The sequence below is a fragment of the Tachypleus tridentatus genome, chromosome 8, assembly GCF_004210375.1.
Source record: "Tachypleus tridentatus isolate NWPU-2018 chromosome 8, ASM421037v1, whole genome shotgun sequence".
In the NCBI taxonomy this organism is placed as follows: domain Eukaryota; kingdom Metazoa; phylum Arthropoda; class Merostomata; order Xiphosura; family Limulidae; genus Tachypleus; species Tachypleus tridentatus.
In genome coordinates, this window is record NC_134832.1 from 156,383,926 (window position 1) to 156,456,014 (window position 72,089).

The 72,089-nt window shown below is 32.2% G+C and overlaps 1 protein-coding gene and 1 long non-coding RNA gene across 3 annotated transcripts; one reads left to right on the plus strand and one right to left on the minus strand.

Moving 5' to 3' along the window:
- Positions 1-1,300: 1,300 nt before the first annotated feature.
- Positions 1,301-34,956, minus strand: LOC143224055 (degenerin unc-8-like). The gene is made up of 12 exons (XM_076452518.1): positions 34,906-34,956; positions 32,620-32,763; positions 30,413-30,489; positions 28,403-28,545; positions 25,640-25,797; positions 25,012-25,131; positions 21,150-21,267; positions 11,880-11,967; positions 7,868-7,931; positions 6,466-6,542; positions 3,863-3,938; positions 1,301-2,823 (listed from the first exon to the last, which is right to left on the minus strand). The coding sequence occupies exons 1-12, from the start codon at positions 34,954-34,956 to the stop codon at positions 2,614-2,616; spliced, it is 1,326 nt and encodes a 441-aa protein (XP_076308633.1). The 3' UTR covers positions 1,301-2,613.
- A 23,573-nt stretch (positions 34,957-58,529) lies between these two features.
- LOC143223795 (uncharacterized) lies at positions 58,530-64,508 on the plus strand. Of its 2 annotated transcripts, none has more exons than XR_013013077.1 (2): positions 58,530-58,868; positions 61,571-64,508. It is a non-coding gene; the product is annotated as an uncharacterized LOC143223795 (long non-coding RNA). The 2 variants fall into 2 exon arrangements; XR_013013078.1 differs by having other exon boundaries at positions 64,083-64,508.
- Positions 64,509-72,089: the final 7,581 nt, after the last annotated feature.

The window sequence follows — 72,089 nt, forward strand, 5'->3', positions numbered from 1 at the left end:
TCGTACACAACTACACGAAGGCTCTCACACTTTGTTTATCATTTCCAGTGTTTGTTTTGAGTTTCGTACACAACTACACGAAGGTTCTCACACTTTGTTTATCATTTCCAGTGTTTGTTTTGAATTTCGTACACAACTACACGAAGGTTCTCACACTTTGTTTATCATTTCCAGTGTTTGTTTTGAATTTCGTACACAACTACACGAAGGTTCTCACACTTTGTTTATCATTTCCAGTGTTTGTTTTGAGTTTCGTACACAACTACACGAAGGCTCTCACACTTTGTTTATCATTTCCAGTGTTTGTTTTGAGTTTCGTACACAACTACACGAAGGTTCTCACACTTTGTTTATCATTTCCAGTGTTTGTTTTGAATTTCGTACACAACTACACGAAGGTTCTCACACTTTGTTTATCATTTCCAGTGTTTGTTTTGAGTTTCGTACACAACTACACGAAGGCTCTCACACTTTGTTTATCATTTCCAGTGTTTGTTTTGAGTTTCGTACACAACTACACGAAGGCTCTCACACTTTGTTTATCATTTCCAGTGTTTGTTTTGAGTTTCGTACACAACTACACGAAGGTTCTCACACTTTGTTTATCATTTCCAGTGTTTGTTTTGAATTTCGTACACAACTACACGAAGGTTCTCACACTTTGTTTATCATTTCCAGTGTTTGTTTTGAATTTCGTACACAACTACACGAAGGTTCTCACACTTTGTTTATCATTTCCAGTGTTTGTTTTGAGTTTCGTACACAACTACACGAAGGCTCTCACACTTTGTTTATCATTTCCAGTGTTTGTTTTGAGTTTCGTACACAACTACACGAAGGTTCTCACACTTTGTTTATCATTTCCAGTGTTTGTTTTGAGTTTCGTACACAACTACACGAAGGCTACCAGAGCTCGTTGTCCATAATTTAACAGTGGAAGACCAGAGAACAGAGAGCTGGTCATCAAGCCCACCACCACCATGTGGTCTGCTCTTTTAGAAATTAATCACTTCCACACGGCTAAAAGGGCAAGCATATTTGGTGTGACAAGGATTAGAACCCGCAACACTCAAATTTCGAGTCAAGCTCCTTACCTAACTAGCCGGTATTTATTGATTAAGTTTCGTCTATTCTGTGTATTTTGTTCTTACTTTATAAATAATTTCCAGTGTTCATTTATCATACTTTATCTATTATTTTCGTGTTTGCTTATGGCTCTTTATATATATAATTTATATTTATTATATTTATTAATCACACTTTCTGTATATAATGTTCAATATTTATTAATTTCATTTTATATGTTATTTCCAAACATTTTATCACACTATATATAATTTTCAGTATTTATTGATAACACTTCACATATTTTTGTGTTTATTTATCACACTTTATATTATTTTCCAATGTTTGCTAATCGCATTTTATATATCGTTTCTAGTATTTATTAGTCACACTTTATATATAATCTCAAGTGTTAGTTAAGCACATACAATTTCCAGTATTTATTCTTCACATTTTACATATTATCAGTGTTCTTTGAACACCGTTACGGTGTTGTTTTTTTAAATTCCCACAACCTATTGGTTTGAAACACACAGTACTTCAACAATATAATTATATCACATCACACGAAATGTTTTATTAGTAACTACACACACCAAAATTTTCCATAAGATGTAGTTACTGTACTGAGAAATAGTGTTAAAATGTTTATTTTAATAACTAGTATGAAATATTCTGATGTAAAGTACAAAATAATGTAAAATTTGTGATATTACTGAAATAGTATTAAAAATAAGCCTTAAGTTATACTTAGTAAACGAAAATGTATTATTATTAAAAACCAATCTTAAATGTGTGAAATAAAAATAATCATAATAAATTATATTTAAATATTCATATCTTAATTTTTTGTTTAAATACTAAATATTTTCATTCATTCGAGAACATGATATACGAACATCATTAATATATTCAAATATCACATTCAAATATAATATTAAACTCTACATGTTAATAAATTAAATCACACTGTGAGACAAAGATACACATCACATCTTACACACGTGAGTTCACACATTTCCATCCAATGGCGATATGCAACACGTTTCAACAGTATTCTTTATTTAATGTCATAATGGTTATCATATAATTTTAATGTTATTATGAATCTCATATAATCAGGTAGCTTGGTGTAGAAGTTCAGTACAAATAACGAGAAACAAAAACAAACGTGTATTATATTAATAATACTTAATGTTACATTCTGGAGATATAGGTGACTATTTTATTTACGTTTATAGAACTAACTGAACATTATTATTGACATAACAGCTATTATTTTAAATACAAAAAAATTATCTTACCATCCAATTACACTAAACTATGAACAGTTTAGGTAGTATTTTGTGTGGTGAACGTTTGATAAAACTAACCAGTTATAGCTACGTGTCTGCGGTAAAAACATGTGGTAACTGTTTTGTTTTTTTACTTCGTGTTCACAGCTTGTCTTCAGCTGCTTTACTTTCATCAAAAAAATTATTTCAAAGAACACAAAATAAGGCATCTCTAGTGCATCATGTTGAAAACGATTATTGTATGATATGGATTCTAATCCACAGATATAACAGTAACTGTTGTATCACAGGAAACCGGTTTTTCTTGACCCAGGCCTTCCTCAGTTTGGACCTTTCCACGTCTCCTCAAATATTTATCAGCCACAATTGATGGTAGAGTCAACAAAATACCCGCCACGCTCAGTATAGAGTATCCTATCCACATACCCAAATAGCCACCAAAGTAACTGAAGATCTCAATATTCTGGAAAACAGTAATAAAGTAAACATTGAAAAGTGTCGGCCACAATGTACGTATCAACCTGAAGACAAGTTCCGTAGTAAAACCTAAAAATACATTTTCATCATCTATAAAAGGTAACAGTGATTTCTTTATTACCTGTTAATAAAGTCGAATCATTGTGTATTATCTTGTTCTGGTAAATATTCGTGCTTTGAAAACGACTTACGTTATGTTGTTCTGTTTCTTTGTTTGTTTAAGTTAATAACAAATATACACAACCAGATAGATGTGTTATCAATATGATTGAGATATAGAATGCAATCTAATGAAGCTTTGTATCAAACTGAGAACAGTGATATCATCATGGTTGAGATACAGAATATCATCCAAGAAAGGCATTGGATCAATCTGGTAGCTGTGATATCATAGTGTTTTAGGTATAGAATGTCATCTAATGAAGCCTTGGATCAATCTGGTAACTGTGATATCAGACTGTTTTAGATATAGAATATCATCTAATGAAGCCTTGGATCAATCTGGTATCTGTGATATCAGACTGTTTAAGATAAAGAATGTTATCTAATGAAGCCCTGGATCAATCTGGTAGCTGTGGTAAAAGGCTGACTGAGATATAGAAAGTCATTCATTGAAAATTTATGTCGATATAGAACCTAAAATTCTAATAATATTAGATTGGTTGACAAAAAGAATGTCACACAGTGAAGCTTTATATCAGTCTGACAGCTAGTTGAAATGTATCCACGTACTCTATTGATGAATTTGAGAGTCGAAATATTATTATAACAAAAACTATGTACTTTATCCGTATATAGGATGACAATGTGTTTCATAATTATAACACATGACATACTAACTGGAAAGGTAGTAATGAAGTTTTGGTATTAACAACAATAAACAGATATAAAGACACTCGTAAGTTATATTTTAGAATAAAACGTAATATTCGAACATTTACTCTGGAATCTGTAAACTGTATAATTGTTAAATGTTTAAAGCAACCTGAATATTACAAAACTTAAAGTAATAACAGACTATTTACCTGAAAAGTTGGGTAATACTTATAGATAAGGCTCTCAGACTTACTGGGTTCAATAGAAACGAGAAGGACTTGTTCACTGGATAAAAATGAAATCGATAAAGTCAATCTTAAAGCTGTTAAAATTGAAATACAAATGAAGTGACATTTAGTGTATTAACAGTTGTGATACTATAGTATCTTTATTACTTCATAACGTCATTGAAAGACAAGGTCAGTAACAAAAGGTGTAGTGGATTTGGGCCAACAATAAGAGTGAGATGATCGAAGGGTAATTGATACTGACCAGGAGTTACTTGTAATACACAGTAATAAAAATACTAGTCATTTCTTACATCTCAGTCATTATAGTATAATGTTTACTGTATGTCAGAAGGATATCAGCAACAACTGAGGTTTTCCTAAAATATCAGAAACTAAAAAGTCACTGTTCGTAGGTTTATCTGGAGGCCTTAAATCAGTAGCTACATTGATCAGGCTAGAGCTTTGAAAATGATATCTTCAGAATATGTATAACATCGTTATGAAATATTTTCATTATTTCAAAATATAGTATAGTGAACCGAAATTAACACTGACAGAATATTGTAGTTTTACGAGTTTTGCTTATAATAAGTTTGGTTTCGTTCGACTTTTGTGGAAAGCTACACGAGGGCTATCTGCGTTAGTTGTCCCTAATTTAGCAGTGTAAAACTAGAGAGAAGGCAGCTAGTCATCATCACCCACCGCCAACTCTTGGGCTACTCTTTTACCATCGAATAGTGGGATTGATCGTCACATTATAGCGGCTTCACGGCTGAAAGGACGAGTGTGTTTTTGATACAACAGGAATTCGAACCCGTGAACCTCCGATTACAACTCGTTTAACCCACCTGGCCATGCCGGGCCTTATAATAAGTAATTAGCTGTTTGAAGTATCATTTGATTAAATGTACATGATATATTCAGTAATTCCATACACTCAGTTAAGGTATGTGATGAGTTATTATTGGAGTTAAATTAAAGTGAAGCTAATACTGAAATTAAATTACTATTTCGTTAGCATTGAAGTTATTTAAAGTGAAGCTAATACCGAAGTTAAATTATTATTAAGTTAGTATTGGAGTTATTTAAAGTGAAGCTAATACCGAAGTTAAATTATTATTAAGTTAGTATTGGAGTTATTTAAGGTGGAGCTAGTACTGAAGTTAAATTATTATTAAGTTAGTATTGGAGTTATTTTAGGTGAAGCTAGTACTGAAGTTAAATTAAGTAGAATCTGGTATTGGTGATCAACCAAAATGAAGATTTTATTGATGTTAAATGAAACTGAAGCTAGAAGCGAAACTGCAAGTTATATCACACTAAACTTTAGTATCATGAGATTTTTTTATGTATAATTATTTCGATCATTTAAATAATTTTTACATTGTATGTTGATGTGGACCATATTTGTGTGTTACTATTTTTAATTATTCTGTGTAAGTACAGATTATTGTATGTGATATATAGAAACCTTACTTACCTATGTATACACGTTAATAACTATTCAATCGTGTGATAGCTAAAAAAGTTGTGGACCACAAAATTTAAAATTCAGATTCCTTCATAGAGATGGCCAGGTGTTTGACACTAGAGGCCCTAATAATGTGACGGTCATTTTTCCTTATTTCTTCGTTTAAGAGTTGACAATGGTATCTTTGTCTTATTTATCCATACTAAATAAGGGACCTTTTTAGCTATTGAGTTACTCTTTCATCTGACCAGCTTATAATCATAGAGACATATAGTATATCCATTCTGTATACATGATTGGATACACGTATAGTGTGCGAATAATATAAAAATACATGCTATAAACATTATTCTTTTACATGATACAGTGTGTTTGTAAGTTTACTTGAAAATTAATAAAGGTTGGCTTTGGCTGATTGTAACGTTAAGTATGTGCGAAAAACAGTTTACGATTATACTTGCATCAGTTATCACACTTCACGTAATTTATACATTGATGTCTAAGGAAATAAGCAAAAAATACTCAACATAAAATGTTAGGTTCAACTGATAAATTGTATCCGTAATATAGGTATGATTTTATTTATATGTTTCACACTTTTACATCTGTGGTAAAACTGAATCACTCGCCAGAGGGAAGTTAGTTGGTTAGCAGTATCATACACACATATCGCACATCCAAAGTTTAAAGTATTTTATCACACTCAAACTCGTTGTGCCAATTAAGGATTCTACAAATCACTAAGCCTCAGATTTTAATAAAACAAAATAAAGACGACAACAGTCGCTGTACAAACATCTCACTCTTAATTGAACTTTTCCTACCTATCTTTAACTTCATTTTCAAAGCTCTCTCAACACTTTTGTGCTTTGCCTGACATAGTATCATGTAATAATACCAAATTTAGAAAGGTAGAAATATATCTACTAGCACATCAATTCACTGGTCTTCACCGTGGATAAGAAGTTATAAACTGTGTATTATATACAATATATTTAGATATAAATTATGTTTCGTGTTAGAAAATGTAACTCATATTTATATTTCTGTATCCTAAGTTAAGAATCTTTAGTTTTAGCACACTATGACTCTTAAGAGAGGCAAATCTCACCTGACGAAATCTTTGGTAAGTGTCCAGTTGCTGCTTTTGTTGGCCAGTTGAACCCAAAAATCCATTATGTAGGTAAACTAAAAAATTATTTCATAAATAAAAAATATGTCCATTGTACGACGTAACAATTAACTTAGAACTTGAAAGAAAACATTAAAATCACGTATGAAGTTTCATATTGTGTATAACAATAAAACGTCGTTACATAAATAAGAAATGTTAGTAAAACTAAATCTGTTCTATAAGATATCTGTTTTAAATACATTTTCTAAATATTTTAATGTTAAACCTACAAAGCTTAAGAGCTGTTTTAGAAACAGTTGTTCTATGATAGCTCGACCCTTTGGGAACAGTGAATTACATTATAAAAACTGGATAAATGTCATTAATATTTATATTTATTTTGTTCAAACTCTCCAGTTTTGCTACCAGGAGAGTGTCCGATAACCATTAGGTCACAGATGTTATAACAGTGTGGCTGAAACGTATATTATGTTAATATTATTGCCTGTGTAGTGGGATTATACACAAAATTCTTGTGACTTCGCTGATTATTAACATAATTTAAGTAAAGTGTGGTTTATAAGATATAATAAGTTTCTTACTGGAACCTTTATGAACATTCATCACAAGAGACCATCTTTGGCAATTATAGACTGAACACCAAAGACCTATGAGAATGACAAACTGCACTTCATGTTGTTTAACTTAAGAGACAGTGATTCGAGGATATTTCATTGAGTACACTATACTAGTCTCAAATGCTGTGATGTTTATTGACCACAGACCAAAAGCTCTAACATAAACTTAAACACTAATGTATCTGAGAACGGCTGGTATGGGTATTAACACTTTTATTGATAAGCAGAGGACAATGTTTCGACCTTCCTTGTTCATCATGCTGTCATGATTGTTTAAAATAGTCCATAAGAATTGGCACTTGATTTTTTTCCTTTCTCTAGAGTACAATGTTTAGAAATATTCCAGTCGAAAACATATTTGATAATACTGTCAGAATGATGTATGCACAACGATTCCAAGTTTCTCACTCTAAAAAAGAAGTATCCATCTTTCGAAAGTGATACAGTTATTGGGTTTTACCATTTTTTTTATGAAGATCTCTTGAATACTTGCTTTTCTGACATCATGAATACACTAGAAATCTGTCTGTTATTGTACTGTTATTTTAATTTAATCGAAGTTTTAATAAATACCAGAAGACAATGTTTGAGTAAGACTTAAAACTCATGAACACAGAGATTTAACTATAGTTGTACAAGTTCTATATCTAGTAGTGTCAAAATAAAATAACATCAGTAGATTATTTAACATTATTTATTATGCACCAACTTGTTAAAAAGGAATCCTGATGTTAAAACTTTTATCTTTACTTTTACGTTACCTTGTATTGTTCATTAGGTAGAGGCCAAATTCTGCTTTCTTCTTCAATGGTGTAAGTAACTTTCCTGAGTAAATAAATGTTAACTGATCAGAAACACTTAAGATACAAAGAATGTTCTTCCATCAACGATACATTTAAAAATTCTCTTTTGAGAAATGTTTCTAGGATATTGTCAGGGCAGCAGCGTATTATGTTTCAAGAATCTTAAGATAAAACATTTTGTTTTCGGGAGACATAAAACTGGAGACTGTGAGGACCGTGAGTTGTCTCTGTCAAACACAGAACAGAAAATCATGACGAACGAACACAAAGACTTTTATGTTTATTAAATCAATCTTATAAATAAGTTTAAAACCTAAACAGTGATTTTTTTTGTATTAAAATCTAATTCCTTATCAAAGTTATTTGTCCACTATACTGTAAAACACTTTTATGTTCCTATGTGTAATTCATTATAAAACTGAGGTTTTCCTCCTAACTCACCGTAACTTAGGTATGGAATGTGATGTTAATGAGGAATATTATTTGTGACATAAAAGGAATCTTGGAATAATAAGAGCAGTTGGACAAAAGGCTGACTTTGCTACATCCATGTTTACTTTACTGTCTTTAGAAGAAAAAAACGGACATAAGCAGTAATGAAGTCTGATAATAAACATGAAAATAATAAATAAGACGGAAGGTTTTTATATACAGAATATTTGAATGTTTTGTGATACTGTTATTCCATTATCTACATAGATCTGATTCTAATAAAAATCATGAAGACGGAAGGTAAGTTTATATACAAAATCTTATAATTATAAATATTCACACCATAGTTTTTAACTTTACTTACTTTAAAAAGTTGAAGAGAAAGTGATTATTTAAACCGAAGTCCTCTAATGTTTTAACTCACGTGTTTCTGAAGTTTAATGGTTTAGGTACTTATTGTTGAAGAGTTAACCATAACTAATTAGAAAAATGATCGAGTTATGAAGAGTGAAACTGACTTTCAAATAATGTTTGGAATAACTTTGTTTTGGCTAACAATAACGACTCTAGTTGGCATAACTGGGAGCCATTTTGATATTTATTGCAATACTGTTAACCTGTGAAGTAATGTTCGTTATTAAATTCAAAGTTGTTCAGATTTAAACCCAGGCTGAGAAGATCAGTTAATGTTTGGAATTCTGATTGGTTAGAAAGGTTTAATATGAGCTTTAGAGTTTCTAGTCCTTCATCATGTGGAATGTAAGTATAAAGGGAAGAAACATCCATAGTGTAAAGAAGACAGTTGGATGGTAACTGTCTATCACTATTAATATCCTATATAATATTATGAAAATGGATTATTCATGTGATGAAGGATACAGGGAATAAATTGTATGCATTATTAAACAAAAGTGGACAGTTTTTCAGCAGCCATGTTTATATTACAAGGTATGGGTCAGCCAGGATTATTTAACATGGGTATTTTAAGTAAGTGATACAATATACCAGGAAAGTTTGTCTGGATATCAAATACCGAGGGGTTTCCTTGTTAATTTTATTGTTTTGGAAAAGGTTAGTTTATCAGGTATTGTCTTAATGAACAGAGTTGTAGGACGTTCTGAGAATTTATTATATAAATCAGTGTCCTGTAGATTATGATTAGATTATGTTATTGTTAACATGATATGGTCATCTTTGTTAAGAATTACAATAGGTCCACCCTTGTCTGCTGGCTTTATTATTATTATGATAGTTTTGTTTCATTAAATATTGTTTACAGCACGTTTTCTTTTTAGTTGTCCACCGCTGGTACAGCGGTAATTCTAAGGACTAACAACGCTAAAATCAGGGATTCGATTCCCTTCGGTGGACTCAGCAAATAGCCTTATGTGGCTTTGCTATAAGAAAACACACACAGTTTCTTTAGTTAATATTAATAGGTTATTATTTGGAAGATTTAAAGTTGTTTATTGTGTCAGTTTTAATACTTTCATATAACTCTCCAAACGTGGGTCATTGTTTGGTTTATGTTCATTTTCGGTTAGGTAAGGTTTCTTAAGAAATATTTTACGTCGTGTTGGTTTCCAGAGAATTGATGAAGGACAGAAAGATGTTCTTGCTCATTAATATAATTGTTATTTGGACAGATGTTGAAACCTCAACTAAGACTGAGTCCTGGTTCAGAGAGAGTTATGTTGAATGTTAAAGATATGTCAGAAGTATTCATTCTTATCTCTATGTTTAATAAAGTCACTGTTATTTTCAACAGATATGTTAGTTTAAGAAGGATTGTGTGTGTGTTTTTTCAGACTGTTTATTATGAGATAAATGTATTTTAATAGTGCTTAATGTTATGGTTGTTTCTTTATGAAAAATAGGGTGTTGTTACAAGAGCTGTTCGAATCGGTGTTATTGACAGGAAGCTGATGTTTGTGTCTTTTAAACAAGAATGTATCAGTTTTGTATGTAAATGTTTGTAGTTATTATTTTAATTCTATAGAAGGATTGTACAGGTGATGATAGTTAGAACTATCTTTATCTATATCGACAGAGTTTTGTCAAAATATTTTAGTGATATTCCTGAGTTCTAAGAAGATGTTTTCAATAACCCGTTGTTGAAGTTCTGGTAATGTGATCCTGTTGTTATCACATGCTAATACTGTTATCATGGGATACTATTGTTAAAATTTGTTAAAAGGACTAATTTATTGTTGAATTGCTTACCTGTTGTGTTGTTTTATGTGTTAAAATCAGAGAAATGTGTCTCTCTGTTTACCTGTCAGTGGATTACACTAGAGAGAGCTAGTTTAACTTGTGGTCTGAGAAACGCTACTTATATATATAAAATATTTACACAACAATATGATTTTAAAGTGTAAATACGTGTATTTATTGTTACTGTGAAATTACTGTTTTAAAAACACCTTTAAACTTACTGTCTTGACTGTTTTTTTTTATTAAAATATACTATTACTATCATGTATTCATTTAATAAGTTCTAAAACCATAGTTTATACCTTGTTTGTTGTCACAATACGCTATTACTAGTATCACATATGTATAATAACTCCGCTGTATCTTGCTGAGCTTTGTTCAGATCTTCTTACCCAGTATATTGTGTTCCTAAATTTTCTCAATATTAATTTTGTATTACTGGTATACAACTGAGACGTGATACAACCAATAGGTAGTGCTTGACATGACCTGGTTACTGGGGTGAGTAGTGGGATCAAACCCTGTCTCCGATAGTACTCGTACTTTCACTTGTAGTGATTTCATAAATGACGGTCAGTCCTATTATTCGTAGGTAAAAGGTGGGTGTCTTTACGGCTAACAGAAGTAGGGTTGAAGCTTACGTAGTCCTAGAACATCTTTAATGTTACATGCTTTATAAAACAACTAACAGTTTCTAACATATCCATACAAAGCCTCTGTCTGCAACAATGTCCGTATGAAATGCATTTAAGTTTCATAGTTAATCTATTGTCAGATAAACAAACGTTCAAAACGGAGCATACATACAGTTAATTTTAATGGATTCAATAGTAAATATTGTTTATTTTAAATCGTTTTTCGTTTATATATCATAAAATACTAATTTCAGTTTCAAAGCTAAATTATAAGTAAAGCTTTATATGATGTTTAAAGGGACTTTTTATCCCATCGTACTTGTTTTGAATACACTTCAACACTGTTGTTAATAAAACTTAATGAAGAATTAATGATAAAGGAACATAATTCTTGTTACCTACAGAAATATAGTTTAGTTGAAATTTTTTACAAGTGTATCCCTAAAAAATACTTCAATAACTGTCTTATTTTGTTTATATTGTGAAAGTGTTCTCTCGATGCTTCACGACACATATCCCATCAAATGGACGATATATTGTCATCGTGGCTGAAATCGACGACTTTTTAATACCTTTAAATGAGATACCATCACTACTGTTTACTTTAGGTTCCAGTGTTCATTATGTATAGTTTAACTGAGTCACACCTGATCATGTGTGTTTTGTCCGAAGTAAATAATTTCTCTTACCTACAAGGTTGACGACAAAACCCTTCACAATAATGAATCATTCGGTTTTCCTGAATAAACTCGGATGCACACTTCATATCATCATATTCTAAGGATGAGAAAAGAACAAAACACTATATTCTAATGTGCATGTGTACAGACAATAAGATTTATTTAAAAAAATAAACGTAACAGAGCAAATATGGTGTATATGAATATATGTACAAACCAAGAACTCTACATAACAGAACATAAATAACATACTTGAAAAATGTACAAACGAAAAACTATTAATAACAGAAAATATATAGTATACAAGAAGAAATTTACAAACCAAGAACTATACATAACAGAAAATATACAGTCATGTGAAAAAGTTATGACACCCTATGAAAACCTGAGTATTTTGTAACATTTTTGGATATATATATATATATATATATAATCTCAATTTTAACAATACTGAGAGATTATAGGAATATAACTAAACAATTAAAACTGAAGAAAAGACTTTTCAAGATCTTCTGTAAATGTCATGCTACATAATGCATATTCGAACTGATGAAAAGTTAGGATACCCTACCCCCTAATAGCTAGTCTTACCCTCTTTGGTTGAAATAACTGCAGTGAGACGCTTCTTGTAGCCATCTACCAGTCTCTGACATCGGTCTGAAGAAAGTTTACCCCACTCCTGAATGCAGAACTCTACCTCCATGTTTCACAGTTGGTATGAGGTTCTTTTCATGGAATGCTGTATTTGGTTTACGCCAAACATGTTTTCTGTTCTGGTGTCCAAATAATTCAGTTTTGGGCTCATCTGTCCAAAAAACATTATCCCAGAAGTCCTGGTCTTTGTCTACATTCTCTATGGCAAATTTCAATCTGGCTTTGATGCTTCTCTTGGAGAGCAAAGGTACACCTTGTACACCTCCCATGCAAGTAACAGTTATGCAGTCTCTTTCTGATTATAGAGGTATGCACTTTCGCATCAACAGTAGCCAGAGCCTGCTGTAAGTCCCGTGACGACATTTTAGCATCTTGCGGTCTGCTCTCAGGATTATCTTCCTTGGACGACCAGATCTGGGCATGTTGGCAGTTGTTTTGAAAGCCCTCCACTTGTTGACTATTTTCCGGAGAGTGGAATGGCTGAGTTCAGATCTCGCAGCGTAAGACTAGATGGAAGGCAATTAGACATCACCACCCACCGCTAACTGTTGAGCTACTCTTTTACCAACAAACAGTGGGATTGATCACTCATTATAATGCACCGCGGCTGAAAGGGCGAGCATGTTTGGTGTGACGGGGATTGGAACCCGCGTCTCTCAGATGGCGAGTCGAGTGCCTAAACCACCTGGCCATACCGGGCCTGTATCGAAAGTAGCGCTTCTTTCTAAACCGCACTTCCAAAAATGTTAAACTCATTGGATGTAATATTGCAAACAACGAAGAGAATGAATGATTAATTAATCGTATTTTGTGTATAGTCTTTGGTTCTTGAGTTGCAATAACAAACTGTAGATCCTGCATATTGAAGGATACACTTTGGGCATATAAATTTATAAATAGTATAAAAGTGATACGTTTTAAGGATCCTGATAGTTGAAGAAAATTTACATAGGAAATGAAAACAATTCTAAATTAATTTGTTGATTATTTTTGTTGAAAACCTCTTTGTTATTTTTCTTCAATTCTTTTGCTTTCCAGCATAAGATAAAATTCAATAAAATGTTTCTTTAGATTTAACGTATTTATTGTTACGAAAAACTTGCACAGTATTTAAATATTTCTTAATAATACCGTTATACATAACACGGGAAATCTTCTGTTGTGTAAAACCAAAAACTTTATATCTTGTCTAAGTTCTATGAATAAACACAAAATATATTCAAAATGAAAATATTGCCCAGTCAATCTTCTGTGGTAAAACTGTTTACATCATCCAGGAGAACTTCAATAACATCTTTTTTCATAATGGCTTAGAAGAAACAAAGTTGTTAATCCTGGTGCAACTCTTGAGCTTGTTAAATTGTTCCTGATGACAAATATTGGTATATTTTGTGACAAATTATGATGAATTGATGAAAACAGTTTTACACCTAACAATATCAAAGTTCGAAAATTACTACATTTAACAGTAAGTTTGTGGTACGGGATTGGTGTCAAAACTGGCAACAAAGACAGGCTCGTTAAAAATCAGTTTCCACATGTATTTCGAAAGCTCACAGCTATTTGTTACTGTAAATTTATTGTTTAAATGAGATTCCAAGACACCAACTAGTTTATAAGTGCAAATACTGATATATGACCAAGTTGGTCTATTAAGACAATTTAACCTATTTATTACATACAATATTCCATAGTGAGAGCAAACAAGTCCAATTTTTTACAGATAAATTGACGTATAAATTCAGTAAACGTCTTTACTTTGTTGCTGTCAGACGCGATCCAAATATCTTAAATTTAGATTTATCACTTAATGTGCGAACATTTTAACCATATAATCTGTTAAAAATTACTACACCATTAACTTTGTCCTGTTTAAGAATTATTCGGTTATCAAGTGAACTGAGATGTTTTGTAGTCAAATTCTTTTCACATAATACAACTGATCATACATTCATACAAATATTCTCCATAGAGTTGACTAGTATCTTCTTGTTGGTGTCTGAGGTCTAAAATGTTCTGGTATGTGTTCTTCACTTATGTGTCTCAATCTTCTGTCAATAGCTATTTCAACATGAACATAAACTCTTTTACTGTCCCACGTACATTCATTTAAGGAGTGAAATACTGTACTCGCTTGTGGAACTTATCGGTAAGCAACTGATACAACCTGCAAGTACCAGAAATATCTTCTTCAGCAAGCTCTTTAAGATTCTGTTGTCTCTTTCTCAAAGTCCATTTTATCCGGGGTAAAGAACTGCCCAGTAATGATGAGGCTGCCACCTTTTGCATCAGTTTTCAGGTGAAATGGGTTAGTCTGTCACCCAAACATCTTTTAAAGAGCCTACACTACGAGGGATTCTGCTACTGTCGCTGTTTCCATCTTCGGCAATTTCATTGCTTCTGGGTAATGTGTCGCATAGTTGAACGTTGTCAGAACATCATAGTCGCTCTGGTCAAATATATATATACTGTATAATGTCTCTTTTATGACAGGCACTTCATTCTGCCTAAGTACTCTTCTTTAGCAGCTGTCACACAATTTGTATAATTTGGTCATATCTCAGACAACTCCCAGTCAATGGCACTTCATTCTGCCTAAGTACTCTTCTTTAGCAGCTGTCACACAATTTGTATAATTTGGTCATATCTCAGACAACTCCCAGTCAATGGCACTTCATTCTGTCTAAGTACTCTTCTTTAGCAGCTGTCACACAATTTGTATAATTTGGTCATATCTCAGACAACTCCCAGTCAATGGCACTTCATTCTGTCTAAGTACTCTTCTTTAGCAGCTGTCATACAATTTGTATAATTTGGTCATACCTTAGACAACTCCCAGTCTCCATGGTAATTTTCTTTGCCTTTTTATCTTTTCTGCTAGCTGTCCTCTCACAATTGAATTGTGAGCTATCTTCATCCCTTGAGACCGTTTCTTTGTTGAAGATATTATCTGCTTAACTTCCCCAGTGTAACTGCCTTGATAGATGTGGTATAGCATGCTTTTCCAGTTCTCAATTCTGTAAGTCGATTTCTTCCTTTGTCTTGAGTTCGAATTTTTTTAGGACACTGACCCAAAATTTCTGTAGGAAAGGGTATTTCTTTTGTGCTTCTTTCAATCTGTAGACCTACAGTGAGGACCTCATCTTCCAGATATTTAATGTCTTGCTCAGTTTTTTATTGTGCTCTTCCGATAACTCAGATACCTCATTAGTCTTTTTTCTGTATGTTTTCTCAGAACCTATACTCCCTGGTATATTACCAATCATCAAGTCATAGATGCGTGCCTCCGTATCCATGATCTCAAGGTCTCCCACATTGTATGTAGTGTACATATTTATGCTTCCTATGGGAAACCTTGCCACTGTATCGTCAATCAGAACATACTGATGCACAGTGTCTGTCATGCGCTTATTAGGTACTAGACTAGTTCTCTTCACTGCAACCAGTGTCTCGAAGGACTTTTACTTTCTTGTCCCTGGTATAACCTTCACCTATTGGTATGTTGTGACTTGTTGGCACTTCTCAATGTTTCTCACATAGTCTGATCACTACAGGAACTGTTGGCATATCTGATAACCATTAATCATTCACTGTTAAAATATGATGATAGTAATTCCTTCTTCTGGTCAAGCTGAAAGATTTATCTGTTCTATTGTTTTCTGCCAGCAGCATTTGTGTTGATAGTCACTATTTTTTGAAACTCACCAAGAAAATCCTTATAAGTGTTTACAGATGTCTTATGTTGAGATTTCCGATGTTGCTTGTTAGTGACAGACTTGCACTCATTCACAATGCACACATTTTTTAAAAATATAAACATCTCTTCTCCCATTTGTCTTTCATTTCTTATTACCCTGCTTCTGGGCAGTGCCACTGGTTCTGACTTTTACTGGTTATTCTTGATCGTGCTAGTTATATTTTCTCCATTGGATTTCACACACTGTCCTGCCAGCTTGACTGTCTCGTTCACGTATTTTAAGAACAGTGACATGTAACTGAAACACTTGAAATGTTCATTTATCGCTAGATTTACCAGTACTTCAAAACTATTTTCACACTTGACCTTGTGAAGTATCGATGTAAATGTGTAAAAAACTGAAATACAGTTTCTTCAGTGTCAATATGACTTCGTTAATATTCGAGAAAACAATTCACTTGATAAGTTCATAGCCTTTCATGATGGCCACTTTTAACTTGTCATAGCTGTCGGAACCATTTGACGGCTGCCTGCACAAACTAAAAGTTATTTTACTATCAGAAGGAAGTTGAAAAAAACAGCTCATTCGCCTTTGTCTCACTTTTCTGATTTTGAGCAAATTGTTCGTTCCGCTATTGAAAACCACGAATTTAGTCTATCTGCTTTTCAAATTTGGGTAACTGATTCTGACTTCATTCTCTGTGTGAACTTGGTGATTTGAACTTGTTTTATCTTTCCTGATTTCAATCTTTCTCTTTAATTTCTTTCTGAAAATATAATTTTAGTCCCTCAATTCTGATTTCTTTTTTCTCTGTCTTTCTCTTTACTGATATTTCTCTGTTGTTTAACACGTTCTCTTAGATCAATATCATTAAGCCGAAGTCGATTGTTCTTTCTATTAACTTATCAAAATAAGTTAAGGCAGTTTACTTGCGTGTTTAAAGCCTCTACATTATTTTGCTATTCCTACTGCTTTGTGTATAAAATACTATTTGTCGCTGTTGTTTAAGCCTGCTTCTACTGTCATTTACCATTGTAGATCCTGACTGGCTCGTCATTGTAAGTTTCTCTTTTTGTATTAACCAATTATTTACATCAGATATCTTTGACTTGTTGACGATAAACTTTAATGGGAAACACACATCATACAGTTTACTTGTTTTAAAACTATATATTTATATATATGTTGATTACTGCAGTTGTATCCAGAGTTTTCAGTAAATGTATCTTTTTCATCAACATCCACACAAATTGCTTAAGTTACTTCAGAGCATAGTTTAACAAGATGATTTATTCTTCTTTACTGTCAATACAAGACAAAAGTTGATCAATTCTCTTTGGTATTTGTCAATATATATTATTCATGACTAAACTAACTCAGTCTGGTTATAATTATCTAGCTAAACTTTTAACATATATTTACACTTCGTTAGAAGAAAGAAAATAACTACACACTATTGGATATTAGGATGCTTTTATACTCAATTGAAACAACAATAAATCCAGAAGTTTCTAAAAATATAACACAACAATATAACTATCACCAGTTTCTAAATAATTAACCACCCAAAAACAGTTAAATACGCAAACGTAAAATGAACTATCGCTTCTAAAGATGACTAAATTTAACACTGACTGTAAAATACTTAACTCATTACTCTCGTATTAACATAAATGAAAATTCGTGTATATCTAACAGTTTCATTCTAGGTTTATCTTACAAACATTCAAAAGAATTAAAGAAGAAGATTATAGTTATTTTGAATGAGAAAATTTATCATAAATTAAGTTTATAATCGTTTTCAAACCGAAATGTCGTACACGTAATTGTTTTAACATTTAAAGATTAGATCCCTAAAAATCGATTTTATGTCTTCTACAAATTTAAAGTTCAAGGTTTAACGATGGTTACGTGAATTCTACAATATATTATTTGGGCTCAAAAATCAAAAGCATGCAGAAAAAAAGGCATATACCCAATCGACCATTCGTTGTCATTGTTTACAAGACTGTGGCATCCAGTAAGTTCTTAGGGTTAGGAGATCAAATTTCCGTCTCACCAAACCTGCTCGCCCTTGCAACTATTGGTGCATTATAATGTTTTGATCAGTCCTTCTATTCGTTGCTAAAAGAGTAATCAAAAATTTGGAGGTGGGTTGTGAATAATTAGACTGACTTCTCTCTAGTCTCTCACTGCTAAATTAGCGACAGGTAGTACAGACAGCCCTCATGTAGTTTTGCGTGAAATTCAATAAAGAAATAAAAGTACAAGATCAATACGTCCAACATCTTGACAAATTGTGCCAAAAGAAAAATTGTTCTCTCCAAAAGAGATCCAGTGAATGTAAAAGGTGAATACCATTTTAATACACTGTAGTTCATCATAAAGTTTTTTATTTAAACTCATTAAGTCCTTTTGAATTTTTCTAACAATACTGTAGCAGTAAGACGTGAAAAAGGACAAAATATAATAATGAATGAATTGTCATGTGTAATAAAAACTTTTCAACTTCTGTTATTGCGACGTATTCGGCAGACGTCCTTAATGAGACGGTAAATACCGAGTTATAAAGGAATTAGGCTAAAAATAATTATTGGTATGTTAGAAATATTAACCTTTACTTGGCAGACAAAGCCACAGGAGGGTGGAACAAGTGTGGGGAAGATGATGTTGTCATCAGACATGATTACCTTCATTGAAGATTGCTATAGGATGCATTGTTAGTACAAGTTAAAAGGGAGATAGGGCGCCAAACTAGGTGGATATGCCGTAGAGATGAAGGCATCTGTCAAATTATGATGATACATTAAGGTTTATCAACATGCAATTGGTGTTTAGATTTAATGATGCTCTGAAAGCAACACAATTCTTTTATCAATAAACACTGAGTAAAAAAATGCCCTAGATAAGGAAGTAACAACAATAATTGTTACTGACAAAAGTCCTTCAAACCGAAGTGACTTATGAAGATAAGTATGAAAATTAGCCTTCTTTCGAGGGCATATGATCTTATACATAGTAAAAGTGATTTTTATTTGTTACTATAATATTGTTTCATATCTGTTAATTCTATTTTCTGAGTCTGTGGAAATTATAACATGAGAGAATTAAAGTACATGATATAATTAAATTGAACTTTGACAGATTCTTCAACATCATTTATAAACTATATAAAATCTTATACACTGTGTTTTAATTAATATAATTTGCAAGAAAGTCAATTAATTAGGATTTTAAACTATGATGCTTATACAGTAAGAATGTTTGTTTAGTATGTATGACAGCCATCTCATTTACAAGTTATTATGTTGGTCTGAAATTCTGTTTGTCTAAAGCTATTACATGTCATTGTCTACACTGCTTTTATGATTGACCACGTGATGAGTACCTCACAGACGATGATCTAAACATCACGTAACCTCAAGAAATGTTGAAAAAGAAATTTTATCTGTGAGTGAATTCTCTATACAAACGTACTGATAAACAGTGAGTCATTTATTTGTTATATTTAGTTGTTGTAAAATAAGCATCCTTTTCAGGACGATAAAATTACGTAAGTGAATCAAACATTTGTATTATTTGATTGGATAAGATGAGATGTTAAGATTTAGAAATATAAATGTAGGAAAATAATGAACATAAACTTGCTCGTTAATAAAATAGTATCTCAGTAAAATGAAATAGTAATCCAAGGAAATAATTATAGGAATCACAAGACATTCCATAGATTGAAGAGAAAGATTTAACCACAAACAAGGGATAAGGGAAATACATTTAAAGAAAAAAATTGGAGAAACTTAAAAAGGTTAACGAAGTTCATTAGTTATTTAAGTGTAAATTTTTCGTTAACACTTCAAAGTTGAAAGATAAGACTATGCTCAGCGCTTTCTAATTTAAATTTAATGAGTGGTTATTAGAACAGGTGTATTAAAAACGATCATACATTTTATAATAAATATGAAATTAAAATAAAATTAAACTTTCTTTCGGGAAAACTACCTTGTTGAAGAATATAGAGGGCGCGATAGTTACATCAAATAACACTCGGTAACTAACCAATTTAGTTAGATATTTCTTCTATACACTGGGGCGGAAAGACCAACTTCAGTCAGCTAGTCTTGCCTCAAAAGAAGGAATTGGGTTAGAGTTATTGAAGTTTTTAGTTCAGTTTAATCTGACTAATTATTAAATAGAAAAGTATAAGTTGGAGGTTTTGTAAAAACAAAGGGCGATCAATTTCTACTGCAATAATATATTTTGCTTTTTGTTTTATTGTATTAAAAAAAAAGGGTGAATGTTGGGATTTTTACATCCTTGTATTTTAGTGTGGGTTAAATGTTATTTAAGGTTACTTCTACTTATTGAGGGTAACTGCCTTCCCACAACTAACTACAAGCGGCAAAACGCAAGAAAAGTTGAAACGAACCGGATTCAAGCGTCAAGTTAAGGTAAAACTGACATCCCTAAGACATTTGGATGCTCTGACTTAACGAAGAGTATTGGGAATAGGAAACAAATTCTGATTTTTTGTTTTATTATAATGTTGTTTTCGTTTTGTTCGTGTGTATGTATGTATGTATTTATATAAAGATGCGTATGTGTGTAATATGTCCGAGAACTATATTAGGTTTCAGTGCAAGAAGTATTTTGATCTTTCTACATACGTGAACCTCAGTTATGATCTGCATGACACTCAGCTCTACTACAGGGCCACCTAGATAGTACTTATATTGTACCATTGTAACACTAAATCATCTTTCTATTGTAGTTATAAAGTTGAAAAGCCTAACCACTACATAGTAGCTTGAGGGCAAGTTTCTTGACTTATATCACTAAAAATTAGTTTTAGAAAGCCCTGATAAACAGAACATAAATAGTTCGTTGTAGTTTTGTTGTCAAGAATAAATAAAGAAATATGTTATCTTACTCGATCGTGCATTTCTTCCCATTTTGATTTTAGACTCCAGTGTGAACGGAGACATCTGAGGACATACAGATCCACATGCGTCCAACGTTACATTCTCGAGACATTCCATTTCACACAACTATAAAAAGGAACCAAAAAAACAAGATTAGCACATAGACAATTAATATCTTACAAAGTTAGTCATAACTTTTATTTTTAGTGTAAGATTAAAATTTACTGAATTGTTTTCTAAGGCTATTGACTAAGCTGTGAGAGAAGTTTTAAACTGGGACTAGACACTGATGAGGGTCAAAGGGTCAAGATAAAATAAATCCAAAAATAATAAGAAATCGAAAACGTTGAGATTAATTTTAAGAGTTATAAGTACAGACATAATTTTACTATTGTAATGGTAGAGGTTTAGGGAATAAACTAGATTACTTTAGATCACTGGTAAGAATGGATGAGTTTAATATAATATTAATCACTGGAACACGTTGAACCACAGATGATTCTGAAGACAAACATTTTTTTAAATGTATTGTTATAGATTATTTAATAGGAACAGTGTACGAAAGTAAAGAGAAATGTGGCTCTATATGTAAACTGTGAGCTACATGCTGTTTCGGTTGAGAGTAAGAAAGATAACAGCAAATAGAGTGAATACTTTTTGGTGTCTATTTAGGAAATAGAATAAAGAGAAATGTGTTTTTTGTGGAAATTCGTAACATATCACCGGATGAAACTGATGAAATTAATATTTGGGCTGGAAATGAAGTCATAATTTTGCATGATTTTAATTTCAGACATATTGATTGGGAATTGCTCGAGTCAAACAACGAGCGAGAAAGGTTTTTGGCAACTGCTCAAAATGAATTTATTTATCAATTGTCAAGAAACCTACTATAAATAACAGTAGTTTTGATTTGATATTAACTTACAATATAGCATTAGTCGAGATGAGGATGAAAACCGAAGAAAATCTGATCAAGTTATTTCTATATTAAGTTTGATGTTTTGCTGGGTATAGAGATCTAGAATAACAATATTTTTGTCAGAAATTTAAAAAGAAAACTTCAGACAAGAATTATCTGTTGTGAATTTCAAGACCAATAAATTACGGAAATGTTCAAAGGTAATTGTTTTTAAAAACAAGTGGCTGTAAGTAAAAAACACGAATGGATAAAATGAGAGGAAATAAATCTAATTTGAATCATTTGAAAGATAATTAGGATATATAAAATATAATTAAAGTATCTAAAAGATAATTAGGATATCTAAAAAAATGCATGAAAAATTAACTGAAGATGAAAAGATTAACAGCAATAATTTCTATGAAAAGTAAACTATGAATAAACAAAATATTAGAATCTTTGAGAAATGATAATAGAAGACTTAAAATTTATGGTTATAAGATGGCTGCATAAATAATATCTGCTTTTTCTTTAGTTTTTATCTTGATTAGTTGATAGGAAAAGATCAAACAAGATTACCATAATAAGGAAGTTTTAAAAACGATAAATTTCCTGGGCCAGATAATATTTCCCAAGCTGTTTTGAAGGAGGTTAAAGATCGGATTTGTGAGCCACATACAACTAATTCTAAGAGGTTTGGAAGTTAGATAATCTCACTGTTCTTTTCAAAGAAGATGATAAAAACTGTCCCAATAATTATTAACCCATGATACTTACATCAGTTCTGGAAAACGTTTCCGAAAGTAATAAAGGATAATTTGAAAGTCACATCAGTGTAACATTTTATTAGGTAGTCAATATTGTTTCTCTCAGGGAAACTATTCCTTCACAATTATTTTGTCATATCTTGCATGAGCTACTACCTATGTAGATGACTATAAAGGTATAGATTTAGTTAATCTGGATTATCAGAAAGAATATGATAAGGTAGCCACATAAGAGGCTTGTAAAAAATATCTTTCTAAGTTCGGGAGATAAGTTAGGAACTTGGAGAAAAGAGTGACTGGATGAAAGAAAGTAGAGGTTTCTTATAAATGGGGTTCACGTAAACCAGATTAGTGTCCCATGTGAGGTACTTTATGGCTCAACCTTAGGACTATTGTACTTTTTGATTTATATAAATAACATAGATGAAAAAAATGTTCAATAAATAACTTAAATTTGCAGACAATATTAAGATCTTGAGTGTTTCTAGCTGTGAAGAGGATGTAGCTGATTTAACATTTATATCATTTAATGACTTGAAGAAATAAATGACACAATGGTTTTTAATTATAATAAATGTAAGGTAATGTATATGGGTTTTCATAATTTCAAGTATAAGTATAATTTGGACGGGAATAACCTTAACGGTGTTATAAAAGAAATGGATCAGGATGTAATAGTTGATCATACTCGATAGCCCTATAAGAGGTGTGCTGTTATTAGTGGTGGGGTAAACAGGATTTTAGGTTGTATTTGGAGAAGTATTGAATACAAGCCTGAAGAGGTTATAATGCGATTGTACAGACGAGATTTGAAGTATTGTGCTCAGTTACTTCAGAAAGGACATTGAACAGAAAGTACTCAAAGGAGGATTTCTAAAATGGTATATTTGATGGAGAGGTTGCAAAATGAAGTGAGGCAGAAATCTCCCAAATTGTTTATCTGAAAAAGGAAGAACTAGAGTGAATCTGATTGAAGTGTTTGTAATGAAAATTGATTTGTTGATGCATCATCTTTGTTTCATATCTAAAGGTGTGAAGTATAGGACACAAATGTAAATTTTGGCAGCGTAGAAGTCATCTTCAATCAAGACAGTTTTGTTATTCTAAGATGGTGGGTTCCCTTGAGATGTTGTAGAGACAGTAAATTTAAGATCGTTTAAGATAAATCTTGATAAGTACATGAATGCTGGCTTCAACATTTTCCTTGATTTATTCACTTTATTGTTTTAATTTAGTTCAGAAGATGACGTAGCCCAGGTGGACTAATATATCTCTTGTTATCCCTAAACCTAACTTCCATTACAAAGATAAACAACGTCAACATTTTAATTACAAGTAACCATTGGAGTATTAACGATATTATAATATGTGTTATTATTAATGATACTGTAAAATGAGTAATTTTATGTGTGATTTAACATAAAACTTACAAAATAGTTTCACCAATCAAAACTATGGTCTCGAGCGAAAAAAATATGTGTGTGTGTGTGTTTTTTTTTTTACAGCAAAGCCACAAAGGGCTATCTGCTCAGCCCAGAGAGGGGAATCGAACCCCTGATTTTAGCGTTGTAAAAAATATGAGTTTGGAGAGTTATTAAGGGCATTTTTGCCGACTTAAATTCTTCAGGTTATCTTCATCAATGTCATCAGAATAATTAAATTTTATTGAATGTGTTTTATGTTATCAAATGAAGTTTGGAGATTTAAGTAACTGGAAACAAAGAAAAATCATGTTACCACACAACATGCTTCTAAAAATACAGTTTTTAAGAATATCTTGACGTCGGCATAAAATAGTCCCTTTCTCATGTTAATAAAGGATTACAGAGGAGATTAAAATAGTACTCATTGGTCATCTTTAATTAAAGGAAACATTCATAGTACAACAATTAGTTGCAACTGAAACAATGTCAACGCACGTACATATTTTATAACGGTCAGATTTAGTCTTATATTGTTATTGTTTTTTAACTAATACTGTAGTGTGGAAGAGGTTAAATATAAGTAGATGATTCTCGTCACGTTTCTCACAAAATATAAAGAAACTTATTGTAAAGCAACATGTTCAACATTATCTATGTTATTCCTTAAAAGCCAACGATAACACAAACATAATTATAAAACTTTCTTCACCTAAAGCTAATAGTAAGATTTGCGAGAAAACTTTTAACAAATCTATTATAGAAACAAAAACATTCTCACATTTTCTTCCAAAAGTCCAGGTCTTGCTGGTGTTGTACCAATCTTATCATAGTCTGTACAGTTGGTTTGATACGGTGGTTCTAGCATCAGTGACGTTTTCTGTTTGATCACAAGAATATTCTAAACAAAGTTTAAACTAATAGTTTAGATTTGAGTTTATTTGCTGATTGCAAGTGTTATTATATAACACACTACTGTTTTACAGTAAAGAAAAACGAATTTTATAAACAGGTATATCGTTTCGCGTCAGTGATAGAAACGTTATATCTGTTTTTGTTTTCTTTTTTTCGTTCCTCGCTGGCTCAATAGAATATCTTCGTATTTTACATGATAAAGACCGGGTTTCGATACAAGTGATAGACTAAATGCACATGGTGTAATTTGGTGCTTTACCACAAAAAATAAATAGATTTTACTAACTGTAAAAGCTGTAACTTGTAACTGTTTAAAATATTTCCTGTGCTATATAATAATCTATCAAAGATATTGAAGTAAATTATTTTACATTAAAGTATGAAAAGCTTGTTTAAAGAAAAATCTACATATATTATTAAGTAAAAACAATAAAAGATAGAAAGCAAAATTTAAAATGATTTTTCACGTTAGGTTAGTCCGATTTTATTTATACCTGAGTGAAAAAATACTGTTCCAAGCGTCCCGGTTTGAGAATCCACCTATTGGCGTAGTTGTGAACATTCGGAGCCACATCTGGTGGGTGGAAAGTAATTAACGCTGTCGGAGTCACGGAAAAATCTTTTACTGGTAGGTAGATTAATAAATTCAAACCTGTAAAAATAAAATTGGATTCTGTCTTTCGATTCTTGTAAATTATTTATTTTAAATTTTCGTTGTCACTCATTAGTCTCATGCAAAATTAAGAATATTTAATCAAAACAGATATAAACATTTTACCAAATTTTCTGAATTTTTGTTATGTTAAACATAAGTCAAAAGATAATACTCATAACCGTTTTCCACCATTATTATACAACGAACCTAACATGTACTCATCACTTCTGTAACCCCACGAAAATAACAACAACGTTTAATATTAAAAACAAAAAAATCATTAATTTTCTCGACGAAAATTTTAAGTTTTCGTTTTCCAATAGATTTATTAAATATATGAAACCATCGACAAAACGAATCTGTTTACTGTGAAAAACACGAGAAACACAAAACTAAAGTTTACATTTTAACGTCGAGTAATAGCTACAATTATCTAGAGCTTACATAAACCCTCGACAACGTCTGCGCATTCTTTTCACTTTTCTATTTTGTGGCCTTGAAGTATGACATTCTATATATCTGTTAAAACTTATCGCAGCCACCTATCTCTGCCAAGAGGGTTGACACGACAACTCATCCGTCTCTACAATTGGTCCCATTTGAGTTGAACTGGATAGAAGTCCGGTAAATTGGTGGACACTCCACTTCGATCCCTAAGTAATTCATGAATAACTTGGAATGGTAAGATATGACGCTATCCAAAAGCAATGTAAAGTTGTCTGCAATGACACTTGGTATTACATCAGGGTACAGATTGACATCTCTGTACAGTCATCAATTAATATCAATAAACTCTAGGACAGTGCAAACTTCCAAGCACACTTTCTCACCCTACTACCCCTAAATCGTAAGAGAATTTGCACCACACTACTGCAGGCGGAAAAAAAGATTTCCCGGTGTCGTCATAAATGTATACGTTTGTCGCAACTGGAAAAGTGTAGAGATACAGTGATGAAACTAAAAGTAGTGTTATACATCAGTTGAGTTTAATCTGGAAATATTGGCTGTTTATTCTGGAATAACTGTGCAGTGTCAATCAACAAGAAACTATATTCGTTTAACTAATTGTTAAATGAACAAATTATTTTATTCTAATTGAGTTATTTTTAAACCAAAAAACTATTATGCTTCACAGAACTGATCGTTATATAAACAACATATTATATTCCTTTGAACGACTGTTAAATAAACAAGTTATTGTACTCTAATGAAATGATTTTTAATCAACAAATTATTAAACTTCTTAGAATTGATTGATAAATCAATTAATTACTACACTTCATTGAATTGCTTATTAAAAGTAAGCTATTATAATCACTTTGTTTTGTTTGTTTTTTTGGAATTTCGCACAAAGCTACTCGAGGGCTACCTGTGCTAGCCGTCCCTAATTTAGCAGTGAAAACTAGAGGGAAGGCAGCTAGTCATCACCACCCACCGCCAACTCTTGGGCTACTCTTTTACCAACGAATAGTGGGATTGATCGTCACATTATACACCCCCACGGCTGGGAGGGCGAGCATGTTTAGCGCGACGCGGGCCCGAACCCGCGATCCTCGGAATACGAGTCGCACGCCTTACGCGCTCGGCCATGCCAGGCCATTATAATCACTTAAAATGAATTTGAAATAAACAAGTTATTATACTCCATTCAACTCATTGTTGAGCCAACAAACTATTATATTTCCTTGAACTGATTGTGAAACCAATTCTTTGTCGTACTCGTTTGAAACTGTTTTTAAATCAACTCGCTACTGTACTCCTTTAAGTGATTTTAAAATAAACAAGCTATTATACTTCCTTGTATACATTGGTAAAAAAATAAAATTCTATAGCTCGTTGAACTGGTTGTCAAATTAACAATCTGCTTTACTTACTTGAACTAATGTTTAATCATCAAACCTTTATGTTCCTTTGAAGTGATTTTACTTTTAATTTATTTCCAATAAAGAGCGTTTTGGTGTTGCTATCATATGTAACAAAATACAGTTCACATTTAGGTACTTATGTTAGTTTTATTTTTTTTAGATATTTGTGATGTATAATTATAATGGATGTTCTGTTTTTCTCCGTGGTATATTTTTGTCGTGACTAGTTCTAGTTCTGGACTTTGAACCACGTCATTCTATATGTGTTTGTTTCTCTATTTATATTTTCTGACATGCTTCATGTTGCTTATTTTAGAGAATACCACGCTGGACTATTCTCTTTCTTCCCGTGTGGGATTAAGTTTCGTGTTTTAGAGTTGTGAGTCCATAATATTTTAGTTAACTCATGAGAGGATCCTTATGGTTCAGTGATAATGAATGATACCTTTTTTACAGTTATTATGTTTTCAAATAATTAGATTTTTTTACGTTTTCTCTTCCAATGGCCGTTATGCATAGTGAATTTGACAAATAGTTTTATAACCTTCTCTCATTCTATTTATCTTCGTATCAAAACATAAAAGCGATCAATGTTGTGGTTGAATGTGAATGTTATTTTTTGTCAACAAATTGTATTTATAGATATGTTTTAATCTATATTTCTGAATCTCAAATATAGCAATATTCTTCTTGAAAATAAACAATATTTTCTATCAACAATATGTACGGATACTTACTAGTGCTTTTAAGAATCGGAGAATGATGCGGAGATTGGCTATGTTTGTCAAATGCTTTCCGTATTTCAGCACCAGACCATGCTGTGTTGAAAGAGTAGCAGTTTCCATAAACAGGATCAAAATAACTGGTTACGTAATCAAACCTGCCGTAAGTGGGGAACAAAAAATATTTTATAATTATTAATTGTAACAAGACAGAAATTCATATAAAAATAAAAGTTATAGTTGTAGTTATCTCATTATTGTTTGTGTTGGCAATGATTTGTAGTTAATATTTCATGACTAAAAATATTTTGTAAAGGCTTCTCGAGTTCGTTTCAAATCATTTGGTACGAAATAATATACTTTATTTATTCTGCTACAAAGTATTCAGTTTACTTTAACTTACTTTTATATAAGATTATAGTTATAATTTCTGGATCTATACAGATTGTATGGCTACATCTTACTATTTCATACGGAAAGTAAACTTTATATTTACAGCATTAAACTAACTAACTGACTAACAAACTCATATTTTGCAGTTTGCTCAAAAATCTCCGTGTAATTTGTTGATGCATCAAGTTATCAATATTTAGTTTTTGTAGCCTACCTCACTTTCTGTATTGCTCAAACTATTCTAAAACTTGAGATAATGTTTCAAATTTTGTCCACACTACTTACGCTATGTCAAATATCTCATCTGCTAATCGATGTTACAAACGTTTAGATTAAAAAAACAACCTACAAGAACCTTAACTAACAATTTTTAGTTATTTTTAAGCTGTAAGTTTGGATATGTCACCTAAGTTTTTAAGATTATTGTTATTGTTTTAGAATAAGAAATTTCAGTGGTTCTAATGTGTTGATATTCCAACACTTCATTTACATTTATTACAAGAGTAATGATTTAGACAGTTTTAAAGTGCAAGTGAATACAACTGTGTTAATTTATATCACACAAAACTTTGTATGTATGTTTAAGTTTTTTCACTATATTTCTTTAAAACGATTGGATTGTGTGCTGTTCGTTTATTGTTGAAATTTATCGCCAAAAGTCACCAACACCTATTGTAAGATTTGTATTCTTAAACAAATCTTGATAGGTTTATTTGTTACCGAATATTCATTTTCAAGGTTGCTTTTTAATCAGAATATAAATAAATTTACAGTGAACTAGAATGGAATAAGTATCATTCTTAACCCAAGAAACAAATAATAATGAACATGAAGCACAACTGTATATCCTGGCTTACAAGGCGACTGTTTGAAAAAGGAAAAGAAAACAATCCTATTTTTCATGTTATATTATAGGTTTCACGCGAAACTTGCCATACAAGATAACTTACGGAATCGATCACTTGATAGGTGTAATATTTCACCAAATTTCAAAAATCGTGTTCTAATTTGGACAACAATTTCTAAAATGACGAAATTTAAACATATTTTTTTCAGAAAATTTTTATATTGATTCCATGAATTAACCCCAAAAATTACACTATTATCAAAGACAATTTAGTTTGTTGGTCAAAGAACAGTGATGTTATAAAATTCCTCCTGGTGCATCAAATCCTAAATACAAGGACAGGTTCCATCAAGTGTAATATTTGCTGAACTCTTCAGTGAAGATCTTGTTTGTCCATCGGATTTTATTCCATCACCAATACATTGGACATCAGCCCAAATAACTGACTGTATAAGATTCAACAATATGAACTTTCTGTATCCCTCAGAATTATATGTTCACTTTTCTTACCTGGTGTTTTAGACAACCTCTAGTTATTTCTGGAAGGTGAATTATCGTGAAAGGTGAAAAAAAAAACATTATATACAGTACAACATGATATACTGTATGAAATATTTTATAACGTTTCTCAACAACATTGTCTAAACATACAAATATTTACGATTGATTCTTTTATGACAACAACTTTCGTTTCTTCACTTTCTTAATGTGAAGAAATTATACATTAAAAGCCTATTTTTAAGACTAATATTGTACGTAATGATTAAATATAGAGAGCAACATACATATAAAAAGGATCAATGTTGGGTATCATATCTTCCAGTTGAAATCCACTTTTCTTGAGGAATGTCATGTTGATATCCTAAAGAAGAAAATGAATGGATTTTATAGAAAATAAACTACAAACATTCCACTCCAACTATTTTTATATTATATTGTTTTGCTAGCCCTTTCAGCCGTGTGGGCGTTATAATGTGACTGTCAATCTCACTATTCGTTGGTAAAAAAGTAGCCCAAGAGTTGGCTGTGGGTGATGATGACTAGCTGCCTTCCCTCTAGTCTTACACTGTTAAATTAGGGACGGTTAGCACAGATAGCCTTCGAGTAGCTCTGTGCGAAATATAAAAAACAAACAAACAAAACAAACAATACTCCTCAATATTTCGCATCCAACAATACTCGTGGATAGCAAGCTTGTGTTACTGATTACAGAACTTTATGTTTCACCAAAACTCAAAGTTTCAGGTGAACTGATGAGGTTAATACCTGTTAATATACAATCTGTTTTTATAGATATATAATGAAACATTGATGGCAGCAGGTATTTCAGTTTATATTGATGTACATAAAACATTGCAGATAGCAGAAGATATTAAGAATATACATGAACTATCGATTGTAGCGGATATATCGAGATAATGACAACGTATGAACTTTATCGTTCACGTATCAGCTTTTTATGTGATCAGACTCCCGTTAGATTATGACAAAAATAAAATCATGTAACACTAAACCTTTCAACTTACCACCTAACTGTAGATTTAACACTCTACAAAGATTTCTAGTTACTTGTACTGGGAAAATAAAAATATTTAATTACTTTATAACGCAGGAGTCATTCTTTCTCATTGAAGTTACATGCTTGTTTACATAATAATTTCTCTCCTTGAGAACTTGCTCTTTAGGAAATATGTGTTCCCAAGGAGAAATTGAAAAATAATTTGATTATTTTAAATCACTGTCTCGTCAGACTATCTCCCTAGAGTAATGCTGGGAAATAATAAAAATATACCTAATTAAATATGATTTTTTTACATTCATAGTTTTAAAGGTTGAAGTACATTGTTTTTTCACTTAGGTACCTACACTTCTAGCGTTGTCTTCGGCTATAAACACGTTAATGTTGAACTCAGTGCTGGTGTTTTATGTAAATCTATCGGTGCTTTTTTGGAATTACATACTTTGTGAGACTACTTTTTGTCTTGATATTGCTACTTTATGTTTGTTTTATGATAACATGGTTTACTGCGTTGCTTATGGTTGTAAAAACGGTTCGGCATCGGGCAAAAGCATCTTTTCGTTTCTGTGCAAGGAGAAGGAACCGACAAGGTGGCGACAGTGGGTGCGGATGGTCAGAAGGAAGAATTGGACTCCTTCACACCATACAAAGCTTTCTCAAGATCATTTTGAACGCTGATGTTTCGTGTCGGAGATCTCACTGTTTTGGATTCCGTGGGTTTCAAGCCAGGTAGGTTGAGACTGAAAAAAACATCGGCAGTAGACAGGATCGTCCCTACCATCTTTCCTCGTGTAGAGCTGAAGACTGATCTCAGTCTGCAGCGTACAGATTCCACTCCTCTAAAGCCATCCCTTGTCATCACGAAAAGAACAAACTTAAAGGTATGTGTGCAGTATAAAGCGATGAACAATAACTAGTATAATATAATAATTTGAAAAGTTTTTGAAGAATGTAACTAGACATACACATTTCACATTGATGAGCGTGTTTTGCATTTGTGGCACCTGAAAGTCAGTGAAATCTTGATTTCCTTGTCTAGACAGTGGACAAACTAACCCAAATTGAGTATATTCCAAGTTTAAAAGCTGGTAGATAATTCTGTAGATGTTTTTGTATCATTTTTAAATATGGAAAAGTTTGAAGAATTCCCATTTTCAAATTTAACATTTCAAGATAAATTAACCATTCAGACTGCTACATCTAGTTTGATTTTATAGACAGAATTATGTCGTATAATTGAAATTCATTTTGTTACGTGTAATAAATAATACCCGATACAATGATTGTGAAAGGGCCGAGTATTAGTTACCATAGTCGGCAAAGTATAAACAAATAAAACCCAGTCTGTGATACCAATAATTTATAAACACCAGTCAGGCTTAAAATTGCACGTGAAATAATACAGATTATATTTGTGGTCATGACTTAGGCTTACCATTCTTACACTGGAAGTATGACCGACTCACAACCGACCTGGGCGCTATCAGTATCACTCACAGTTCCGTTACTCTCGATCGTGGAACTGTCCTCATTACTAGAACTTGTCACATCTGTAACAAAAGTCACTGTTCTAAGTTCGTTCAGAGTAGGTTCGAATTGATATCGTGCTACGCAACACTGTTCAGAACACAAAGTCAAAACAGACTCCGCCTCTGTTTCTCTGTATGCATTGGCCATGTTTATTTATTTTCAACGCGCTGACATTGGCGGTTTGTTTGGCAACTATTACGTCACAGTACTTTTCCTAGCGGCAAACGTAAAAACTAAAACGTTCGGATTGCTGCTCGGAAAGGGCTCTTTCTGCACCAAGTTCTATGTTTCATTTATTAGCACATATTGTTTATAAAAAATGTTGACCTGCAAAATTAATCAGTATGAGTAGTTCTTTTGACTGCAAAGTTTTCTTTTTTCTGCAAAATTCACCTTTTAGATATTGGCCAGCAGTGTATATTTGAGCTAACATTATAAAATAACCCCCAAAATTATGATAATAAAATTTGCAATTAAAACTAATAAAATTTGATTAAATATTTATTTTAACCATAACTTAATGAAAATAACATTAAAGAAATAAAAGAGTAAGCTTTACAGTAATTGTTAGAAAAATTACATGAGATGTTGCCAAAGAACACAAAATATCATAAACAAAACATACAAATAACTTTTATTAATTCAAACAATATACTTCATGTATGTGACGTACATGATATTGTAGAAATAGCCTTACACACGACCACCAGTAAACTTTATCATAACAAAGAAAATCTGTAATCCAAGATTAAAGAAACGATAGATTCAGTGTTTTCAAAGATCTTTTCACTGCCTTTCAAATAAGATTTATAAGACTTTTGTTTTCTCTCTTTTGTTTATGTATATATATATATATATGTAAATACTGTAAGTGAAAGAACTGTTATTTATTTTTTTATTATTTGCAGTAACAATTATAATCAAACAAACCTTACACTGTTTCTGGTTGTCATTTTAAACCAGAGTACAATATCTGTGATTACAACCTTCCATCAGGTTAACACCTTCGCGAAGTAAAGGTGTTCTGATCCAGCTGATGGATACAATGTTATTTGATTGATTGAGATTATCAACACCACAGAAGATCAAAGTGATGTAGGAGATTGTCAAACAATTAATTCACGTTTCTATACACGATAATAAAATCAATCGAAATATAGTTAAATTAATATATAAAAATGGAGAATACGTCAACATAAATATGTGGAACGTTCGTTAATCCAAAAGTTTACATACTTCAAACACCAATGAAGGTCAGCTTAAGCTGGACCCCCTTCGGTGATATCACATGGAACTTCCATGATGTAATAAATAATGTACATGCTTCTCACAACAGCCAATCACAAGACAGAGAAGGACTTTTGATAAAAATAAATCTGAAGTAAAGGTTTTACTCATTCTTTTACAATTGATCTGTGTATTACCTTCATGAGAATGTTTGTATCATTATAACTCTCAAACAAAAGTTCGTTGGTTGGTTGGAGTTTCATGTGGTAAAGCTATCTTCGCTTAACGACCGGTAAAAAATTAAAAATGAACTATAATTATTAAAATATGTAAATAGCCAGGTGGTTAAGGCGCTCGATTCGTAATCTGAGGGCTGCAGGTTCGAATCTCTTTGAGCCGCGGGGACGTTATAATATTATGGTCAATCCCACTATTCGTTGGTAAACGAGTAGCCCAATAGTTAGCGGTGGGTTGTGATGACTAACTGCCTTCTCACTTGTTTAGCATTGCTGTATTAGGGAAGCCTAGCGCAGATAGCCCTTGTGTAGCTTTGCGCGAAATTCAAAAACAAACAAAATTTGTAAAAAGGATCATTTTAAAACAATGTCCTTTTTTTATTTTAAAAATTAAAGAGAATTAAAAAGGTTAATGAACCTCAAAAATGAAAATATTTGTAAAGTGAACTGTGTCACCATCGCCAATGGCATTGTCTGTCCAGCGTCAGGGGTAAACTTGTGGATAAAACATGTCTTAAAATGATGCTGACTTTCCGATTCGTAACGACAACATTACACTAAAATGTGGACTATTGTGACTTGCGTGTCACACAGATCACACACTGGTGCATCTCTCCCAGATGAAAGAAAACGATGAGTTAAAAATTACTGTGACCAATGCGTAGTCTAGTTAAGATAGCATCCTCTTTCTCATTGTTACGGAAACAAAACGGCCAAAGTCCAATAGAGGGTTTTGTCTACAAAAGCTTGTTGTCACGTTGCTCACCCTAAGTCGATTGCACTTTGGTACGGACCCGAGTCTTGAATACAGGACCATAGTCCATGTATGGAAAAGGCACGGCAGTGACAGCACAAGAGCAGATAGATTTATCTACAGTCAGCAAGGTCGTTCCCGTGAATGCCAAAGTGGCCTGGTACCCAGAAGAACCGGACAGAAGTAGATGTCAAAAATACAAGGGCCAACCAGTTTGGAATATCAGTAAGAACAGGGTAATAATTAATGTGAAGTAATTCCGGTGCCAGTAGAGACCTTGGTGAGTTGGTATAAATAGTATAATTTGTGTAATGTTATATTTGATCCAGGGTTGGGAGATATGGCCGTTTGCAAATGTAGATGGAATTAATCTTTATACAGAAAAATGTGACGTTCAAGACAAAGACAGATTCCATGATCCTTCAGGAATAAACGGGAAAGTGTCAAAACCACACAAAGTTAGAATCGCCTGCCCATTAAAAAAAAATAAAAATTGGCAAATGGCCACGCCACCTATATGAGTGACATCTCACAAAATGCCATACCTCCACGTAATATGGAACTAAACAAGACAAACATTAACCATCCTTTGTAAGGTTGTACAGAGACAGCTCGCCAATGCAACTGGACGGTAGTTTTAAGAAATCTTGGGTTCCTTTCCAGGCTTAGAGAAAGGTAGGTTAATAGCCTGGCGCCACGAATGAAAATAAACATTCTCCTGCTAGATCTGGTTAAAAACAACCAGAAGAATAGCAGGAGAAGCAGGAGAGAGATGGCGCAGCATCTCATAGTGTATATCACCAGGTCAGACTGATGTACCGCCAGACCGATGAAGAGCAAGCTTGCATTCATTCCACTAGTGTAAAGAGAAGATTATGCACATGCAGATGATTAGTCCGAAAGGAAAGAGGCAACTTCTCTGATCGAGTGTTGATGGCTGAGAAAGTGGAAGATGAAGTAGAAGCACCAGATACCCAGGAAATACTTTCACCAAGAGTATCGGCGTTGCATTGGACATCAGCAACTTCCTGGCCATCAGGGAACAACATTGGAAGGGGGACAGAATCATACTGTCAACTTACCTTCCGAGTCTTGTCTCATTTGACTTTGGAACGAGTAGTAGAAGAGATGCTGGTTGTGAATTTAATTAAATATTCCTTCTGGCTTTTACGTCTTAACTGCGAGTACGTGCATGGGCCCGCTGAAGCATAATGTCGTTCAAAAGTGTGGGATATCTACAAAAGGTATCCCAGGCCTGTTTTGAAGCCAACCGTGCCATTTAACATATAAGATTACACTACGGACGAGGTTTTACGAATATATTGAGTAACTTCTTGGACAATACAATAATTTACTGTTGCCATGCAACCATCTGCTAATGGCTTATAGACGATGGCAGGATAAAGTTCCGAGAGAGCAGTAAAAGAGGATCAGTTGGCTTGGTCTAGACATTACCGAGACACACGGGTCAGGTGGCATAGACCATAGCCAATTTCTCTCAAAATGATAGGAAGCAGACCGAAAGTTAAATACCAGAAAAAGACTGAATATGTGAATGAAAATAAGCATAAACACCAGTATCGGAGAGAGAAAGGTTGTGATCCTAGAGCATATGCTCTGCGGAGAGATTCTCTCATGAATATCAGCATCTCTCCAGAGGGGATTATGTCTATTAAAGTCTTCCGGAATAAAAAGAAAGATGACAACTGTTCAATGAAAGGATCTGTACTAGAGTATTTTATAATGGTGTTCTGTATACATATATAATGATTATTATCTAAAGATCATTTACATATCTCGAGTAAATTATCATGTGAAAACTCTCTCAATAGATCGATACTAGATTATTGTGTAAAGGTACTCTGCACAACTGAACTAGAGTATTGTTTAAGGATTTTCTCTACACTTCTGTAACATATTATTATGTAAAGATACTTTTTAAACGTATATATCAGTTTATTATGTTAAATTATTTTCTATAAATCTGTACTACTATGTACAAGCGACTATACACCTGTCTTTTTTTATTGTGTAAAGGCACTCTGTTCAACTGTACTAGATAATTACTTCATCTATACATCCGTACTAAATAACTTTCTGAAGGTCTCCTATATCTATATGTATTCGATTTTTGTGTAAAGTTGCTTTATTTATCTGTACCAGATTATTATGTAAAAATTCCTCCATATAAACCTCTTTTACATTATTACGTATAGAGCCTCTCTATACATCTGTAAGAGATTATTATGTATAGGTACATGATAAATCTATACTAGATTATTTAAAAGTCTTCTCCATGCATGTGTAGTAGATTATTATATAAATACTTTCATTATATATCAGTGTTAGATTGTTATTTAAAGGTTATCTTAATAGATCTTTGCTAGACCATAATGTAAAGGTACTTTCTGAACGTATAAAATAGATTGTTATGTAAAGGTCTTCTTTTTAAATCTGTTCAATATTATTATGTGAAAGTACACTATGTACACATCGGTTATATAAAGTTAATCTATACGAGAATATATAAAGGTCGTCTCTATACATTTATAGTATGTTCTTATGTAAATGTCCTCTCTATACGTCTGTACTAGATTATTATGTAATTTTCCTGTGTATAATGTTTTATTATATTATTACAAAATGGTCTTCTCCACATATATCTGTAATACATTCTTATGTAAAGGTCCTTTGTATACGTCTGTACTAGATTATTATGTAATTTTCCTGTGTATAATGTTTTATTATATTATTACAAAATGGTCTTCTCCACATATATCTGTAATAGATTCTTATGTAAAGGTCCTCTCCATAAATCTGTTCGAGATTTATAAAATAACATTTTCGTAGTGAAACTTTTCAGAGCACGATTTGCTAAAGAGGATTTAATTATCCGTTTAAGAAGTACAACAAATTTAGATATCTTAAACATATTCAAATTATATAGAATTATTTTATTTTATCTATTAGTCAGTGAAATCAAATTTATTGTAAAACTGATACTATTAGCGTTACCAGTGAGAATTATTTTTACCGTTAAAGTATTAATATCGTAATTACACACTAATAAAAATATATGTTATTCAAGATGAAGTATATATGAATTATAACTATAATTTAAAATTAAAATAAGTTTATAAAGCAGACAGTACTTGATTTGAGGTGGAGAGTCGTGATTCTCAGGTAGATATTTTCAGCAAGAGATCAGATATCAAACCTGCCATGAACTTTTCAGTTTCTTACTACTTGAGCTCTAAGTATGTGTCTGGTTTAGTTAGTAAATGTACCAAAAGAGGGAAATAAAATAAAGAAGTAGCAACCCATTGTTTGTTATATACAGGAAACTACTAAGTGGGCTGTCTGTGTTCTGCCCACCACGGGTATCAATACCTTGTATCTGAGCTGTAGACATAGCACAGATATTGAAACCCGATATGAGCCTTTTGACTTCCATCGTCGATAAAATAAAATAAAGAAGTAGCAACACATTGTTTGTTTTATACAGGAAACTACTGAGTGGGCTGTCTGTGTTCTGCCCACCACGGGTATCAATACCTTGTATCTGAGCTGTAGACATAGCACAGATATTGAAACCCGATATGAGCCTTCTGGCTTCCACCGTCGATAAAATGTCGTTCACTGAAGCTATTTCACAAATATTTTTTTAGTTAAGATATATTTAACCATTTAAGAAATTTATTAACAAAATTATATTAATCAAGTTAATCCAGTGGTACAAATGGACTCACACCACTGCAAACAGGGTTTAGATATCCTTGGTTGGCAGAGCTTGTGCAGCTTTGTGCTTAATTCTACACAAATAAGCAATTTATTACCAAATAAAATTAATTCGATTTTTTAGCAATTAAGTAATTTATAACCACATTAAAGTAATCCAGTTATTTAACAAATAAATAATTTAATAACAAAAATAAAGTAATCCAGTTATTTTTTAACCAATATCCTGTTTTACACCTGATGAGATCGAAAAAAACTATTGTATACTAGTAGTTTTCGTTTCCGACTATTTGACCTCGATGCATTTAAGTACATTTTAATAGCATTAAGTAAGAAGTATTTTCCACTAGAACACACAAAATTTGACATTTTAATGTTGTTAAAATATGATTACTATGAAATATATAGACAAATCATATAATTGTATAAGAAGAGATTTTCTTACTTCCAAATAAGTATTTCGAAGAACTCTCCAAATTTCGTCGTATGACTTTCTGAACCTAGAAATAAAATGAATTAATATTTGCAGCATATAGCAGAAAATTGTAAAAGGCCTCATTGTTCTTAAATGTTAAGTACAATAGAATCACATTTCTGTGGTATAAGATTGTAAAAGAAAAACAATGGAATTAGATAAGGGTGCACCTGCCTGATGTTACACGTGTCGATCATTTGAGAGGTGAGGGAGGATACGATAAAATTACCTAAAGTGGTGACGTTATAGTTCCACAAAGTGTCACCAGAGGACACATTATTAGGTCTCCTTCACAGTCGACCATCATGGACGATTACGTAATTGTTCTACACAATTTCTAGAAATACTTTGCTAGACCATCATGACGTCAGAAACGATGACCTGTCTTATCATGACTCTAATCAACACGATAAGTTTAAGATATTAGTTCATTAGTTCACTACGTTCCATGAGTGTTTATAGGTAAATAAACCAGAAAAAAGACTTAAATAACTTGTAAAAATTATAATTACCTGTTTCAGTAGTTTGACTTTGTACTATAACTTCACAAAGTAAGTCATTTCTACATATTTTATAAAGGTAAATGTTGTTCTACATATACACTCTGTTACTAAGCCTAACTGGCCATCAATGTGTCTCAACATAAGATTGTGTCATCAGAGTCCCTGATGTTAGGATTTTTTTTTACTTAATTTACAGACCAAAGAAAAGAAAAATCCGTTTTGAAATATTACTTAACTGACACGTAATTGTAAAAAAAAAAAATCCCATAAAAACTGCAACACACAAAATGTGAAACCGAAAATTTGCACATGTCTCCGCGAGTACACAACAAACCCTAGTGGCAGTACAAAACAAACTCTAGTGGCAATACCCAAAAAACCCTAATGGCAGAACACAACAAACCCTAGTGGCAGTACACAACAAACTCTAGTGGTAATACACAATAAAACCCTAGTGGCAGTACACAACAAACCCTAGTGGCAGTACCCAACAAACCCTAGTAGCAGTACACAACAAATCCTAGTGGCAGTACCCAACAAACCCTAGTGGCAGTACACAACAAACCCTAGTGGCAGTACGCAACAAACTCTAGTGGTAGTACACAACAAACCCTAGTGGAAGTACCCAACAAACCCTAGTGGCAATACACAACAAACCCTAGTAGCAGTACACAACAAATCCTAGTGGCAGTACCCAACAAACTCTAGTGGCAGTACCCAACAAACTCTAGTAGCAGTACACAACAAACCCTAGTGGCAGTACCCAACAAACCCTAGTGGCAGTTCCCAACAAACCCTAGTGGCAGTACCCAACAAACCCAAGTGCCAGATTTGTTTAATATTCATTAACATGAGGCTAAGTAGCGGCGAAAAAAAACACACACGTAAAAGTTGGAATATGCAGGACTGAAAATCAGTATGTACCACTAACATTGACCTTATGAGCCTTCCAAACCAATTTTGGTGAAGATCCATCAGTACTCTAAGGAGGAGTTATATGGACATACAGACAGCATTGTGATATATATGTAGATAAGTGTATGTGGGCATACAACGAATAATACTATTGTATTTATATAGATAAATAGTAACTTGGACATAAAACAGACAGTACTGTATTTTGTAGAAAAGTAATAACACGGATATGAGATTCAAAATAATAAAATATTCTACTCATGTAGTGTTTCAGTACGAATCAAATTTTAATGATATTCTAGAGTATTCTATTGAAGTTATTGATATTTTGCAACAAATTTTTATGTATATGTCTGTATGTTTTACTTTTAGTGTTCCATTTCTAACGAATGAATATAATAAAGAATGATAATTATTTATTTGTGTATACAGTTGAAAAGATATAAATTATTCGTCTACATTTGTTGTGGTGACCAGAAATACCAAATGCCACTGATGTGATGACTTTCAGATCTATCTTGCACTGTTTGATAACCAATAATATTAACTGAAAATTGTGTGTTTCTTTGAGTTATTACGGTAAATAAGATAAAGTAACAAAACATCACATACATTTCGAAACAACATATGGTGACTGCAGGAAAGATAACTCCTGAACGGGGTTCTATGGAGATGTCCATGGTTGTTTGATACTCCATAAATAACTGGAGAAACTGGAAACTTTGAAAGATAAAGCCAATAAGGGAGCCTACAAAAATAAGCTTGCCCAGGGCTTCCTGGCTCAAAAATCTCTTGAGTAAAACTTTGGGTTTCATTTGACAAGTTGGTTGAGGCGATCCACTGATAATAACCTGAAACGAATTGCACTGGTAGTTAAAAATTAGCAATCAATAAACACATAATAATTAACATGGTTATTGAGTTTTAAATCGAAGAATAGTTACATGTTCAGATTGAAGAAGTTAGTAGATTTAACAGTGAAAATATTCAAGATAATTCATAACCTTGATGTAACCAAATAAGTTATTATATTGAATTAAAGCGTTTTTATTGTTTTGAATCTTAGACTCTGAATCAGTTCCTTACACTAACTTTAAACTTTATCGAAATAGTGGCTTGTGAAATCCAGTGGCATGAATTTAAAATAAAGCTATTTGTAACTGAATTTAAAGTCTAACTACAACCATCTAACCCTCGAAGCTTCCTACTACAGTTAAGAAACTACGACATATGACAAAGACTATGTGTAGAAGTTTAAATATTCTTCACACTCTAAAAGCTGTTAATAAATAATATTTTTGCTGCATGCTTTAGAAGCCATAAGTACAAGAAGCAGTGTTCTCTACTCCTTTCACAAAAACCATTAATAGAAAACTCATCATGACGAAAGTACGTCATGACCATAAGTACAAACTCAACACTGTGAACCATTCTATAGAAACAGTAGGTATAACACTCAACATTCCCTACTCCATACAATACAAAGAAGAAACACAATAACAAAATTTCACACAGTTAAACTAAATATTCCTTACTCTATACCAATTAAATTATAAATACAATAGTCATTATTTTCAATCCATTTTATTGAATCCATACGAACGAGACTCAACTTTCCTTGGTCCATACTGAAGAAACGAACGTTCTATATTATAGAAACCGTAAATACAAGACTTAAAATTCTATACCACAATAAGAAGTACACTCAACAAATTTTTACCTACAATAGAAACTATATTAAAATGCTCAATATTTCTTACTACGTACGATAGAAGTTAAACACGAAATACATCACATAATGAAATATACCGTACAAACAACAAGTACAAAAAGGGACATTTCGTAGACCATATTAACTTAACATGAAATATTAAACTCATAATTCCTTACTCCGTAACCTATAAACAACTGCCTCCAAGGTGTACAGCGGTATGTATGTTAACCTATAACGCTAAAAGCCGGGTTTCGTTACCCTTGGTGGGCAGACATAAATTGTAATTCTATGCATATTGGCAAATGATAACTATGACAATTATGTCTATATGAGCAATTTAAATGCTATACAGGTAACGATCTCAAAACGTACTTGGAAGAAAAGAAATTGAAACCTAAAAAAAAGTAGTGGTTCTCTCCGATGACGACACTTTAATACATTAAACCACTTTCAGTAAAAGAAAATCCTACCATTTCGAAACAAATATTTATCAATTTACTCCGAAAAAGTTAAAGATTATTTTAAGCAATCCGAATTTTCTGTCACATAACAAAACAAAACATAAATACAAAGCTCAACGTTTGTTGTAAATTAACATTCCTTAGTACATACTACAGAAACTACAATACTTAACATTACCTTGTCCTTACTATAGAAACAACACTCTAGAAGAGATAAAAACAAAGCTCAACGTTTGTTGTAAATTAACATTCCTTAGTACATACTACAGAAACTACAATACTTAACATTACCTTGTCCTTACTATAGAAACAACACTCTAGAAGAGATAAAAACAAGGCTCAACGTTTGTTGTAAATTAACATTTCTTAGTACATACTACAGAAACTACAATACTTAACATTACCTTGTCCTTACTATAGAAACAACACTCTAGAAGAGATAAAAACAAGACTCAACAGTCCTTACTGTATACATAATAAAGTTTAGGTACAAAGCTAAATGTATTTAGTCCATTTTATAGAAAGTACACTTAGAAAACTCAATACTCTTTATTCTACAGAAACTAAAGTACAGGACTCATGGATTCCTACTCCATTTTGTAGAAACAGTATCACGTATGCTGATGACACTGTGTTAGTGTAAATAGTATAAGGTAAGATAATTACATGGTAATAATATAAACAGTATCAGTATTGACAAAACCTGGTAAAGATAATCTAAAACAACAGTATAACATTCTCTGTTAACAAAACCTGTCAAAATAACTTAACACCAGTTTAAAACTGTCTGTTAACAAAACCTGACAATATAATCTAAAACATCAGTATACCACTGTCTATTATAAAACCTGACAATTATAATCTAATACACCACTATACCTCTGCCTTTTAAAAAAAAACCTGACAAGACAATCTGAAACACCAGTATACCACTGTCTGTTAACAAATCTTTCTAAAGACACTCTAAAATACTTGTATAACAGTGTCTATTAACAAAATCTGTCAAGATAACTTGAAATCCCAGTATATTACTCTCTGATAATACAAAATGAAGATAATGTAAAATACCAGTATACCACTGCCTGTTAAGAAAATCTGTCAAGATAATATGAATCACCAGTATGTTACCCTCTGTTAATAAAACATGAGACAGATGACCTGAAACTCCCGTATACCACTGTCGGTTCACAAAACCTTATAATATAATCTAAAACACCAGTATACCACTGTCTGTTCACAAAACCTTATAATATAATCTAAAACACCAGTATACCACTGTCTGTTAACAAAAGCTGATAAAGATAATCTAAAACATCAGTATAAAAGCTGATAAAGATAATCTAAAACATTAGTATAAAAGCTGATAAAGATAATCAAAAATATCAGTATGCCATTGTCTGGTTACAAAACCTTATAAACATAATCTGAAACACCTGTACACCACTGCCTGTTAAGAGAAACTGACAAAAATAATCTGAAACACCAGTTAATACACGTTTGTTAACAAAACCTATCAAGATAACTTAAAACACCGGTATATTACTCTCTGTTAATAAAGCACGAGAAAGATAATCTGCAATACCAGTACGCCAGTGTCTGTTAAGAAAACCTGACAAAAGGTCATCAAAAACATCAGTACACCATCCTCTGTTAACAAAACCTGACAAAAATGATTGAATACACTTTTGTACGACTGCCTGTTAACAAAAACAGACAATAATCTAAAACATCAGTTTAAACATATCTTTTAACAAACTCTGAGAAAGATAACCTAAAACACCAGTATACCACTGTCTGTTAACAAAACCTGTCAAGGTAGCTTAAAACACCAGAATACTACTGTCTATTACAAAAACCTCATAATGATAATATAAAACACCAGTTTACCACTGTCTGTTGCCAAAACCTGACAAAGGTAATTTGAAACACCAGTATACTATTAGTATTATAATGTAACGGCCAGTCTCACTATGGATTGGAATTGAGTATCGTAGTTGTTTGTGGCGAGTAATGTTAATTATATTCTATTTCTCTTGTCTGTCACTTAGACAACCCGTAGAGAAAATTATGTTATTTATTTAAAGTATTGTCACTAAACGTGTAGTTGTAATTGACGAAAGTTTATGTTTATCGTTAGATTTTCAGAAGATATCGCTGGTTTCTCAGGCTGAAAGCGAACAGAGTGACGTGATTGTCCAGGCCTTGTGTTAAACAAGGGAAACTTACCTTAGTGTTAAAAAAGTTTCTGATTGAGACTAAAGCAAGCTGGCGCTGTCTCCTTGTCAAATTCGTACAACAGGTGGACGAATATTTGTAAAGAACCCTATTTATATGTTTCGCACTTCAATAATCACTGTATTAGTGCGCAGTAAGAAAACATAATCCAGTAAGTAGGTCTACCATCATTTTGAAACGAATGTGTTAGAACACCTTTTTTGCGAAATTTATATTTACTGTAAATTGTAGAAACTACAAAACTAGCGTTCATACAAAATGTTCAAAAACAATTTATAATGCACGATTTATCCTCACTCTGTCAATAACACATTTGTTTATCTTAATTAGACACTATTTTACTAAAAACATGTATATATGTTTTCTTTTGATATTAGCTTATCATCAAACAACACGGCTTTATGTTTTATTTGGATATTATCTTACCATATGTTCAGACAGTTTTATATATTTCTAAATCAGATTTAAAAAGAATGTAATCTATATTTAACTATGTACTGCTTAAAATTTTCTCGTTTTGCATGTGGATTTATAAGAAGATAATACAGTTCTGAAGAGATCCTTTTATTTGTACGAATTTCGAACACAGCAACACAATGGTTATGTGACCTATCCCTCACTTATTTAGCAGTGACAGAGTAGAGGGAAGACAACTAATCAACACTACATATTGCCAACTCTTCGGTTACTCTTTTATCATGGAATAAGAAGGAAAAGAAACTTCGAAGACAAGGATTAATATTCTAAACTTGCTAATAAGGAGTCGAGTAACCTGACCATTAAGCCATGTCAGGCCTAAAAATAGATTTATCCATTTTTTAACTAAAGTTGTCTCGCAACCGTTTTAAATAGCAAATCTGAGCTGATAAAAATAAATCCTATGTGAATGTGAGTCACTGACAACATAAATAACTTTATGTTGAGATACGTCAAAACTTTCAAAAACACAGTGCATCATGTTGAATTGCTTAGAGTAATTTCTTTCCCAACATCACAAAATTCATTAATAACCTTAACTCAGTTGATGTCAAAAAGATCAAATAAACTTTTCATTTTATAATAAATATGAAACGTACATCGAAATTTACTATATACAATCTATAAATTTACAAACAATTAATAGTTTCATGAAATTACGTGAGATTCAGAGATTAGAAGAAAGTTTATGTTTTCCCATCACAAATATCTATCAAACTTTCTCTTTTTATATAGTCACAAACAATTACAACGTTTTATTACAGAACAAAATTGTTTAAATATCTATTTAACTTTCTCTTATGCTAGAGACACTAATAATTACAAAGCTTGTTTTAAAGGACGAAATTGTGTACATTTCTGTTAAGATTTATCTTCTGATAGAGACACAAACCATTACAAAGTTTGATTAAGGAAAGAGATTGTGAGAACTGTAAAACTAATTTTTTATTTTAAATAAATTGATTTTGTTATTTTATCTACAATAGTGTAATATTCCCATAGAGACTTTAAGGGTAAACGTTCTATTGTATAGTCAGTAAGGGTGTAAATCTTGTTATAATGTCTTTAAGGGCTAAGTTTTAATATAGATTGTTACAAAGGTGTATATTTTATTATATTGTCATAACGATCAGGTTATACTGGTATTATATCCAAAGGTTAAAGATGTTTGGTGATTTGTTGCTTTACTCTGTCTCTAAGTCTCTAGGTGTTATACTAGTAACTAGAAAAGTTAAAAAAATATAGCGGACTGGGATTTTACTTTTGTTTACCTTTTAAATGTATTAATAAAGAATGTTTCTTTTTCATACAATGTTTCATGTGTAGTTCACTAAACAGTGTCTCATGCGTACATTATATGCAGTGTTTCACGTGTATTTAGTTATGTTTTTGATGGTTTTACGTTAATATTTTTACTGCATATTTAATTTTTAAATATTTGTATTTTTCTTTCCTTTTCAAATACCGTGTATTTGAAATAACGTGTTTTTGTATTTTGTGTTATGTTGTTTGTTAACTTCCAGAAGGAACAAAGACTAATATATTAGATAAGTCTGGTTCGGGAATTAAAAACTTCAGGTCATTAACAGGTTAACTTGCGTTATACACAAACGTTTTTAGTATTCATATCAGCTAGCTTTATAACATATTTTGTTCAAATGGGTTTCTCGTTATCATGCAATAAAAATAAGAAAACGTTTTACCGTATTAAGTTTCTGTTTCACTTACACCAGAGACCTAGTTTCTATAATGTTCTAGAAGTGTGCTTTATTCGTCGTATTTTACTTTTTGTATGAATTCAATTCAATCTAAATATAATAAATTATTCAACACAAACTTCTCTTTTTAACTTGATAACTAGAAGAACAAAACTGGCAAGTATTTAGGAAAGACTTAATTTTTGTTAAATGAATATAAATAAATAACTAAATAGTATCTGATATTTAAAATAGCTGGTTATTATATATGCTATTTAAACTTGTCACAAAATATTTATTCAGTACGTTTATTTAAAGTCAAGGACATATGAGGCAATTTTCCTCTGTTTTCCTTTGTACTTAAATCAGCTATGAATAATAAACAATTTAAACAAGCCTATAAAGTACACGGCACGAAAATTGGGCATTTACACTAAAAGCTACCCATAAAAATAAACATCATTAGTTTTTAAAGCCATAGATTTAGAGATGTGTACCTGGTGTCAGGTAATTACAGTCATATATAGTTACTTCTACATGATATGAAAGTCGAGTCTAGTGAAGTTTCTCTTAGCCAGATGGTTAAAAGATACCTTTACATTCTTCTAAAGTACCTCATATAGATGTCAATCCCCACACACGTGTTTCGTATTTTCTAAGTTATAACAGTTTGGATTTTAATTTATTTCAAGGTGTTTTCATGAAAGATATTTATGTTTTTACAGGACAATGTTAACCCCTATGGCTCGCATCAGGTTTGAAGAAGTATTGTACCTTCTGCTGACTGGTCTTATATTAGGAAAGGTTGTTTTGACTCCTTCGTTGGTTATCCGTATTGTAATTTAAATTATCTCATTTAGTATCATGCGGTGACTACCAATGTCAAGTTGATTCATATGTTTCATCATCCAACCGGCTTATGTTCCTTCTGTGGTATTGTTCGAGAAACTACTGTTGATGGGCAAAGCACAGATAGCCCATGTATAGCTTTGTGCTTAATTTCAAAACAATCAAACAATTAACTGATGTTTCAGAGCACAAAACTTGTGGAAATTAATTTTTAATTTGTTTAAAACAGTTTTAGGCTATGAGTTAAGAAATCATAAAAAGGGACAGGTGGCTTTGGTTGGATTTTTACCCTAGCTATGTTCTCATCTCCTCAGGTTGTTACGTTAGTATATGAGTATAGCTAATTTTGTGTTGTATTCACCAAGCAATAAGATTCTATCATGTGGTATTGTGAATGTTTTCAAAGCTCAAGTTAAAGTTAAAATTTATTTCAATAGTTTCGGTTTCAGTTACGAAACAAAGTGTCAGATTTCTATAGTATTTATAACGACTCTTGGTCTCTGTTATGTGAGGATGTACAGGTTTATATACCACGCAAAGATTTGGAATGATAATTATTACACCGCATTATATTAGGACGTAAACACCCTGTACTTATTTACATCTAGTAGAATATCACATAACGTTATAGCAGAATCTAAACACCTTATACTTATTTAGTTCTAGTAGATGATCACATAATGTTATATCAGGATCTAAAGATCACCCTGTTTTTAATTACTTCCACTAGAAGTACTTTAGTTGTCACAATAATCCATGATAATTCCATTCCATTCATTATAATCCTGGGTTTTCTTTAACTTTGCTACTTTTAAAATTAAATTTACCAACTTACCATCCACTGCTATGGAAGTAACTTTAACTTATGTACATAAACTACTAACTAACATGAACTGAGGTCTATTTTAGCTTATGTTATAAGAAAGGTCTGAACTCGCCACGAAGATAAACTTGTACCTGTCATAGCTGTATTGTATTATGGCAGAGATTTGAACTAGCTATTAACATTAATTTATATCCGTTTTACACGTAGGACAGCAAAAGTTCTGATCTAATCATTCAGATGGACTAGAGTTCTGTTATAAATTTGTTTTAGCAAATGATCTCAACTACTCACTAACAGCACTGATTTCCAACCAGGCGGACTAGCACCCTGTTGTAGTTTTGTAATAGATGAAGTTCCTTAAACAGACCTTATCAGTATGATTATCAACTGGGCACTGGATGCATTGTTGATTACTTTTCAGTAAAATTTCCGAATTATATCCTAGTTTGGACAAGTGTTCTGATTTAGTTACTTTTTAGAAAACTTTCTCAACAAATTTATCTGAAGAATATTGTACTGCTATATTTTAAAAAAGGTCTTGAGTAGACACTGACAACACTGTGATAACTGTTGTAGTTGTGTGATAGCAAAGGTTATGAACTAAGCACTGAGACAGACTTACTGAGAAGTAATAGTGTCCTGTGATAATTATGTGCCAGGAAACGATCTCAACAAGACTGTACTATCATGGTAGGATTTCTCAACCAAAAGAAATAAAGTTTTATTGACGTATCCATTCCGATAGGTAAAACGAACGTTTTATGTTTTTGTAATGTTGTTATACTTTGATTTAACTCATAACATACGGCGGCATGTCCAAGTGGTTAAGGCACTCGACTCAAAATCCGAGGCTGCGCGGGTTCAAACCCCCGTCGCACCAAACATGCTTGCCATTTCAGCCGTGGGGGTGTTATAATCTGGCGATCAATCCCCACAATTCGTTGGTAAAAGATTAACAAAAGAGTTGGCGGTGGGTGGTGAAGACTAGCTACCGTCTGTCTATTCTTACACTACTAAATTAGGGACGGCGAGCGCAGATAACCCTCGTATTGCTTTGCGCAAAATTCAGAATCAAAATAAAAAACCCTTAATAAATAATAGAGTAAATTATGTAATTATTTGTGCTATTTTTGTCACACGCTTGTTTTCATAACTTGTGCTTACTAATCCTTCAAATATTTTTATCACTTTATGAGTTCTAGATGTTTATTTTAAGACTTTATAGTTCGTATGTATATTTTTATAAATGTTTTTACAGGTGTAGACATGTAAGTGTAAATATATATATATATATGTAATAAGAATTTCTGATTGTTTACCGTATGATTTTAAACTGTTTGATAGACACTTGCTTCACAAAATCGACCATTTTTACTTTCAACGATTAACTGTTGAGTAAGAATTGTTTGAAAAGCGTGTTGACCGGTAAATCTACAACAATATATTTTAATATATTCATATTTACATAATGAACACATTGTTTGTTTTTGGTCCTTTAATTTAACCTCATTCGTTTTTTTCTCTTCCTCATAACAGTGATTCTTAACTAGTTACTGAAAAGAACTAGTGTCATCTTATAGCATTTCTCAATGTTCCAAATCTTCTAACATCGTATTAGAACACCACTATTAAAATATAAAAACTACTATAACTTTCATTATATAGTTAACATCTTCCCTTATGACACTTAGTTAAGGTAACATAACGTGTTAAAACAATATGGACATATTGATCCACCTCGGCTATTCCATGTTCTAAGTTAAATTAAAACCGTTAATTAATACATAGAAATTTAAAGCCAACCCTTTTCATTCATATACATATCAAGCATTTTTTGTACTTATTTAATTTTACTATAACATTTGAACGCCACTCATCCCTTAGACTCACCATATTGTTAGAAAAATAAAACTGTGTGAGCTGAAGACGATTCCTATCCTGCCAAACTTTATACGAATCCCCAACCCTTCTTCCTGTGAATATGGAAATAAATGATAAATAAACATTTTAAATTCCTTTTACAACCTTAGTCACCTCAATAACATCCCTTTAACTATTGTTGTTTTCTTCATGAGTAAAAGAGTTTGAAAGATTTCAGTATCCTCTTGTATAACAGATCCTCCGTCCCAGGTACCAGTCTACATATCCTCCCTTGAACCATTTCAAACAAAAGAATATCTTTCCTGAATTAAAGAACCCAAGATTGAACACAATAATCCAAATGTAGTGTAACCAGTAAACTATACAATCACATTATAACCTTTTTAAACTTGTATGCAATTTTTCTGTAGGTACAACCTAAATCCTACTTTCCCTGTCATTAGTAACAGCCCTCTGATCGTAAAGCATAGAGAACATCAAGATATCTTTCCTTCACAACACTGTCAAAGTTATTCCCATACAAATTATAATTCAAATCATGATAACCCCATTCATTATCTTACATTTATCTTAGTTGAGACCCATCTACCATTTATTTGTCCAACTCACTAAATAATCTAAATCCGTTTATAAATCAGCACCATCTTGTTCACAACCAGCAACACCAAACGCCTTGATATTATCAACAAATGTAAGTAATTTATTACATTGGGGAATCTTCTAAGATAACGAAACTGTTTCTCTCTATATATATGTATCATAGTAAAGGAACCTGGTGGGTTAGACAGTCTGTTTATATCGCTCTCTATCACAACTTGGGAAATCTTCTAAGATAACGAACCTGTTTCTCTTTATGCATATATCACAGTATGGGAACCTGGTGGTTTAGACAGTCTGTTTATCTCTCTCCTTATCACAACATGCGGAATCTTCTAAGATAACGAACCTATTTCTCTCTATACATATATCACAGTATGGGAATCTGGTAGGTTAGACAATCAGTTTATCTCTCTCCTTATCACAACATGGGGAATCTTCAGAGTTAATGAGCCTGTTTATCTACCTCTATCACAACATGAGAAATTGTTTGAGCAAGATGGCCTATTTATCTCTCTATATCAAACATGTGAAATCTTCTAAGTTAGACAGACTATTTTTATTTCACTTCATCACAGCTCATCACAATTCGATATGTGCTCTGAGTATATTATTCTGTTGATTATTATTTGTAACTAAGTTGCCGTCTTTCTGAGCAACTACAATGAATGACTCTATTGTCTGATTGTTACATCATTAATACTGCAAGAAAAATCATCTTTTTTGTTATAATTAGAGAAGTTATGAATAACGTAAAGAAAAAAATCTGAGTAGAAGCTTCTTATGTTAATGTTGAAGATCTGGAAAGAAAAATATTTTAAGCAGTTCTAATGTTAAAGGTGAAAAAATACGTTAAAGTTCCTGTCAAATTTAGTTTCTTTGTACAGTTCAAGAGTTTAATTTTAATGTGGCAGCATGCGTAAGAGTTTCATACAATCACATATGTCAGGAATCATTTGTTTAATATACCACGTTTCGCTGACGTGTTTCAATAGAAAATAAATAGAAGTACACAGCTATATAAATATTTAACTACTACATTTAACGGTAATCAATTTAGTTGTGTGACAACATTATACACAAAATAATTCATTAGTAAAATAAACTTAGAGTCTTAGAACAATGTATTTTAAATACATGACACAATTACATCGTAACACAAGTTTTGTTTCCCGTGCATAACAATTTTTTGTTAGTTATTCAAGGAACACCTAAACTCTTTAATAATAAATAGTCCAAAGCAGTTGATGACATGTTAGAAATAATGTATTAAACATATAATGATACCTTTGAAACATATGGAGTCTGGTTGCTTTGTAAAAATTGTCATATAGTACTAATCTTTCTTTTCTGTGACTGAAGTCAGCTCATAATATTTGTTAGTGAAATCAACTTATGATACATGTTATACAAACTCAAGATATGAAGTTATTAAAGAAACACAGGAAAACAGCCTGACACAGCATGAAAATTAACAATTTATATTCCATTTGGTCTTTAATAATGCGTAACAAACATTAATCATTTTGTTCCACGATGATATTAAGACTACCATGAAGTGCCTGGTACATTTCTTTTTATGTCACTCTGTTCACTATAAGAGACAAACAAGAAAATTTCGTGAAGTTTTAAGATGTGGGTGATATATTTACACTACTCTCTTACAGTTGTAAAAATACTGTTACATACGTACAGAAGTAGCGATAGATACATTCGGTCTTTATTACCCAATGGTGTGTTGTACCACGGCGTAGCATTGGAATTATAACTCTATTTTATAAAACAAGTTAATACACTGGATTTTTATTGTCCAGAATTATATTGTACAATGACATACTGTTGTAATTATAACTGTATTTTTATAAAACAAATTAATACTCTGTTTTGCTGTAGTGGGCTGAACCACAATTGTAATTATTACCGTATTTTATAAAACAAGAACATAAAATTTCCAATTAAATGTATTTTAAAAGTATCTAACATCCCAAAGTGTTCTCTATATCTTTCAAATATCCTCTCTCTATGATATACATATTTAAATATAATATAATGAAGAACTTTTGAGGTAGCTCAAATAAAGGTATCATGAACCTTGTGTCACATGCAGACTTAAACCCTAACGGCTGCAAAATGAACTAAAACTGATTATCAAGAAACAGTATTTATAAAAACCTCAACAATTTCATCCATGAAACATCGTCCAGAATTGTAGATTATATACTTTATAACTACAACAAAACGTTACGAAACGTTACCTACCAATATAAAAGTAATTATGGAATAATTATCAAATTATTATAGATTGTTTCTTTGTTTGTTTTGGAATTTCGCGCAAAGCCATTCGAGGGCTATCTACGCTAGCCGTCCCTAATTTAACAGTATAAGACATAGTAAACACTAATAAAGGTGGTAAAACCGTAAGTATCGAAACAGAATAATAAAAGAACTTACTAAAGAAGACATAAAATATTCAATGAAATTCAAAGAACTATAAAATCTTAACAAATGTTACCAAAGACAATTCAATAATCCAGCTTTAAAGCTCAAAGACAACAACGACATCACAGAAGAAATGTACAACAACTAAAGAGTAACCAATGTACTTATCCCTTGTTTGTTTGGTTCACGAAAGATTCGCAAGAACCCAAGTGACATCTGTCTCATTTTTTTCCGCTTCTGCCAACTGTAACCATGAACTTGCACGATTCAAAATTTTCTGATCAAACCATTACATGACTGTATTCTTGCATTTAACAATAAGATGGTAAGGGTAGTTTTGGTTGTTAATTTAAGGCAGACCACAGACGTGTGTGTGTTTCACGAAGACATCGATACAAAGGAACTTGCTGGTCTTGTCACCTTCTCCACCCACAGTTGATAAAAAGTTAAATATTGAAACCTATCGTTTATTTTAAGCAAAAACTTTTCATATTTTTATAAAGGATCAGTCGCCATTTTAAAGGTTTACTTATTTCGAGCTGATTTTTATAGATGCATTGTAGTTACGACCTTCAATAAAACAAAAAACAATGTAACATATTTTAGGCAGTGTATAGTTCCTTCTCACTTTCAAACTGATATAAAACGAACAAACTTTCAGTAATCCGAGGGTCGCGGTTTTGCATCCCGGTCGCACCATACATGCTTGCCCTCCCAGCCGTGGGGGCGTTATTATGTCACGGTCAATCCCACTATTCGTTGGTAAAAGAGTAGCTAAAGAGTTGATGGTGGGTGGTGATGACTAGCTGCCTTCCCTCTTGTCTTACACTGATAAAATAAGGACGGCTAGCACAGATAGCCCTCGAGAAGCTTTGTGCGAAAATGAAAAACAAGTAAACAAAAAAACAATAATGTTTCCATTAAGTGGCCATTAGAGATGCAATCAGTGGTGTAAAGAAAACCCACTTGTAGAGAAATATTTTTGCAAAAACGGCTCGTTTGGGTTGAGAAAATATTTTGCATAGAAGAGCGAACAACGTTTCGACTATCTTCGGTTATCGTCAGGTTCACAAAGAAAGAGGTAACTGACCGGTAGCTGACCACATGTTTGGAAGGGGTTGTGTAACTGAGTGTCGGAATGTAGAGGGCGGTATTAGATGTTTGAATATATAATTTATATATTTTATTATATTAATATAGGTATAAAGACGTTCCTTTATATTGGTTTATTTTGGGTTTTAGTTGTTGTACAAGTAAGGCTTCTCTAATTTTGCGTTTCTTTGTGTTTGTTTCTTTATTTTGTATTTGAGTGTTTTCTATGGTTATGTTGTGTTTATTTGACTTGCGGTGTTTAAAAACGTGTGAAGGTGACTTTTTATGTTCTTTGAATCTGGTTTCCATTTTTCTACTTGTTTCTCCAATATAAAAGTCATGGCAGTTATCACATTGTATTTTGTAAATAATGTTGGTGTGATATTTGTCAGTGTAGTTTTTACATAGTATAGACCTCAGTTTTGTGCCGGGTTTTTGAATACATTTGGTATTAAATGGAATGTCATATTTTGTTACTAGGTTTTGCCAAATGTTGGTTATTTGTCTGCTGATGTCAGGAATATATGGTATGCAGCAGCATATGGTTTCGTGATTTTTTTATTCGTGAGATGTATTTACTTTTGTTGGTTGATTTTGCTTTCTGTCTAGGTGTGTGCGTATAATGTTTTCTACGGTTTGTGGAGGAAACTTATTGATGTTGTTGAAGTATTGTTTTATTTTGTCTAATTCATCGTTAATTTTATCTGGTGAGCATAGTTTTATGGCTGTGTTTATTTGGTTTCTTAGTATGTTGAGTTTTTGTTTTGTTTCATGTGCTGAGTCCCAAGGAATGTGTAGTCCAGTATGGTGATTTTTCGGTGGATTTTTTGTTTTGAATTGTGTGTCGGTTCTTGTAATTTTGAGGTTAAGAAATGATATTTGATTGTTTCTTTCCTGTTCACATGTGAAGTTAATGTTGGGATGTATAGAGTTAATGTGATTAAAAAATGCTCTACATTCCGACACTCAGTTACACAACCCCTTCCAAACATGTGGTCAGCGTCCGGTGAGTTACCTCTTTCTTTGTGAACCTGACGATGACCAAAGAAGGTCGAAACGTTGTTCGCTCTTCTATGTAAAATATTTTCTCAACCCAAACGAGCCGTTTTTTGCATATATAGAGATGCAATCAATTTCTGAACTTGACATAGTAAGCGCCATCTATTGATAGTTAGTCTGGTATGATGACTTCACAATAAAATGTCGTTAAGTTTAACTTCATACTTTTTCTTCCTATCTCTTTTCGAGTTGATATATGATTGAAATTCTATACAGTTCAATCTTATCGCATTTAGTTTACTTACAACTTTCACTGTATTTTTGTCGTTAATTTAACTTCGTATTATTCTTTCTGAAACATTACTTAGATACAATAGTTTTTTTATGTTCATCTGGCCATTTCTTTATTATAAGTTATTTATTCAAAATTTATATGTGGAAATTCAACACGTATTCCTTCATATAAAAATATATTTCAAACAAAGAAATTTTTGACAACAAACAGTTGCTAATCCATATTTTGAGTTAATTAATTATTGAAAATCGAACGTTATTTTTAATAAAAGCGTAATTCTTCTTTGTCAGTTTTACAAAATGAACCTATTTAGTATATTAAAGTCCCCCGTAAAACAGCAGTATGCCTACGAACTTACACTGCTATTAACCAGATTTTGATACTCGTGGTGGTCTGATTGAGTATTTTTGTTCTTAATAACAAAGAAGCAAACAAATCATACTTTGAAAGTTAGTGTATTAAAATAATGTGTATTGATGTATTATATATCTAAGATACAAATAAACTATGAATTGGATCATTGTATACACTGTGTTTTTCCTAATGAGGCTGGTTTCTTTAATATATATTGCAAACACATCTTAACTAGTTCTTCATAAACAGTCACATTGTTCAAAATCATGTTTTGCTTAACATTTATTTAAATAGCCGACAGATGACACTAGAAAACAGGGAATAAAGCCAGTTTGTAACAATCTGTCACATCATTACCATCATGCAAGTCATTTCTTCTTAAATTTATAGCTCCTTTTATATCCAAATTATGAAATGAAACCAAAGTAACAGATGGGAAGTTGGAATGTTTGTTTGGTGTTCAAGAACTTTATTGAATAATAACATTTTCCAGAGTAGCGACTATAATGAGAAAAAATGAAGGACTAGCAAGGTAATCTCTCCCTCGTTATCTGTCCCTGTTAACCTGAAGATCTAAACTCGAAATGTTGTTCTCTACTTTATTTTAATAAAAGTTTTAATACCCATACCGACCGCCTTTAAAATACATTTTTACTTCAAGTGGGTTTCTCGTCATCATGGATCATTAAATGTCTTTTCTTGCAGGAGTGACAGCTGTGAATTCACTCAGGATGTTCCAAAATAAATAGATGTATTTTATATTGGCATATGTAGACGTATTTCAGAGAGATATAAACGTTTGATGGTTCAACGATGTATTCACTTTTGCTTACCTCATACATGATAAGTTTATCAAAGTTTAACATACAGTGGTGTCGTTCAGCACTGATGTTAAATTTTTAACTGTAAATGCTTCCTTTAACCTTGTTGTCCATTCATCTGTCAACGAGTCTATTATTTTAAATTTACAATCTGATACCATATTTGGCGATACTTATATCTAGACTACAGGTAGTTTAGAGATATTGCAATGATAATATTATGTTATTTTTGAACTGTAGATCTCAACAATATACAAAATTATGAGTTTTTAGTTTAATGTTTGTGTCTTATAACTCACAGGTCTTATTTTAATATCGATGGGAACTCACACATAACTTGTAAGATATAACAAATAAATGTTTCCTTTCTCTGTTTCTCGTGCCAGTCTGATACCAAGGGAATGTTTGTACTTTATTCATATCTGTCTGTTAAAAGTCGTTGTTTTACATTTTTATCTATTGACGTCCACTTTCTTCATTAATTCTGTCTCAGTTCAAACCCGAACTGTGTGACGTAATATTAGAGTTATGTGTCTTGACCAATGTCGTGATATTAAATACTGCTTAGTGTAGACATTATTAATCAGTTTATTTCGCAAGTTAATATTCTATGTTTTTTAGGTTTTCTATTATAAGAGAGTAAAACTAACAGCAGGAAAGGTGGTTCTGGTGAGTCAGGATAGTAGATCTCACTATCAGATTATTCAAGTGCTACATGGGATATTCTGTGCTGAAGTTTGTTGGATATAAAGATTAGTACTGAAAAGTATCCCTGTAAGATGAAAATATGATCTACCTTGAAGATATTCCCACTCCAATGACCAACCAGCCAGTAAAATCTGACTTGGGATTTGCAGAATTCTATAAGAATGTCATAAAAACAGGCCAATTGGATAGGCTAACAATTGTAATTTCGTCTATATTTGTCAGTCCACATTTTATTTATGATAACTGAGGAATGCAGTGTCCGGTAAAGCGCAAAACCATTAAATCGAGGTAGTTACAGTTAAAGTAAAAATACGTTTCTGAGACTAAGATTCACACTGGTCAGCACTTTTAATATACTTTCAAAATATCATCTGTTTATAATGAATGTTAGATTCTTTGACTAAGCTAATAAATTCTAAATTGTTTTTGTATAAATCAGCAAACTGTTCTTTAAAGATACTTTATAAAATATCACTAAATTAACTATTTTTTTACTGTGTTATTTGATGTTAAGAATAATGACAGTGAGATAATTACAAACAGTTTAGGTAAGGAACATTTGGAGAACTCATCATTATAATGGTCATGATTTTATTTAAAAGATCTAGTTGGCGATACCTGAATTCACTTCCGCTCAGGGAGAACACACCATCTAACACTTGTGTACCTTCATACGAGCTTGTAGAAAGTGCGATAACCACAAGGTGACTATTACATTTTAAGAATTAGAGGTTCCCCATTTAAGCCATAAAATGACTTGAAATGTTTGGGCAGATGAACTGGCCAGTTATGTAGGTTTGTAGATGAACTGAGGACAGTTTTTGTATGTAGTGAAAGACACTTTAAATTTTCATCTTGCAGAGGGGCTTTGTCATGATATGAAAGACTGTTTAGAGCAGGTATTAATTTTAGTTAATTTAAGAATTCGTATTTTATGATTATTTAGTCGTTTCTTTATTATAACAGAGTTAAAAGCAGGCAATCATTAGAAGTAGTCTTTGTAATTCACTGATATTGTGAATATAGCGAGGACACGATTTAGTTATAAAAAATATAGAATATGAGAAAAGGAGGAAAAAGCAAAAAACAAATACCAGAATAAAGTCACAGCTAAGAAAATGTTCAACGTGAAGTTAACCTTCATTAGAAGTGATAGGCCTAACATTTAATATGTCAGAGTAAGACTAACAATAGAAAAAGAAAGGATAATAATAATAATATATTAAGTAAAACATAGTTTTAATGTAATTTATCCAGATTGAGTGCACTTTTTAAGGTAATTTAACCAGCCTGAGTGCACTTTTTAAATTCATTTAACTGGTCTAAGTGCAATTTTTAAGGTAATTTAACAGCCTGAGTACACTTTCAAAGTAATTTAAGTGGTCTGAGTGCACTTTTTAAGGTAATTTGACTGGTCTTTCCTTTTCTCTAATTTATTGAACATCCCTCCAAGAAATAATAAATGTAATATAGACTTAATTTTTATATCTCCCATTGTTATTTCCCTACAAACCCTCAACTAGATAATCAAACCCACCTATCACATTCCATCTTTCACAAAATTTCTCTTTAATGTTTCATACATTATTACCTTACACAACACTGTCTGTATTGTCATTTGAAATTACATTGTAGAGCTTAGCTGAATTTCTTCAAGGATATTGTTACACAGTTAGAAAGCCAGAAAATTATGACAGTGTTTTCTGTGTGTTATTATTCTGTGATATTATTTGCATTATTTATTGTAACAGTACCATTAATATATAAAAAGGTAAGCTTAAGTTTTCTGACAAATACAATAAAAAATGCAGAAAAGACAAAGGTGTGTGCTTTATTCCATTTCTTAATGTTTATTTATTTATTTATTATTATAACAGTAAGTAAAATGTAAAAATAGAAACTTATGAGGTAAAAAATAAAATAGATTCTTCTTAACAGAGTATGCTTGTGAGTAGCTCATGGATTATATAATTTAAAACGTTAATGTTCATTGTATATTTGTTCAGTGATTTACAACTTGTGTGGTATAATTATTAGTTACACAACATTCAATGCACACTAAACAAATAAACAGTTCTAGTACCTTGTTACAACTTTATATCATTCTAGAAAGACAAAGGGTAATTTATATTTATTTCAGAATTTATACGGTGGTAACAAAGTAAGTTTAAATCCACCAACCCCAGTATATGTTATGGTGGATAAAATAAGAAAAACATCACAAAGTGTTTCTGAAAAGAAAAAAATGTCACATATATTTAGAAACATTTAGTGATTATGCAAATAAAGTTTCAAAAGTTTTAGATAAAGAAAAATATTTTAATTTTTAAATCAAAATCACTTTACATTTGCACCATTCACCCACGATCTTAATCCTTATATTTATGGACAAAGTTTTAGTGAAAATCCTCAACTGAAAATTTTAATTGTTTTTATTTACAAAATACTTGTAACGTTTACTGTATACCAAGTTTCGTGAAACCACATTAGGTACTATCATTGTGCATATACATTCATAGTTACATTGTGGTTACAAGCTTATGTTAAATACACAAAATCAGTTATGTATTTGTTAATTTCAGTGTCTGCTTTATATCTTCTGTATCATTATTCTTCTGTAAACATGTAAAATATGGCAGTGAACTTTGATTATAAGAGATATTGTTGTAGTATTTGTACTTCTAATAAAACATAAACAATATATTTAAAATTTCTCTTGTTCTACAGAGAAATTTTGAAAGAGATAAATGAATGGGAGGAGTGGTTGTATCGTGCCTTAAGGTGTTTACCTTTGTAGTTTTAACTGTTTTATTTTTCTTATGAATTTCAATTGAGATTTTTTATTTTTAACAGAATGTTTTTTATTGATATACAGCTATCATCAGAATTACCATACTTTTCTGAATATTTAAAATACATTGATTTCACAATTACAGGAAGAGACCTAATAAAAATCCATTGTATTTATTAATGACCACTAGATGGCAGCTGTGTTGTTCCAGGCAACTAGAAAAAAAATTATACCAAATACTTTGTGAGCTTCTTTGTAAGTTAAATCTGTAAAGAAATGTTTTGTACAAATATAATGTTCAAGAGACACAAAAAGTGGTGGCAAAAGAAAATTATAAACTAATTGTGAGGGGAGTTTTAATGTAGTTGTTTTATTAAGTAAAACTTTTAATTCACTGTTTAATAATATTTCATCCCTGCAAGAATGTGTCTGTGTATAAATATTTAATACATGATTTAAATATTAAAACAAAATAAAATGATAAACTTTAAAACAGCAGGTCTTAATGAACTAAAAGTTTGTATTTCTGTTAAATCTAAAAATTGTAGCTAATATGAACCTGTTTACATTAGGTAATCTGACTTTCTCTGTTAACACATTTATAGTTTTATATTTATTTCAAAAACAGAACTGTTATTGACAGTTTCAAAAATATGTATAATTTTACTAAATACATTTGAAGGGTAACCTTTTGAAAGTGCTCAGGTTATAGGGTTTTTGTCACTTTATAGAGCTTTGAGTTAAGCATTTAAATTACTGTTTTATATATTTATATGTAGAAAATTATATATTTTATAAACTGATATATAGGAAATTACAATGCAGAAGAGTCTGATCAGAGAGTAAATGTATAAGACTCAAGAGATTGTGTAAGAAGTCCTAGTGGTCAGGAAGCATCCAGTAAAGGAAAGTCGTGTGTTCTAGACCAAAGGATTCCTGAAAGAGTTAAAACCTCTCACAGAGAGAGAGAGAGAAGAAGTTAAGGTCTTCCTGACTTCCCATTCTACTGTGGGTAGTAAAGAACTTCTCCAACTTTACGAAAAACCCATCTCAAGCAACTTCTTGAATGAGTTTGTTTGTTTGCTTTGAAGTTAAGCAAAAAGCTACACAATAGTCTACTTGTACTTTGCCCACCACAGTTATAAAATGACCAGTTTTTAGTGTTGTAAGTCTGTACACATGCTGCTGTGCCACTGGTGGATTCTTGAAGAAATAAGTAAATGCGGGTTGCTGACTTGGCCAAAAAAAGTTAGTAGTAGCAGCCAGTTGACTGTGTAATTGTGAGTCTGAGGGCTAAGTAAGTGAAAATGACATGCAAAAAATTATACTTCTTGGCAAAACATGAACTGAGCTGAAGAAAGACCAAAGGGCAGTGCCCAGAACTGGAAGACAGTACCATTGTGGATGAACCAAAGAAAAGGATGTCACAATGGAGCAATTGAGATGTGAAGATAGGTGGCCAACAAACTGAACTTGGTCATTCAAAGTTCTGAGGAAGAAACTCACTAAAATGAGAAGTAGAACTCCATAGCGAAGTGAGGTATCTCAAGAAAGGTGTACAGTCAAAACAGATCTACAATGAGTTTCCAATATTCCATATTTTTTGGATAAAAGAAATAAATAAGAGGAAAATTCCTGTTGAGTTGTCTTAGAGAATCTTGAACAAACTAAACAAAACAAATGGAAGAGATACAATCCTGAGGAGGAGGGAAAGAGATCTGGGAAGTCATGAAGGGTTGCCAAAAAGACACATAAGTAAACATAAAAAGAGAAGTATTTAATACTAACAAGTGAACATAATATAAAAACTTTTAGTATTTACAAAGTAAATAAAATAGTAAATCTAGAAATCAATGAAATTTGAATGTAAAACATAAAACAAAACATAAGATGCAATATCAATAAAGCCGGAGATAAAAGACCCTTCACTACGAAATACAGAAGTTTATCCAAATAACCTATAACTCAAAGGACATAAAAGCACACCAATTTCAAAACCATGAGAGTAAAAGGCACCCAGTTAATCATAACATTTTCACTTAAATCTATTCCCAAATTAGATGTGACTAGTTGTAAAAAATAACTGATCTTCAAATGTAAATTTAAACACAGGTAACCTAGATGGTGTAACAGGTTTACCATTATACATTTAATTTACTAACCTGTGTTTATTATAGTATAGTGTTTTTTATGCATGCGAAATTATTCATTGTTCACTGAGATATTCTTGTTGCATCAGTCATCAAGTCCTTTTTCACTTTACTTTTGTCATTTGTGTTGACAAATGCAGGGTGAGTCCTTTATATTGGGCTTCTATATTCAAGCATTCCAGCTCAGTCATGAATGTCCGTTCTTTTCCCATGTCTTTATTATTATTGCATTCTATTTTCAGCTGTACTACACTGGTCTCAAGTGACTATTTAAGAGCTGGTCAGTCATCAAAAACACTTTGAAGTAGAGTTAAAACAGTACTTAAAGACTGATTTTATAAGCCTCCATGTTTCTTTTGTGATGATTTCCATTAAAAATCTGAGTCACTGTCACACTACTGTACAAACTTGTGTTTTGTCATGCCTGGTTTATTACACTTCCATGAATTTTCCTTCCCAAACATCTCAGGGCATGCAAGACTGGGTGGAAAATATTGGCTGAACACAGATCTTCCCTTATAATTTTGTCACCCTGTCATTTTAATCAGAGCTTCAAATTTACACTTTTCTCTGTCTTTATTATAATTATATGTTTTATAGGGGCTTTCTACAAGAATTACTTGAGATGTTTTCTTGTGATGGCTGGAATGGGTATTGAAACTAATTAAATTAAAGTACAGAACAGTGTTTCAACTGTCTTAGACAATCTTCAGGTTAACAAAGAGAGTTTGCAGCTATACTAAAAACATTGTTCTGTACTTTATTTCAATTAAAGTGTTAATACCTATACCATCTGTCTTGAGAATACATTTTTACTTCAAGTGGGTTTCTCATCATCATGAATTACTTGATGTGACTCTAGATTATCTGTAATAAGAAAGCCTAACGTTACTTAATCAATGCTTAAATAAGTTTAACAACAAATACCACATTCTGTCTGAATCACTTTACTATAGATAAAACTTTTATTGACATGGAAATAATTCTAGCAGCAAACCTTGTCAACAAAACCACAGTGTTCTCAGGGATGCATTGAAATGGTGTCATATTTGACATATCTGGTTAGTAAAGCTTAGCAAATCAATATTTCATTATGTGTGTGACAGGTTCTTGTCCATAAATTGTGGTGACATATACGTCGATGTTAATTGTCATTTCTTATTTCCATGCAGATGGTCTGAATTTCAAAATGGATGCCCTGAACATTAACAGAAAATCTGTCAGTAATGAATCAGTGTGCCATTTGGATAATTTTTAGATATTGTTGCCAAGAATCTAGCCAGAAAAATATCAAACTTAGAATTTGTGACACCAGCAAGGAAATTATAAAATTTTGTTTGATATAAAAATGAATTGTTTTCCAGTTAATGTTGCATTATAATTTTTCAAAATTTACAGTAAAGTAATTATGGATGTTTAATCAGTTTGGTTCTGCCTGAATATGAATTAGGTTATAGTGAACATTTATTCTGTGATATGGATTAGATAATGATTGGCTAAAATGTTTTCAGTTTTATTCTCAGATGAATTTTCTCATACTTTTAAAAAAGTTTCATAAATATTACAGCTTTGTTTACAGAACTTGTAGACAACTTGAACTCCTTTGTTTTCTGTTTTCAACCCTTATTGTGCTTAACCTTGTTCCACTGGTTTTCATTACAGAACTGGAATCATCCATACAAGCATGTTCTTTTTCTTTAATTAATACAGTTTTTGCAAAATGTAAAGCTGGTTAAGAGACACAAATAATTATTTCATAACTCTGAAAAAGTCAGGAACTCTAACTCTGAACATTTTAAATTAAATATTTCAAACCAATTTTTAAAGTTAAAGTTAACAATAACCATTTCTTTGTTCAGGATTAAGCACAATGGGCTATCTGTGCTCTGCCCACCATGGGTATCAAAATCCAGTTTTTAGCAGTGTGAGTTCACAGACATACTGCTGTGTCACTATTGCAATAAAATTATTGCAACCCACATTTACAATGTCTGCATATAGAGTAACTTATCAACTATAGCCTCAACTGCTGGTTCAAACAAAGGTATTGTCATTTCTTCTGGGTATCCAGTGTCTTTTGCCAAGCCACCTGTGACAGAAAATGACTGCAGTGCTTGGTCTCTATTGTTCATTAACAGTATAGCAATAGATAAACCACATCGAGCATTTCTCCTAGTGTTAGAAATGGTTCTTATAATATAAACACCAAACCAAGCTATTATTTACATCTGAAAAGATAATTACAGGAATTTTAAAAGCAAAACACTCGTCTCAACTTCAGACTTTCTTATGTAAATAAGTTTGTTTCAAAATGCATTTGAAAATGTTACAACAAAAAATAATTACCATAGTTTGGTGACAATGGGAAAAGCATATGTTCTGCATAAAAGGAAGGATATTCTGTTGTCAGATGTCACACACTGAAGCTGACCTTCACATACATACAGTTATATACAATATTTCATTGTTCACCCATAATATCAGTTTATAATAAGGTTAACAGAATTTTTGGAAGCAACTGGTGCATTATAATAGTTATAAAAGATAGCAGTGTTATTTTCAAACATTTTTAGTTTAATTTGTATAACTTTGATGCACTTTGGATATGGTCCAGTATGTTAATTCACTGAGATGATATAAATTAGTTCATTAATTTGACTTTACTACTACATTCCATATACACATGTGTAATTAAGTTATAAAATGCATCACAACACAAATGAATGAATTAGTGGGGAATCTAAATTGTTTCATACTATATTATTCTGTATATAAAAATGTATTGTTGCATATATAAGCTTGGGAATTAATCAAAAGTACACAGTAATGCACATCCATACACAAACAGAAGTTATACATGAGCAAACAAAGCCAATGTTTAAGTGCTACACAAGTACAGTGACTGTAGTATCATTATCACCATATCACAGAAGCAAATAAATAATGAGGCTATTCAATTTCATATTATTTATTAGTGGAGACATTATTACATCCTGGGTAACCAATGTAAGAAGTAAATGCTAACTAACATGGATAATTATTCATTCTGTATAGGTGCACTGGATACAGTATTTCACATTCACCACAACCTATCACCATTTTTTTAAGCTTCTTCATAGTTTTCAAATTATATAAAAAAATCTGCAGAACGAACACTTATGTGTTTTTAATTGACATGCAAGAAGTGATGTTATCATAAAGGTATATGGATAAAAGTTGATTATGTTTATAAATCTAAAACATATTTCCATATGAAAGTATAAAAATTACCTGATTATGTACCTATACTTTTTATATTACCATGCAAGTTTCAGTTTTGTAACAAGTCTAACGTGGTGAAATATTTGCTTACCATCCCAATATAATTTTTTTCATAATGTGTATATATACTCTTCAAAACAAGAAATGCAAAAGGGATATTTTTGTTATTTTAAAGAGAAATATATGTAATAACGTTACAAGCTCACAGTATGTGATGTTACATGTGTTAAGGTACTGATTGTCAGACCAAAATGACAATAAAAGTTGTGCACTTTGAAAATGAAGGAAAACATCGGATTTTTCGCCAAAACGCATGCATGTCCAATAAATTTGTTTGAGAGATATGCATGTTCTGCAAGTGCAACATGTGCAAAATCCCTATAAAGTGCCCGGTTCTCGGTTTCCATAGCTCAGTGTTAAGCCACCGACACGCAATACAGTTACACCAAGACTGACTGAAGCACAACGCAACAACGCCACTGGTCGCTTGGAAGCAGGCGAATGTCAATCAGATGTTGCCAGAGCTGTGAATTTCCACCCAAGCACCATCACAAGGCTGTGGAATCATCACCAACAACATGGATCAACTCGTGACCGTCCACAATCCGCAGACCTCCTGTGACCACGCCCGCACAAGATCGCTACATCCGTTCTGTCACCTTCGGATAGGACCACCACTGCGACGCCTACCGCTTCAACCATACCAGGACTGCGAGGATTTCTGATCAGACCGCACGCAACCGTCTCTGCAGATTCTTAGGCCCCATGTGCAACCCATCATGGTGAACGTCAACGACGTTTTTCAACATGACAACGCCCGTGCTCACACAGCCCGACTCACCAGTGCCTTCTTGAGACACCACAACATCAACGTTCTTCCCTGGCCCTCCAAATCACCAGATTTAAACCCCATCGAACATCTTTGGGACGACTTGGACCGACATCTGCGACGGCGACAACCTCAACTGCAGACTCTACCTCAGCTTGCAGCAGCTTTGCAGGCATTCCACAGGATGTGATTCGTCATCTCATCGCTTCCATGGGCAGGAGATGCCAAGCAGTTATTGATGCTCACGGGGGGCATACTTGGACCGACATCTGCGACGGCGACAACCTCAACTGCAGACTCTACCTCAGCTTGCAGCAGCTTTGCAGGCATTCCACAGGATGTGATTCGTCATCTCATCGCTTCCATGGGCAGGAGATGCCAAGCAGTTATTGATGCTCACGGGGGGCATACTCATTATTGACATTGAGTAACGCTAAACTTCACCTAGTGAGCGTGGACTTCGCCTTTCCAGACTTTGTATGTTCAGCAGTGAATGTGCAAAGTTACACACATGTCATACAGAACTATCCGGAATAAACTTGTTAACAATGTGTCTCATATTTTGCCTTTTGCGTTTCTTTTTTTGAAGAGTATATAATTCTTCATTTTTTTTATCAATTTTTTTGTCTGGTTATCAATGCCACATAAAAGGACCAATTACTGCTTGATGTATATAGTTTTCTGTAGTGTATCTGTGGTAACAGAATGGTGTCACCTGTTTATCATTGTCAAACTTAGGGCTATCCTTCACTGAGATTTGCTTTAAACCTTCCAGCAGATGTGCTGAGTATCATTATTTTATCAGTTTTGATTATTAGTGCTAGTTAACTGTGTCATATAGTTGTTATTATTTCACGATGTAGGTGATCTCTTCTACAACATTTCTTTATATATTTTGACCACACCCAGAAACTTCTAAGATTATGTAAATTCGTCATAGTTTCTTTCTTAATTGCTAAAGCAATTGCATAAAAACATTTAATATATCCAGTTGCTTCATGAAGTATTTCACAACACTACCTGGTCCATAAATTAATGTGTTGTGGGAGGAATCTACAGTTAAAAGAAGTGTGTATATTGACCTGTGCTAAACTCCTTTCGTATGTAAACTGAATCAGTTGAAATTCTACAAGTTTTCAAATAATTAGTGCTTCTTTATCAATGTTAAAATTTGTCACCAACAATGAATTAGGCCTCAAAATCGTTCTTTGCTTTTCCTACCGAAATTACATTTTTGGTGAAGAAATGAAAAACTTATTTACCAGCTTAAAAACGTATTTATTTATTTAACTTATTTATAGATTACCAGCTGGTCTGTCTGATAATAATTTATTGTAATGACATGCTATTTCAAGCTCTTGAAGTATTTTCAGCTATTAATGATGAGAAAACTAATTTATATTAAAACTTACATTTCATAATAATATAAGATCTACTTTATTTATTTGTTTCTGTTTTGATATCCAACTTGTCAATGTTCCCATTCAGTGTTCAGATTCAGTCAAATATCATGTAATTCTTAGTTCAAAATATCTTACCTTGAAGGCTCAGATGACAGCTCTCAACAAAAAACTTTTTTGGTCTTTTTGCATTTTCTTTGTCATTGGAATCAGAAACTTACTTAAAATACCTGCAAATCATTATTCCAGATATTTGTTCCTTCTAAACAAAATTAATAACTTCTCACAGAAAGTAGTGATCTGTCTCAAGACTCAAAAGTAGTGAAAAAATGATTGACTAACCACTGCAGACAGTGGTCTCTCTTCAGACTTGTCACTGCTAAACAGAATACTTCATTTACCACTCCAGATAGTAATCTGCCTCTATAACTATTTCAACTTAACATAGCAGGTAGTGATTGATTTCAAGACTTCTTTCTAATGAACAAAGTAGTTGGCATACCAGTACTGAGATATCTGTGGATATGTTTCCAGTGAAGAAATTATTAAATTTGTCATTACAAATAGTAACCAGTCTCTAAAATTATTCCACCTTAGCAAATCAGTTGATTTACTGTAGCAGATAGTGATTTCTCTCCAGAGTTATTCCTTCTTAACAAAACACTTGATTTACTGTAGCAGATAGTGATTTCTCTCCAGACTTATTCCTTCTTAACAAAACAGTTGATTTACTGTTGCAGATATTGATTTCTCTCCAGACTTATTCCTTCTTAACAAAACACTTGATTTACTGTTGCAGATATTGATTTCTCTCCAGACTTATTCCTTCTTAACAAAACACTTGATTTACTCTAGCAGATAATGATTTCTTTCCAGACTTATTCCTTCTTAACAAAACACTTGATTTACTGTAGCAGATAGTGATTTCTCACCAGACTTATTCCTTCTCAACAAAACACTTGATTTACTGTTGCAGATAATGATTTCTCTCCAGACTTATTCCTTCTTAACAAAACACTTGATTTACTGTAGCAGACAGTGATTTCTCTCCAGACTTATTCCTTCTTAACAAATCAGTTGATTTACTGTAGCAGATAATGATTTCTCTCCAGACTTATTCCTTCTTAACAAAACACTTGATTTACTGTAGCAGATAGTGATTTCTCTCCAGACTTATTCCTTCTTAACAAAACACTTGATTTACTGTAGCAGATATTGATTTCTCTCCAGACTTATTCCTTCTTAACAAAACACTTGATTTACTGTAGCAGATAGTGATTTCTCACCAGACTTATTCCTTCTCAACAAAACACTTGATTTACTGTTGCAGATAATGATTTCTCTCCAGACTTATTCCTTCTTAACAAAACACTTGATTTACTCTAGCAGATAATGATTTCTTTCCAGACTTATTCCTTCTTAACAAAACACTTGATTTACTGTAGCAGATAGTGATTTCTCACCAGACTTATTCCTTCTCAACAAAACACTTGATTTACTGTTGCAGATAATGATTTCTCTCCAGACTTATTCCTTCTTAACAAAACACTTGATTTACTGTAGCAGACAGTGATTTCTCTCCAGACTTATTCCTTCTTAACAAATCAGTTGATTTACTGTAGCAGATAATGATTTCTCTCCAGACTTATTCCTTCTTAACAAAACACTTGATTTACTGTAGCAGATAGTGATTTCTCTCCATACTTATTCCTTCTTAACAAAACACTTGATTTACTGTTGCAGATATTGATTTCTCTCCAGACTTATTCCTTCTTAACAAAACACTTGATTTACTCTAGCAGATAATGATTTCTTTCCAGACTTATTCCTTCTTAACAAAACACTTGATTTACTGTAGCAGATAGTGATTTCTCACCAGACTTATTCCTTCTCAACAAAACACTTGATTTACTGTTGCAGATAATGATTTCTCTCCAGACTTATTCCTTCTTAACAAAACACTTGATTTACTGTAGCAGACAGTGATTTCTCTCCAGACTTATTCCTTCTTAACAAATCAGTTGATTTACTGTAGCAGATAATGATTTCTCTCCAGACTTATTCCTTCTTAACAAAACACTTGATTTACTGTAGCAGATAGTGATTTCTCTCCATACTTATTCCTTCTTAACAAAACACTTGATTTACTGTTGCAGATATTGATTTCTCTCCAGACTTATTCCTTCTTAACAAAACACTTGATTTACTCTAGCAGATAATGATTTCTTTCCAGACTTATTCCTTCTTAACAAAACACTTGATTTACTGTAGCAGATAGTGATTTCTCACCAGACTTATTCCTTCTCAACAAAACACTTGATTTACTGTAGCAGATAGTGATTTCTCACCAGACTTATTCCTTCTTAACAAAACACTTGATTTTTCATTGGAACTAATGACCATTCTAGAAACTGTTCCTTCTAAACAAAATAGTTGTATTTCCACTTGAAGTGATGATCTATCTCCACACTTGTTATTTATCTTTTTCCAGTTCTATTACTTCTGAACAAAATAGTTGATTTACCACTGCAGGTAGGGATTTGTCTCCAGAATTTTTCCTTCTGAAGAAACAAAAAAAAGTTGACCTAACACTGCAGGTAATGATCTCTCTATAGACTCATTACTTCTAAACAAAATAGTTGACCTACTGCTGCAGGTAGTTATCTATCTCCACCATTGTTACTTTTGAACAAAATAGTTGAATTTCCACTTCAAGTAATGATCTATCTCCAACCACGATGCTTCTCCACAAATAGTTTACTTTCCATTCCAGATAGTCATCTGTCTCCAGGCTCATTCCTTCTCAGCAAAACTAGTGACTTTCCACTGTAAGTAATGATCTATCTCCAGCTTTGTAAGTAATACACAAAGTGACTGACTTTCTACCCCAATTAATGGTCTCTCTTGTGATGCATTGCTACTGAACAAAATAGTTGACTTACCACTTAAAATAATGATCTGTATCTAGGTTCATTCCTAGTGAACAAAATTGTTAACTTATCACTACAAGTAGTAATATCTCTCTTCACTAGTTTCTACTGAACAAAATATTCCACTTCACATGGAGTAAGTGATCTATCTACAGTATTGTTGGTAATGAATAGCACAGTTAACTTACCACTGCAAGTAGTGATCTGTCTCTAGATTTGTACCTATTGAACAAAACAGTAGGTATCGATGATTTTAATTTTGGTTATTTCGATTGGAAAATGCTAAAGTCAAAATATGAGAGAGTAAGGACTGTTTATGAAGGCTTTCTTTACCAGTTAGTCAAGAAACACACTAGAAACTGCTAGTTTAGATTTATTGTTAACTTTAACTGTAGAAATAATCAAGAGGGTTCAAATTTCGGATACTATCTGGGAGTAAGTGATCATTCCTTTATTAGGTTTTATGATTTCCTGCATATGCAGATAAGGAATAATAATATTTTGTTTACAAATTGCAAACAAGAACATTTTGAAGGGACACCACAATGATTGTCTGTCGTGAATTGGACAGTTAATCAGATGTGGAATATTTTTAAAGACAAATTTTTATCAATCCAAGGAAAACAGTTGTATAATGTATCAAATAAAACACACAAGTATAGTGTGTTGTAATTTATATTTACAGTTCTGTAATATTTTAAGTAAAATACACAACAAGTACAGTGTGGTTATTTATATTTATACTTCTGTAATGTTTAA

What these genes read in the sequence shown, in the direction of transcription:
- LOC143224055 (XM_076452518.1), bottom strand. Translation starts at nt 34,956, where the DNA reads ATGGTCCTGTATTCAAGACTCGGGTCCGTACCAAAGTGCAATCGACTT. An exon ending in GGGAAGAAATGCACGATCGA is followed by an intron (nt 11,968 to 21,149) that starts GTAAGATAACAT and finishes TCTCATCCTTAG; the next exon opens with AATATGATGATATGAAGTGT. An exon ending in AGTATTACCCAACTTTTCAG is followed by an intron (nt 2,824 to 3,862) that starts GTAAATAGTCTG and finishes ACTGTTTTCCAG; the next exon opens with AATATTGAGATCTTCAGTTA.